Source organism: Juglans microcarpa x Juglans regia, chromosome 4S (assembly GCF_004785595.1).
Source record: "Juglans microcarpa x Juglans regia isolate MS1-56 chromosome 4S, Jm3101_v1.0, whole genome shotgun sequence".
NCBI lineage: Eukaryota > Viridiplantae > Streptophyta > Magnoliopsida > Fagales > Juglandaceae > Juglans > Juglans microcarpa x Juglans regia.
Window position 1 is genome coordinate 22,808,321 of NC_054601.1, and position 72,089 is coordinate 22,880,409.

General features: G+C 36.8%; 2 protein-coding genes, 1 long non-coding RNA gene and 1 pseudogene across 3 annotated transcripts; 1 reads left to right on the forward strand and 3 right to left on the reverse strand.

Moving 5' to 3' along the window:
- Window positions 1-27,504: 27,504 nt before the first annotated feature.
- LOC121262148 lies at window positions 27,505-36,909 on the reverse strand (annotated as a pseudogene).
- LOC121261852 (myrcene synthase, chloroplastic-like) lies at window positions 29,006-30,498 on the reverse strand. The gene is made up of 3 exons (XM_041164256.1): window positions 30,139-30,498; window positions 29,657-29,927; window positions 29,006-29,230 (listed from the first exon to the last, which is right to left on the reverse strand). The coding sequence occupies exons 1-3, from the start codon at window positions 30,253-30,255 to the stop codon at window positions 29,064-29,066; spliced, it is 555 nt and encodes a 184-aa protein (XP_041020190.1). The 5' UTR covers window positions 30,256-30,498; the 3' UTR covers window positions 29,006-29,063.
- Window positions 36,910-37,076: 167 nt separating the features above from the next.
- LOC121262634 lies at window positions 37,077-51,986 on the forward strand. The gene is made up of 3 exons (XR_005940150.1): window positions 37,077-37,088; window positions 45,672-45,675; window positions 51,851-51,986. It is a non-coding gene; the product is annotated as an uncharacterized LOC121262634 (long non-coding RNA).
- On the reverse strand, window positions 44,203-47,973 carry LOC121262633 (probable beta-D-xylosidase 6). The gene is made up of 6 exons (XM_041165192.1): window positions 47,151-47,973; window positions 46,907-47,073; window positions 46,592-46,689; window positions 46,110-46,460; window positions 45,221-45,637; window positions 44,203-44,899 (listed from the first exon to the last, which is right to left on the reverse strand). The coding sequence occupies exons 1-6, from the start codon at window positions 47,910-47,912 to the stop codon at window positions 44,301-44,303; spliced, it is 2,394 nt and encodes a 797-aa protein (XP_041021126.1). The 5' UTR covers window positions 47,913-47,973; the 3' UTR covers window positions 44,203-44,300.
- Window positions 51,987-72,089: the final 20,103 nt, after the last annotated feature.

Here is a 72,089-nt window from a genome sequence, read left to right on the forward strand (position 1 = left end):
ATTACATCCACCAACTTTCACATGAAGGTATAGAAATTATGACAAGGGTGTCGGCTTAGCAGTATTATTTCCACAGGTGCTCAGCGTTCCATGAGTGCGGTAGCTCGTTTCCTTGGGAATCTTTAAGGCGATAGGAACCTGGTCGATTTGTGGCGATGACCAAGTAGGGACCCTTCCAGAGGGGGCCCAGTTTTCCTTCATCTTGCATCGTTGTTCCCATTTCTTTGAGTACCAATTCCCCTACTTGGAATATCCTCAGTCGTACGCGCTTGTTGAAACACTTCTTGGCCCTTCTTTTGTCAAATGCGACCTTTATCTCTACTTCCAGCCATACTTCTTCTAGCAGGTCCGGTTGTTCCTCCAGTCATCTGTTATTGGACTCTTGTTTGCAGTGTTGAACTCTATACGTGGAAAGTCCAATTTCTACTGGCGGCATTGCCTCATGTCCATAGGTGAGAGTGAAGGGGGTTCCCCTGATTGGTGTCTTTACTGTGACCCAGTAGGCCCAGAGCACGACGGGGAGTTCCCCAGCCCATGCACCTTTTCTGTCGTCGAGTCGTTTCTTCAATATTCCCATCAGTGTCTTGTTAGTTTATTCGACTTGTCCATTGGACTACGGGTGCCTCAAGAACAAGTATCAAAACTCAATCCCCAAGTCTTGGCACTAATTTATGTAATAGTCGAAGTCGAACTGCCTCCCGTTATCTGAGGTGATAGTGTGTGGGATGCCGAACCTACAAACTATTGATTTCCATAGGAATCGCGTATTATTACTTGCAGTGATAGTGGCTAAGGCTTTAGTCTCGACCCACTTGGTAATGTAATTGACCGCGACCACAATGAACTTGACCCACCTTTGCCCAGGGGAAGTGGGCCAACCAAATTGACCCCCCACTGCGCGAATGACCAAGGTGAGGTGATCGATGTCAACTTCTCTGGCGGGCAATGGGGAATTTGGGCGTACTCTTGGCATATTTGACACTTCCGTGCATAGCTTTTGCCATCTCGGAGAGCTTGAGGCCAGTATTAACTCACCCTCGTCACTTTCCCGGCTAGTGCCCATCCTCACTTTTGGTGGATGAAGACCTTTACAAAAACTCAAACGACCCAAAACATAACACTAAAAGGACCTAATACAAAAAACCTCACAATTCAGATATGGCAAACCCAAATAATCCAGTCTCAACAAACCTCTCACCTCCCTCAGCAACTCTCTTAAGAAATCCCATGAACTCGAGATGCCATCAACACCTATACATGCCAAGAAATCTGTCAAACTATTTCCTTGACGATAAACATGCTGCACTTGAAAATCAATTTGATGAATCAATTTTAGAATTACACTCTAATAGTCTTCCAAATACTAGGTGTTACAACGTGTTGTTATGATCTAGTTAACAACAACCAAGGAATCGAGCTCTAGCACCACACAGGTTGCTCCCAATCTTTTCACCTGTCTAAGGCCATGCAACAAACCCATCTTCTCTGCAAAATTATTTGTGCCAGACCCCATTGATACTGCAAAAGCATTAATAAGCTTTCCGTCATGACTACGTATCACACCACCTGCACCAACATCACCTAGATTCCCACAACTACATCCATCAGTATTGAGCTTAATCCAACCTGCTTCCAGCTTCTTCCAATAAAACAACTTGGCACTCTTCTCTTGATTAGTTTAATTGGAACATTGAATGCTATTAAAATAGCTTCATTTCTTATAGAAAGACCCATTTTTGCACTTAATTTCTCCCCAATTCGAGAAGCCCAGTACACAATATACCTCCAAACCGTAGCAACATCATCAACTATACGAGCTCTACATCTCCTCATCCAAAGACAACAAATAATAATTTCTGAAAACAAACCAATCAGCTGCCCTATTTGAGATGTCCGAGATACTTTACAGATCCATATTTTGACCATGTCTTTCCAGCTCTTCCCTTACACAAATAGCAACCCCACTAACATATAGCTTATTTTCCATATTTCTCTGGCAATATCCCCCTTAGCTAGCACATGTTCTAGAGTTTCATAGTCCCCATGCCTACAACAGTCACATTTTGAAGCTAAAGGAATCCCAACAGCTTTAATCCGCTCATCCACACTAAGAACATTAAGTATAGCCTTCCACATTGTCACTGACATATTTTTTGCAAACAAGGGTGTCACACCCAATCTGACCATCTATTAATCTGTGCTTGCATTCGAATGCAATCCCAAGCATTGCTGGTAGAAAATTTTCCATCCACACTCTCCAACCATACCAAACAATCTACCCCATTTTGACACTTACTCAAAACCTTCATAATTTCAGTTGTTCTATCCGCTCCAACCATACATTGAATCAGACCAACATCCCTACTAGAATCCAGTTTCTACTCATTTATTACAAAGTTCGGTCTCTCACTTATTGGTTATAGTTGCATCAATGGCCCCTCCTCAAGCCACCTATCATGCCAAAAAGACACATTTGCCTCCTTAACATTCCATTATACAACTGAAGCACATCAGACATATAATGGATAACCGATATCCAAAATTGAGACCCCTTACTACAATCAATCAATGAAACATGTTTATTTTGAATATATTTTGCACGAAAGAATTGAGACCACAAAGAATTATCCACAAGTATTTTCCAAGCAAATTTCATATGCAAGGATTTTTTAATATCTTGAGGCTTCTCAAACCCACTTTTCCTTTTCCTATCGGTTGACATAAAATCTGGCATGCCAACCAATGTTTCTTCGGCTTCCCAACAACCATCCCCCATAAACAATTACTGAAATATCGATTTAACTTCCTCAAAACTGTTAAAGGCACTTGAACAATGGACATATAATGAATTGGTAAACTCAAAAGCGCATGTTTCAACAACAATAGCCGAGCCCAAGAAGATAGAAATCGGTTTCGCCATCCTTCCATTTTTTTTTTAATTTTACCAATTAGATCATCCAAATGGATAGCTTTTAACCTTCCTGAAATAATACGGCTTAGTCACGGGTAATAATAGTGGCATACAGCCCAATCATGGGTGATAATAGTAACATATGGCCCAGTCACAGGTGATAATATTGGCATATGACCCTTCCATGGGTTATAATTATGGTTTATAACCCTACTACTCGGGTTAAACATGATATACGGCCCAACCACGAGTGATAATAGTGGCATACAACCCTTCCATGGGTTATAATTGTGGTTTATAACTCTATCACGAGGGTTAAACTTGGTATGCCAAAGGACCTTTTAATAAGAATGTTTTCTGAAAATGAGATCTCAGATTTTGATATGCCAAATGACCTTTAATAAGAATGTTTTCTGAAACCTTCACTCTGATATTTTTGGTAACTTGTTTTGATTTTGCATTCTGAAAGCAAATGTTTCTGATTTTTCATTATGAAAGTAAATATTTTGTTCTACATTCTAAATTCTGAAAATGCTTGTATTTATATACTAGTATATGTTCTCTACTTACTGAGTTATTGATAACTCAACCCTTATCTTAACAATATTTTTTAGATAATTTTGATATCTCAGCTGGAAGTCAAAAGTATGAAGTTTTAGTAAGGTTTGATAATCATAGAGGAATAAGTGTCAAAGGATACAAGTATTTATTTGGGAGTCTTATTTAGTAGGTTTATGATATTATTTTTTTTAGAGAAGAGGACGGTAGTCCAATTTTATTAATTTCCCTCACTTGTGGTGAATGAATACCCTAGTAACAGGCAAGACACTTGGGATTTACAAATAATAATAATAATAAACCATCCCAGTCATTAAAAAAAAACAATCTATAATAAATTCACCAATAAATTGAACTAAACAAATAAACCGTGGTAACAAAACCAAACAAATACCACATAAACGGCGAAATAAAAATCCTAAGCAGAAAAGCAATAAACACATAAATACCAGCAAAACAACTACTTAGATCGAATAGTAGGAAGGTCCAACTTATCCAATCTGTGATACCATGTATTTACGTGTATTTTAACTAATTAATTATTGCATTTAATAAGAGTATGGACTTTCTTGTTTTAAATTTTAGATGATTTACATGGAATTATTTTATGACTTTTAACTGTAAAATTTAATTCAATGTGTGTTATTGTTAATTATTGATCATTACTTGCAATGCTCTTTACTTTAAATTAGTTTATTGTTGGATTTTATTATTTTATTTTACTTAGTCATTGTGTTTAAATTAGTTTTATTTAAATTACCATTTTGAAATCATTTTCATTGGATCAGTTTGTGACCCAAGATGAAAAGACTGGATCTCATTTATTTCTCTCCCTTTTTCTTTTTCCTCTTCTCTTTTTCTTATTTTCCTTTTTCTCCTTCTTTCCTCTGCTTCTTTCTGCTCCCGCACGCGACAAACCCTTCCCCTCTCCCTGTCCGTTTCTTCGTCCTCCCAATGGCCAACCGTGTGCCGTCCGTTGTGGCACCCCCGACCCCCATGTAAGGAGACACGGGAATCGAGACGCCAGGATGGTGACAACAGGGTCACACATCCCAACGATAGTACCAAGTGTGTGTACATGCAACAGTGTACAATAAACAGCACAGCGGATAATTAAGTCAACTAAGTACCAGAATGGTTAATACAATTTAAACAATTAGTAAAAAGGTTTAAATATTACACAGTCATCCGAAATAAATATTTTACAAGTCCCAAACCAGAATGCGAGTGATCCAATCACTCCTCGGGCGGAGCCGACTCCTCAGGCTCACCCTCAGCCTCATCTGTATCGAAATCTGTGTTACCATAGAACGGTACCGCATGTAAGTATAAACCAAACAACTACGAGATAAAAATACATTAATGCGACCAACATGCATGCATATAATGAAATATGCATTAAATCCAAAAATACCATTTTCTCCGAAAATAGATATTTTCCAACACATGCCAAAATCCCATTTTGCCCCAAAAAGAATAATCCGTCATTTTTTCAGAAAATGACCCAAATCAATAAAACCTCATTTTCCCAGAAAATGAATCACATAAAAATCCTTTTAATCAACACACGTTATTTTCCCAGAAAACAGCCCATTATTCTATTAACCAATGCACTATGATCTCCCCTAGGGATCATCCGCACGTCCTAGCTTCGTAGTGATGCCCAGTTCCGCGCCCAGCGCGATCGTGGCCAAGCATCCTCTAGCCCCACCAGCAGAGGGGCCACGGAGTCGGCACGAGACCATCTCGTCCGATCCCATTGTTGCCTAGCGACAACCCAGGGGATGTCACTCAGTATATTCCGCTCCCGAGTGACCAGAGGAGCTCCACCGAGATAATGCCCCATCTCGGCTTGGGGTCGTGATACACACGCACCCAAAATCCTTTAACACGTGAAAACCCAGTTTTCATAAAACACATGAACATGAATGCACGTACACAAAAACCCAGTTTCCTTTACAAACATGAACATGCGTGCAATATGCCATGTACAAGAACAACACCAAAACCAACAACCAACAATTCACAATACCAACCAAACACACAACTCCGTCCACAATCCATCCGACCCCCGTACTCCTCGGACTCAGTTCGACATGTTCAACCAGATCACAATAATATGGGTTAGTGCAAAAATATATTTAAATCACGATAGTTATTTGGAAAAATACTTACAGCGCTATAATATGATTTTCGAAGGATCCCGGAGGTGAAAGAAGTGGTGACTCAGCAACATAACAGTGTAAAATACACTATGGTCGTGGGTCTCAAAAACCCACTTTTCAACGGAAACAAACTAAGACCTAAAATTGATAGGGTAGGGCTTAGAGAGGTCGGTGAAGTCAATGGTGGTGGTGGTTTGCCGTGGGTGGCGGCGCAAATGGTGGTTTTAGGCCAAAAATACCCAAATCGGAAATGGGGTTGGATGTGCTTCACTGGTGACGGATCGGAGCTGGGGTTGGGTCTATTGGGTTGCTAGGAGGTCAAGAATAAAGTGGTGAAGAAATGGTGGCCGGTGGTGGCACGACGGCGGCGCTGGAGTGAAGAGAGAGCCGTGGCTTGGTGTGGTGCATGGGGGCTATCGGCAGCGATGGAAGAGCTGGAAACGGAGGGAGGTGGTCACCGGCCGGTGGGGAAGCTGCTGAGAGGGGCGGTGTCATGCACGGCGGCGCGACGGTAGTGGGTTGGGTGAGGGAGACGCGGACGCACGGGAAGAGAGGGAGAGAAGGGTGTTGCGCAGGGGGAAAGGGAATGCAGCGGAAAGAAAAGAAAAATGGAAAGAAAAAGAGAAAAAGAAAAGTGGGGAAAAGAAATGAGCTCCAATCCTCATCTCTTGGGTCACAAAAATGATCCAACGAAGATGATTTTAAAACAGCAAATCAATTAAAATAATTTAAACGCAATGATACAATGAAAATAAAATAATTAAATCCCACAATCAATTAATTTAAAAGAAGAACAATTTAAATGTACAACAATAAATAAATATTAAGAAAACATAACAATTTAATTTTCACAATTTAAAGATGATGAAATAACCCATTTAAAATATCCGATAATTATAAAATAAGAGAATAAATTTTTGAATTATTAAAAATAATCCTTTAGTGAAAATACACTAAAATATGGGGTGTTACATCCTCCCCTTAAAAAAAATTTCGTCCTCGAAATTAGCAACGTCAAATATTAAGGCTAAGACAGGAATAAGATTCAACTAGAAGCAAACTTAAGAACATACCGCCAGAATCAATCAAACAAATACGGGTACTGCTCTCTCATGTCAGCTTCTCTCTCCCAAGAGAAATCCTGAGCCATCGGATCGCCCCATAACACCTTTACCAAAGGTATTGTCTTAGACCTTAACCTTTGCTCTTTCCAATTCACAATCTGAGTCGGGGCAACTTCATAAGAAAGATTAGGCCGAAGTTCAATGAGTTCAGAGTCGACAAAACGCGGCTCTAGCTGTCCAAAACTCTTCTTCAAAGACGACACATGGAACACATCATGGACATCCCCAAAATAATCCGGCAGGGCAACTCTATAAGCAACTAGCCCAACTTTCTCTATAATCTGGAAAGTGCCAACATACCTCGGACTAAGCTTTCCCTTCTTGCCAAAGCGCTTAACCCCTTCATCGGAGAGACTTTAAGGTAAACCCAATCACCTATCTCAAATGATAAGTCTCTTCTCCTTGTATCTGCATAACTCTTTTGGCGACTTTGGGCTTCTGCCATTTTAGTTCTTATAAATTGAACTTGATCCTTCATTTCTTGAATTATCTCAGGCCCAATCAATTTACTTTCGCCAACTTCTTCCCAACACAACGGTGATCTACACTTCCTCCCATACAAAGCTTCATACGGGGCCATCTGAATGGAGGAATGAAAACTGTTATTGTAAGCAAACTCAATTAGTGGCAGTTGATTCTCCCAACTCCCCTGAAATTCCATGACACAAGCACGCAACATATCCTCAAGAGTCTGGATAGTACGCTCTGATTGACCGTCTGTCTATGGGTGATATGCAGTACTAAACTTCAACTTAGTGCCTAAAGCTGCCTGCAAACTCTTCCAAAAATGGGAAGTGAACCGCGGGTCCCGATCTGATACAATACTCTTGGGCACTCCGTGCAAACGTACTATCTCCTTAACATACAACCGAGTCAACTTACCCAAAGTGTCAGTGTTATTGATAGGCAAGAAATGGGCACTCTTGGTCAACCGGTCAACAATCACCCAAACTGAGTTCTTTCCACTAGGAGTCCTCGGCAAACCCACAGCAAAATCCATAGAAATATCATCCCACTTCCACTCAGGAATAGGGAGAGGTTGAAGCCTACCAGCAGGTCTTTGATGTTTAGCTTTAACTTGACGGCACGTGTTGCATTTCTCGATAAACATGGCAATATCCACCTTCATTCCTTCCCACCAGTAATTTCTCTTTAAATCTCGATACATTTTCGTGCTTCGTGGATGACATGAATAAGAAGCCGCATGAGCCTCTGCCAAAATGCGTTCCTTAAATTCTGAATCTCGGGGAATCACCCTACGATCCCGAAACCGAAGGATACCATCCTTATCCAAACTATAGTGCAAGGGTCCTTTAGACTTCTTGACTCTCTTCCTAATGGCCAATAACTTTGGATTCCTTCTTTGCATAGTCTTCAATTCTTCAAAATCCACAACCCGGACATCTAAAACCGAAGATAATAATTCTTCCTGCTACAAACTTTCAATAAGGAGTCTCCTCATCCCGCAAAGGAGAGAATCCACATCTGAAGACTTTGCTTCCTCCACCTGTTGAGACTTCCTACTTAAAGCGTCTGCGACTAGATTCGCCTTTCCAGGATGATACTTGATCTCACATTGGTAATCGCTAATTAGTTCTAACCACCGCCTTTGCCTCATATTGAGATTCTTCTAAGTAAACAGATACTTCAAACTCTTGTGGTCGGTATAGACTTCACAGACTTCGCCATACAAATAATGCCGCCAAATCTTAAGAGCAAAAACTATAGCCGCCAATTCCAAATCAATAACAAATTCCATATCACGAACATGAGGCAATCCGAGTAACTCATCCACGAATACATCAGGGAATTCATCCACAATTGGAATGTCCACTAAAGACTTCTTCTTGGATGGCCTAGACACCACTTGAACCAAAAAAACATCTGCTCCACATGCTATATCTCTCTTAGCTTGAATTGTAGATATAACTACAAGTCTTGCTTTCAACTTGCTTCCCACGAATTCCAAATACTCTTCATCCGAAAGTTGTAAATCAATTATCCGACTTCTATAATTGATATTTGCAGAATATCGATGCAACCAATCCATACCTAAAATTATGTCAAATCCAAGCAACTTGAATACAATCAAATCTGCATCCAATGTCCTCCCACCAAAATCCAAAGGACAGCCTAAAGCAACCTAGGAGCACCACACCAGCTCACCATTTGGAAGAGTCACTACTAAGGATTGTGGTAACGGCTCGGTGACTAGATTGCACATCCGTGCAAAAGTAGTGGACACAAAAGATTGAGACGCCCCAGAATCAAACAAGGTATATGCATAAAAATCATATAGACGAACTCTACCTGAAGCAAACACATACACCAGATAAATCCAAAAAAAACCAACTCACACCAAACATCAAGTCCAACAATTAAATTAAAAGCATACCAATAATCACCCCAGCATCGTGGGTCTCTGGAGCCCCATAATCCACATCACCAGGAGTCACAACATATACTCAGGCTTGTACTAACTGTCTCTGGCTGTTCTTCCCGCCTCGTCGACCTCCTCGTCCTCCTTAACTTCCTTGAGCTTGACTGGGACACTCACGAGCAAAGTGACCCGACTGGCCACATCTAAAGCACTGGATCCCTCTCTGGCCACAGTCACCCTCATGGGCTCTATTACACCTGCTACAAATTGGAGCTCGACCTCCTGCACGAACTCCAAAGGCTACCTGCGAACGGGCCCCAGTCCTCTGTACAAACTTATGCGGTGACCCAGAACTACTGCCCTCACCAGCAAAACTCCGCCTCTTTTGGCCTGGAGGGGAGCCTATCACAAAACTATTTTCCCGCTCTGCAATAGCGGCCAAATCTACTAATTTCTGAAAATTCACAATCTCAAGACATGCTACTTGTCTGCGTATATCATGGCGCAGACCCTCCTGGAACCGCTCAACTCACAACTCCTCAGTGGCAATGAGGTGAGTAGCAAATCGCCTAAGCACCATGAATTTCCTAGCATATTGCTCGATTGTCATGTCTCCTTGTACCAAATTATTGAATTCTCGAGCCTTTTACCGTCTCACCGAAACAGGAAAGAAACGGTCGTCGAACTCCTTCTTGAATCGCTGCCAGGACACAGCAGCAAAAGATCCTAACTCCATTTCTAGGTGTTGCCGCTTGGTCTGCCACCAGTTTGCCGCTTCACCTTGCAACATATAGCTTCCATACAATACCATTTGGGCCTCCGTGCACCCACAAACCTCAAATGTTCTCTCAAGATCTTCTATCCACCTCTTAGATCACAGTGGATCCTCCTCCTCAGTAAAGGCAGAAGTCCTATGCGCTAAGAAGCGCTCATAGGTGCAAAAAACTTGGACCGCTCTATTTAAATCTCCTTGCGGCGGTCGGAAATTCTGTTGGAGGAACTTTGTCATCCTATTCAACGCCCTCGTCATGGCATAATTTCCATCACCTCTTGGTAATTCATCTTCGGGCTCATTAGCTTGCCTTCTCGGTCTCACCATCTTCCTGTCATGTGGCGCCCACGACCCCCATGTAATGAGACACGAGAATCGAGACGCCGGGAAGATGACAACAAGGTCACACATCCCAACATTAGTACCAAGTGTGTGTACATGCAACAGTGTACAAAAACAACGCAGCGGATAATTAATACAACTAAATACCAGAATTGTTAATACAATTTAAACAATCAGTAAAAAGGTTTAAATATTATACAGTCATCCGAAATAAATATTTTACAAGTCCCAAACCAGAATGCGAGTGATCCAATCACTCCTCGGGCAGAGCCGACTCCTCAGGCTCACCCTCATCCCTCTCTGCATCAAAGTCTGTGTTACCACAAAATGGTACCGCAGGTAAGTATAAACCAAACAACTACGAGATAAAAATACATTAATGCGACCAACATGCATGCATATGATGAAATATGCATTAAATCCAAAAATAGTATTTTTCCCGAAAATAGATATTTTCCAACACACGCCAAAATCCCATTTGGCCCAAAAAGAATACTCCGTCATTTTTCCAGAAAATGGCCCAAATCAATAAAACCTCATTTTCCCAGAAAATGAATCACATAAAAATCCTTTTAATCAACACACGCTATTTTTCCAGAAAACAGCCCATTATTCCATTAACCAATGCACCATGATCTCCCCTAGGGATCGTCGGCACGTCCTGGTTTCGTAGCGATGCTCAGTTTCGCGCCCAGCGTGTTCGTGGCCAAGCACCTACTACGTAACGAGCGATACCCAATTCTATGCCCAGTGCTTTAGTGGCTAAGCATCCTCTAGGCCCCGCCAGCAGAGGGGCCATCTCGTCCGATCCCGTTGTCGCCCAGCGACAACCCAGGGGACGTCACTCAGTATATTTCGCTCCAAAGTGACCAGAGGAGCTCCACCGAGATAATGCCCCATCTCGGCTTGGGGTCATGATACACACGCACCCAAAATCCTTTAACACATGAAAACTCAGTTTTCATAAAACACATGAACATGAATGCATGTACACGAAAACCCAGTTTCCTTTACAAACATGATCATGCGTGCAATATGCCATGTACATGAACAACACCAAAACCAACAACCAATAATTCACAATACCAACCAAACACATAACTCCGTCCACAATCCATCCGACTCTCAAACTCCTCGGACTCAGTCCGGCATGTCCAACCAGATCACAATAATATGAGTTAGTGCAAAAATATATTTAAATCACGATAGTTATTTGAAAAAATACTTACAGTGCTATATAATAATTTCTGGAGGATCACGGAGGTGCAAAAAGGTGGTGACACAACAACGTAACAGTGTAAAATACGCTGTGGCTGTGGGTTTCAAAACTCACTTTTCAACGGAGACAAACTAAGACCCGAAATTGATAGGGTAGGGTTTAGAGAGGTCGGTGAAGCCAATGGTGGTGGTGGTTTGCCGTGGGTGGTGGCGCAAATGGTGGTTTTAGGCCAAAAATACCCAAATCGGAAATGGGGTTGGATGTGCTTCACCGGTGACGGATCGGAGCTGGGGTTGGGTCCATTGGGTTGCTAGGAGGTCAAGAATGAAGTGGTGAAGAAATGGTGGCCGGTGGTGGCGCGACGGCGGCGCTGGAGTGAAGAGAGCGCCGCGGCTTGGTGTGGTGTGTGGGGGCTATCGGCAGCGATGGAGGAGCTGGAAACGGAGGGAGGTGGTCGCCGGCCGGTGGGGAGGCTGCTGGGAGGGGCGGTGTCGCGCACGGCGGCGCGACGGCAGTGGGTTGGGTGAGGGAGACGCGGACGCACGAGAAGAGAGGGAGAGAAGGGTGTCGCGCGGGGGGAAAGGGAATGCAGCGGAAAGAAAAGAAAAAAGGAAAGAAAAAGAGAAAAAGAAAAGTGGAGAAAAGAAATGAGGTTCAATCCTCACCTCTTGGGTCACAAAAATGATCCAACGAATATGATTTTAAAATAGCAAATTAATTAAAATAATTTAAACGTAATGATACAATGAAAATAAAATAATTAAATCCCACAATCAATTAATTTAAAAGAAGAACAATTTAAATGTACAACAATAAATAAATATTAAGAAAACATAATAATTTAATTTTCACAATATAAAGATGATGAAATAACCCATTTAAAATATCCGATAATTATAAAATAGGAGAATAAATTTTTGAATTATTAAAAATAATCCTTTAGTGAAAATACACTAAAATACGGGGTGTTACATCCGTGGCCTCCACTGCCCCTCCCATTTTCTTCCCTTCTGGCCGGTGTCCCTCCCCTTCCAATCTCAACCCATCTCATGCCGTCATTAACGACCACGAGGGAATCCAAGTCATGGCCCTTTTTCGTTCCAACACCGCCGTTGGCCACCATCTTTTCACCACACCACCGTGGGCCTTCTAGCCACCCAAACCACCATTCCTCAGCTCCAATCCGCCACCGTTGAAGCTCTTCCATCCACATTTCCTATTTGGCTGTTTTAACCTTTAACTGTCGCCCATGGCCAACCACCACCACCAGTAGCCTCACCAACACCCTGAAACCCTTCCCTAGCTATCTCAAGTCTACGTTTGTCCATGTTCAAAAGTTGAGTTTTTGAGATCCAAGGCCCTTGTCCATTTTGCACTGTTGCGTTGTTGTACCACCACTTCTTGCACTTCCTTGATCCTTTGAAAATTATATTTTAGCACTGTAAGTATTTTTCCAAAGAATTTTTGAGATTTAAATATATTTTTGCGCTAACTCATATTTACTGTGAATTGGGTGGTTGTGTCGAAATGAGTCCGAGGAGTACGGGGTTGGTTGGATTGATGGATGGAGTTGTTTGTGTGATTGGATTATGTTGAGATTTGTTGGCTGTTGAATATTTGTGTCGTGCCATATACATTGCATAATTGCACATCTGTTCATGTTTGTAAATGAAAACTTGGTTTTCGCATAATTGCATGCATGTTCATGTGTATATTTGAAAATTGGGTTTTCAGGTGAGAAATGGTTTTTGGGTGCGTGTGTATCATGACACCAAGCCGAGATGGAGTATTATCTCAGTGAAGCTCCTCTGGTCACTAGGGAGCGGAATATACTGAGTGACATCCCCTAAATTAGAGTATTCTTGGCCATGAACGCGCTGGACGTAGAACTGGTCATCGCTCGTTACGAAGTCACTAGCACGGTCGTTATCCGTGCTGTGATGAAGGGAGTCAGGGTGTGCAGATGGTCTCTAGGGGAGATCATGGTGTATACAGTAAATGGATATTGGGCCATTTTCTGGAAAAATGACAATTTTTGATAAATGGATATGTGGACTTTTTTCTAAGAAAATGTTGGATTTCTACGTGGGCCGTTTTCTGCGAAAATAGCAGTTTATTTTAATGGAATGGTTTTTGGGCCAAAATCTGAATTTTGGTATGCGTTAAAAAATATTCGTTTTCGGAAAAAATGATGTTTTGGGTCTAATGCATATTCCATCATATGCACGCATATTTGTTGGTTGCATTAATGTACTTTTATCTCTTGGGTTGTTTGGGTTGTTAATTACTGAGATTCATATCTCATGTGGTATTCCTTACCATGCGGTACTGTTTTATGATACCGTAGATTTTGATGTAAATGTTATTGATTTAGAGCTTAAGGATTCGGCTCCACCAGAGAAGTGATTTGGGATCACTTGTTCATGCATTGGGATTTGTCTCCCACTTTTTGGCTATGTATTTTGTTTGTATTATATTTATATTGGATAACTGTATAACTTTTTAAAAGCATTTTATTTTGAAAATCGTATTTAAATTTCTGGTACTTAGTTGGCTAACTTTTAATTAACCGTTGCGACTTTTGTTGTGCATTGTTTGCATGTTGCACACACTTGAGCACCTATCGTTGGGATGTGTGACCTGTGTTATCATCATCCCGACGTCACGATTCCCACGTTTCTGTACGTGGGAGTTGGGGCATCACACAATCTGATGATGCCTCTCAATAATCTTGGTAAAATATCATCCATTCCATAATTACAAACATAGCAACTTCACCTCGTCTCGCAAGGAAGTCCATTGCTTGGTTTCCTGGTTTATTATTTTATTTATTATTTTATTTTATTTGGTATTTGGAGTCATGGATGTTCTAAATCTTTATGGAGTTTTCAAAATTATTTCATTAAGGTATTTCTTTGGTATCCTAATGGAGGAACATATATATTTGGTTTGAATAAATGGATTTGTATTTTTATGAGATTTTGGAGTATATAAATATATTATGGGAGATGGATTTTGGTTACAAGAGTTAATTCTCTGGACCTCCGGAGTCGAGGTGTTACACAGTAAGTGCCGACCACCACTCAACAGGTCAATGCTGCTACACAATGGTTGCACTGCAAAAATCAAATGGCATTGCCACATGCTCTCAAGACCCATGCCGTGAAACCAAAGATGAGTTTCCCCGCTAGCCACAACTCCCAACGCCATAGGCCACCAGTCACTGAGCCTCCTCGCTGGAAGAACACAGCTTCTCTGCAGGCCGCCATTCACTTGCCACTCGTGCATCATAGCCCAGCTTTAAGACACTTCCCTAGGTCGATCACTATTACATCGTAAGTAGCTATCTCTCACTCTCTTGTTCTCACACTCTCCCTCTCACCACGTTCTCTCTCTCTCTCTCTCTCTCTCTCTCTCTCTCTCTCTCTATATATATATATATATATATCAGTCGTGAGTAACGATTTTCTTTCTCTCCGTCTCTCAGTGCTCTGCCTTTGCGCCCAACCATCTTTTTGTTGCTCGTTACTTTTCCCACGGTGAGTCCATTGCATGGCCATGAAGTCCCTGACTGTCATCTTGCTTCTTTTCTTTTTATTTTCAGCCTTTTCCCTTATGCCCTTGATAATTTTTATTAATACCAATATGACCCTAATTTTTTATGCTAGCGAACTGTTCGGTTTAATTTGGGTCAGTCATTGTGAAGATTTGGACTTATGTTTGAGTTGAGATTATGTTAAGTGAATATTAAATGGAGACGTATTCTACGTGTGCCTGGTTTTAATTGAGTAAATATGTTAGCTATGAAATTTATTGTACAAAAATAATTTAGAGTTTAATGTATTAGATGGATAAGTTAAGTAGATATTGTAACACTCCGCATTTTAGTGTATTTTTACTAAAGGATTATTTTTATTTATTTAAAAATTTATTCTCTTATTTTAAAATTGGTTGGATTTTTAATGAGTTTATTTCTATGATTTTAATTTGGTGAAAATTATTTTTATGTGCTTTCTTAATATTTATTTATTGTTATGCATTTAAATTACTTTTAATATTTATTTAATTACTGTGAGATTTAATTATTTCAATTTGACTTTACCATTACGTTTAAATTATTTTATTTAACTTGAGGTTTTGAAATCGTTTCCGTTGGATCATTTTCGTGACCCAAGTTATGAGGATTGGACCTCATTTCTTTTCCCTCTATTTTTCTTTTCATTTTCATTTTCTTTTCCTCTTTTCTTTTTTTTCTTTTCTTTTTCTCCTCCCTGATTTCCTTCCCGTGCGCGACACACTCTCTCTCTCTCTCGCCGTGCATTCATCTCTCCCCCAGCCCGCCGCCATGCGCCGGCGGTGGTCGACACCGCCCGGCTCCTTCGCTCCCCCTGCCGTCGGCGACCAACCCCCATCAATTCCAGCTTCCCTCGAGCCACCGTGAGCCTCTACGCACGGCTGGAAGCCGCGGCACTCTTTCCGCCGCTGCGCCGCCGTCGCAACACCATTGGCCACCATCTTCTTACCACATCATCCTCGACCTCTTGGCAACCCATTGGACCCAACCCCAGCTCCGATCTGCCACCGGTGAAGCTCCACCATCTACATTTTCGATTTGGGTATTTTGGTATTCTTCCGCCCATTGCGCCGCCACCCACGGCCAACCTCCACCATCACTAGCTTCACCGACCTCCCTAGGCCCTACCCTATCAATCTTAGGTCTTCGTTTGCCTCCGTTTGAAAGTTGGTATTTGTGACCCACGGCCACAATGTATTTTACACTGTGGTGTTGCTCAAACGTCGCTTTTTTCAACTTCGTGTTCCTTCGGAAATTGTTATATTGCTCTGTAAGTATTTATCGAAAGAACTTTCGTAATTTAAATGTATTTTTGCACTAACCCATTTCACTGTATTTTTTGGCATGCCGGACTGAGTCCGAGGAGTTCGGCTGTCGGATGGATTTGTGATTGGAGTTGTTTGGTTGGTTTGGTTTATTTGGTTTGGTTGTTGATGAGTTGTTTTGATTGGATTTGTTGGGACTGGTTATTAATGGACGTTGGATTTGTGTTGGTACATGTGCATTTCATTATTTCATGCATGATCATGTTTGTAAAGAAAACTGGGTTTTCGTGTATTGCATTCATGTTCATGTGTTTATGAAAACTGGGTTTTAATGTGAGAATGGATTTTTGGTGCGTGTGTATCACGACCCCAAGCCGAGATGGGGTATTAACTCGGTGGAGCTCCTCTGGTTACTCGGGAGCGGAATATACTGAGTAACGTCCCCTGGATTGTCGCCGGGCGACAATGGGATCGGACGAGATGGTCTCGTGCCGACTCCGTGGTCCTTCTGCTGGCGGGGACTAGAGGATGTCTGGCCACGTACGCGCTGGGCGCGGAACTGGGCATCGCTCGTTGCGTAGTGTGGGTGCTTGGCCATGTACGCGCTGGGCGCGGAACTGAGCACCGCTACGAAGTCAGGACGTGCGGATGGTCCATAGGGGAGGCCATGGTGCATATGGAAATCATGCATGGTGCATTTGGAATTAATGCACTATTTTCTGGGAAAATAGTGCGAGTTGGTTTTTGGATAAATCATTTTCTGGGAAAATGTTTTACGGATATTTTGGGCCAAAATGAGATTTTGGCGTGTGTTGGAAAATTATCATTTTCGGAAAAAATGATGTCTTGTGGAAAAATGCATATTTCATCATGTGCATGCATGTTAGTTGCATTTAATGCATTTTATATTACGTTGTTATTTGGGGTCATACTTACTTGCGTTACCATTTTGTGGTAACGCAGATTTTGATGCAGATGAGGAGGAGGAGGGCGAGCCTGAGGAGACGGCTTCTCCCGAGGAGTAATCTGGGATCACTCGTTTGTTTATTTGAAAACTATTGTAATATATTTTTATGGATTACTGTATAACTGCTATTTAAATCTTTACTGATGTTTGATTGTAAATAAATTTTGGTACTTAGTTGACTATCCGCTGCGTTATTTTATTTGTACACTGTTGCATATACATACACTGGCACTTCATTGGGATGTGTGACAGTGTTGTCACCATCCTGGCGTCTCAATCCCTGTGTATTTATATAAGGGGAATTGGGGGCGCCACAGGTGGTATTAGAGCAGTTCAGCTCTGGATAAAACCACATGTCCCTTAGGATAGTACCAGAAAATTGTTTTTATTATTATTTTAAAATAATAAAATTTTTGTTTAAGTGATGTAAGTTAAGTTATTTATTTTATATTATGAGTTTATTGCTATTTTATTTTATGTTAATTGATGTTATTTGATTTATTTTATTTTATTTTATTGCTTTAATTAGTGTTTACCTCTGATTGAGTATGGTTTTATTGGCTTTATTTATCTTATTGTATAATAATTCTGTTGTTTATTTATTTTATTGTATAATAATTTTGGTGTTTATTTATTTTATTGTATAATAATTTTGTTGTTTATTTATTTTATTGTATGTCATTTTAATTTAATTGTTTTATTTTATGGCGGATTATTTTATTGTTTTATTTATTTCATTGTGAACTACTTCATTGGTTTTATGCATTTTGTCGTATGTTATTTTATTTATGGAATTCTATTTTATTTTGTTTTGTTCGAAATTGAAAGGCGGGTTAAGGGTTATGTTATGACAGGAAGATGGTACGACTGAGAAGGCCATTGTTAGGCTTAAACATTGGTATAGTAGGCCTGAACTCTTGGTGATTGGTTGTTTTAATATCAAGGCTTGAACATCAGGGTCCGGGTGAATTCTTTGGATTAGGTACTCAAGTTGCTGCTAAGGTGGGGAATAGTTTTTAATTGCTTAGAATAATTGGGGTTTTAGGTTCTGTTGAATTTATGTAGTGAGTCTATGGGTAGGAGGTTGTAAGTTCAACGAATGTCAATGTTAGATTTATGAGAAGTTCATCTAAGGTTTGTGGCCCCATAGTTTTTTTGAAAATAAGTTAATGGGATTTAAGCTGGTAGGTTCAACAAGCAATTAAGAGATTACTTAGATTAGAAGTTTTTGATCTTGCCGACCTCGATAAGCAATTTGATAACATTTGGGGTTTTAGAATTTACAAGTTTTATAAGGCGAATGTTTTAGATTTAAGTTCATCGATCTTGAGGATTTCGGGAAATGATTTATATCTGGGTTAAGGTTTTAGAATTTCAGAGTTGAATGGCTGAATTAAAATAGGATTGATCTGAGTTAAGTTACTGATATGAGAATTTTTTTAGGGGAGAATTTCTTTGGAGATGGAAGATGTTGATCTAGTTCGGTTAATAATTGTTTTTAGCTTGAGGTTACAGTGACAGGTTAATGATTTAATCCATATCAATTTTAAGGATAATAGATGGTGATGATTTAAGAAATGATTCTTATTGATTTCGAGGATATAGGTTTAGTGATGGAAATGGTAATGATGATCACTTGCACATTTGGAGCATTTTTGGTTTTGGCTAAGGGTGCATGTGATCGATGCATGGTAGTGGTGAGTGTTTATGCATATTTCGGAGAGTTCAGGTCCTAGTCTCATTTTGGTTTGAAAGAAGTGGTTTTGGTAGGTGTGGAAGAGGAGTCGACACAATAGTAGTAATTTAAGAGACCTTGGCTTGGAGTTTTTGGTGAGTTGATCGAAGTGTGTAGTCGAGTGGGTTACTCAATGAAATCATGGTTGGGAATAGTTATTGTGATTATCTTCAAGAATTAATTGTGACTTGAGGTCACCTAGGAATTTAAATTTTTGAGGCTATACTTTCTTTTGGAGTTTGAGCATCTAGTTGGTTGAATGAACGTCATTGTTATTTAACTTGAAGAGAGATTGACGGGATGTCATGTATGGTGTGTGAAAAGATCTTTGAAGTTGAAGCTTAGGCATCAACAGCGGATAATATGATCAAGTATGTGGGGTAATAAAGCATTAGGATCCTTGGGTGCTTTGCAATGGCTTTTGGTAGATTGAAGATTTGATCAGTATGGTTTGCCCTAAGGTTTAATAGTGATGTGCTATTGAAGAAACTAATTGTGTTAATACTAGCTTATAGGAGTAGAAGTAGCTGGGCGAGTTACCAAGGAGGTTTTGTTAATGTTTTGGTGAAGTCAATGGTAGTTCATTGTGAGTTTAGTCACCGTTAGATTAGATGTTGTTTAGAATGTAGATGATGAGCTTTCGGGTTTAGGTTGTTAGGTAGAAGTCTCTAGGCACTCTTTTTTATTCGCTAGGTTGGAATTGAGTCTTTTAAAGTATGTTTCTTATCTTAGAGGAGATGAGTGTATTTTGGGTTGAGGTTGTTTATTTTCAATTTGGGATGCTGAGGTTGTTTGATATTGGGTTTCTGTCTTTGATCATGGATGTATTTTATAAAATTTGATTTTGATCAAGGCAGCTGGAGTTAGTTGAGGAATTTGAGTTATAACTCGTGGTTTTGGGAGAGAGAGTATTTTTCTACCAAATTGTGATAAGAGTTTTGGTTAGTAAGAATAGAGCCACCTTGTACTCGATGGTGTTAGTTTCATGAGGACGTAAGTTTTATGCATGTGGCGAATATCAGAGTGCGCAGCAGAAGCGTGGTATTTTTGTTGTAGTCAGGAGTTCAAATTGTGCTGATTTGAAGAATTAATGGTGACTTGAATTTTGAGAAGATACTTGTAATTGGAGATTAATCATTTGGTTGTGCAATTTGTTATTGATGGTTAACTTTGGAAGTGACTATTAGGTTACCAAAAGTAGAATTTAATGAAGGTTTAGAAGTTGGAGCATAGGAGTTGATTGCAGTTAGCACATAGTATTGTAAGGGCTTTTGATCATTGGAATTTTCTGGATGTGGTGTTAAGGTTATCGAGGAAATGAGATTTTGGATAGCACATTCACCCTGGGATTATGGGGCGTGATGTGTCATTGGGGGACTAAAATGAGTATGTTGGATATTGCCATGTTCATTGAGGAATGTGCCACGTGCCGTCAAGTTAAGGCTGAGCATCAAAAGACCTACTGGTAGACTTCAACCTCTCCCTATTCCTGAGTGGAAGTGGGATAATATTTCTATGGATTTTGTGGTAGGGTTGCCGAGGACTCCTAGTGGGAAGAACTCAATTTGGGTGATTGTGGATCGGTTGACCAAGAGTGCCCATTTCTTGCCTATAGTGACTCGTTGGGTAAGTTGACTCGGTTATATGTCAAGGAGATAGTGCGTTTGCATGGAATACCCAAGAGTATCATGTCAGATCGGGACTCGCGATTCACGTCCCATTTCTGGAAGAGTTTGCAGGCAGCATTAGGGCACTAAATTGAAGTTTAGTTCGGCGTATCACCCCCAAACAGACGGTTAATCAGAGCATACTATTCAAGCTTTTGAGGTTATGTTGTGGTCTTGTGTCATAGAATTTCATGGAAGTTGGGAGAATCATCTGCTACTATTTGAGTTTGCTTATAATGACAATTTTCATTCCTCCATTCAGATGGCCCCGTATGAAGCTTTGTATGGAAGGAAGTGTAGATCGCCCTTGTGTTGGGATGAAGTTGGCGAGAGCAAATTGTTGGGCCTGAGATAATTCAAGAAATGAAGGATCAAGTTCAGTTTATAAGGACTAAAATGGCGGAAGCGCAAAATCGCCAGAAGAGTTATGCAGATACAAGAAGAAGAGACTTATCATTTGAAGTAGGTGATTGGGTTTATCTTAAAGTCTCTCCTATGAAAGGCGTTAAGCGCTTTGGTAAGAAATGAAAGATTGGTCCAAGATATGATGGCCATTTTCAGATCGTAGAGAAGGTTGGGTTTGTTGCCTATAGAGTGGCCTTGCCGGACTATTTTGGTGGTATGTTCTTAGTCTGCTCTTAGTTGAATCTTATTCCTGTCTTAGTCTTAATGTTGACCTTGCCAATTTCGAGGACGAAATTTTATTTAAGGAGGGGAGGATGTAACACTCCGCATTTTAGTGTATTTTTACTAAAGGATTATTTTTATTTATTTAAAAATTTAGTCTCTTATTTTAAAATTGGTTGGATTTTTAATGAGTTTATTTCTATGATTTTAATTTGGTGAAAATTATTTTTATGTGCTTTCTTAATATTTATTTATTGTTATGCATTTAAATTGCTTTTAATATTTATTTAATTACTGTGAGATTTAATTATTTCAATTTGACTTTACCATTACGTTTAAATTATTTTATTTAACTTGAGGTTTTGAAATCGTTTCCGTTGGATCATTTTTATGACCCAAGTTATGAGAATTGGACCTTATTTCTTTTCCCTCTATTTTTCTTTTCCTTTTCTTTTTCTTTTCTTCTTTTCTTTTTTTTTTTTCTTTTCTTTTTCTCCTCCCTGATTTCCTTCCCGTGCGCGACACTCTCTCTCTCTCTCTCTCGCCGTGCATTCATCTCTCCCCCAGCCCGCCGCCATGCGCCGGCGGTGGTCGACACCGCCCGGCTCCTTCGCTCCCCCTGCCGCCGGCGACCAATCCCCATCAATTCCAGCTTCCCTCGAGCCACCGTGAGCCTCTACGCACGGCTGGAAGCCGCGACACTCTTTCCGCCGCTGCGCCGCCGTCGCACCACCATTGGCCACCATCTTCTTACCACATCATCCTTGACCTCTTGGCAACCCATTGGACCCAACCCCAGCTCCGATCCGCCACCGGTGAAGCTCCACCATCTACATTTCCGATTTGGGTATTTTGGTCTTCTACTGCCCATTGCGCCGCCACCCACGGCCAACCTCCACCATCACTAGCTTCACCGACCTCCCTAGGCCCTACCTTATCAATCTTGGGTCTTTGTTTGCCTCCGTTTGAAAGTTGGTATTTGTGACCCACGGCCACAGTGTATTTTACACTGTGGTGTTGCTCAAACGTCGCCTTTTTCAACTTCGTGATCCTTCGGAAATTGTTATATTGCCTTGTAAGTATTTCTCCAAAGAACTTTCGTAATTTAAATGTATTTTTGCACTAACCCATTTCACTGTATTTTTTGGCATGCCGGACTGAGTTCGAGGAGTTCGGGGGTCGGATGGATTTGTGATTGGAGTTGTTTGGTTGGTTTGATTTATTTGGTTTGGTTGTTGATGAGTTGTTTTGATTGGATTTGTTGGGACTGGTTATTAATCGACGTTGGATTTGTGTTGGTACATGTGCATTTCATTATTTCATGCATGATCATGTTTGTAAAGAAAACTGGATTTTCGTGTATTGCATTCATGTTCATGTGTTTATGAAAACTGGGTTTTCATGTGAGAATGGATTTTTGGTGCGTGTGTATCACGACCCCAAGCCGAGATGGGGTATTAACTCGGTGGAGCTCCTCTGGTTACTCGGGAACGGAATATACTGAGTAACGTCCCCTGGATTGTCGCCGGCCGACAATGGGATCGGACGAGATGGTCTCGTGCCGACTCCGTGGTCCTTCTGCTAGCGGGGACTAGAGGATGTCTGGCCACGTACGCGCTGGGCGCAGAACTGGGCATCGCTCGTTGCGTAGTGTGGGTGCTTGGCCATGTACGCGATGGGCGCGGAACTGAGCACCGCTATGAAGCCAGGACGTGCAGATAGTCCATAGGGGAGGCCATGGTTCATATGGAAATAATGCATGGTGCATTTGGAATTAATGCACTATTTTCTGAGAAAATAGTGCGAGTTGGTTTTTGGGTAAATCATTTTCTGGAAAAATGTTTTACAGATATTTTGGGCCAAAATGGGATTTTGGCGTGTGTTAGAAAATTATCATTTTCGGGAAAAATGATGTCTTGTGGAAAAATGCATATTTCATCATGTGCATGCATGTTAGTTGCATTTAATGCATTTTATATTACGTTGTTATTTGGGGTCATACTTACCTGCGATACCATTTTGTGGTAACGCAGATTTTGATGCAGATGAGGAGGAGGAGGGCGAGCCTGAGGAGACGGCTCCGCCCGAGGAGTGATCTGGGATCACTCGTTTGTTTATTTGAAAACTATTGTAATATATTTTTATAGATTACTGTATAACTGCTATTTAAATCTTTACTGATGTTTGATTGTAAATAAATTCTGGTACTTAGTTGATTATTCGCTGCGTTATTTTATTTGTACACTGTTGCATATACACACACTGGCACTTCGTTGGGATGTGTGACCGTGTTGTCACCATCCTGGCGTCTCGATCCCTGTGTATTTATATAAGGGAGATTGGAGGCGCCACAGATATCGACAAGTTTGGGAAGTGATGATATTTTAGGGTTACGAGATTTTTGGATTTTTAGGACAAACATGTTATTTTAGTATTTTTGGCTTAAATATCAAAATACGTGTTCGATTGGAAATTTACGAAAGTTACGTGACTATTTTATAAGTGATGATTGATACTCCCTTAGCACTGTTGTGAGAAAATTTAGAGAATTTAAAAAAGTCCAGTTAAGCAGAGTTCTTATGCTAGACTCTGTATAAAAGAAATAAAATGAGGTTGATTTTTAAAAAATTTACTTGTTTTCTTATGAAAATAAATTTGAAACAACATCAATGATTTGTTCTGCATTACTCATGAAATCTGTATAAAAGAGAAAAGTATTTATGTTATGACTGGTGTAGATATGAGCAATATTTTTGACATTTTGTTTCTGAATTCTGCAAAAAGAGTGAATATTGAATCTGAAAATTTGTGCATGATAACGTGAAAATGCTCTGAATCAAATTTGATTATGTGAAAATGATATGATTCTGTTCAGTATTCTTTTTTTATGTGATGTGACATCTGAAGAACTTTAGCATGACATTCTATTTTTGTATCTGGCTATGTTTCTACTCTGCTTTGCTTTCACCTAACCACAACTGTAAAACTGTGGCCTCTGTTTGGGTTTGTACCAAATGCTATCTCTGAGTGCACCCATTTTGGAAACAAAGTGGTTTTCTGTGTGGTTTTTCCTGTGTGCACACTCGACGCTCTAAGAATTGTAAGGGAAGATTCACTTCTGTCTCTATCCGATTTGGCCATTGGGGATAGCACAACCCTACCACGGGAGTTACACATGGCCTTTGTTCTGATATTATGCTCTGATACGATATGATATGATATGATGATGAGGTCCAGTTATGTTATGCCAAATTATTTTTGAATATGAATATTTTGAACTGTCGCTCTAATATTTTGAGAACATATTTTGGTTTTGCACTCTGAATTTTTTTTCTTTTTCTTTGCTCTATATTCTGAACTATGTGAAAAAGCTCATGTTTACTTATTAGTATATGTTTTCTGCTTACTGAGTTGTTGATAACTCACCCCTTATCTCCACAATATTTTAAAATGTTTTAGATGTTTCAGTTATGGATTAAGAATTGGAAGCATGGATAAGATTACGTGAGCATAGTGGATTAAGTACAAAGATTATTGGAAAATTTTATTTAGTAATTTTGTTTTGCTTTGTCGACTTGTTATCTTGGAAGGTTGATGTTTATTTTGAGATTTTTTGGTGTTTAGATTAATTATATTTGAGTAGTTGATTTGAAACAATGAGTTGTAGGTGTCATTAAAATTTTGGCGTCTATGACTGTATGGTTGGGAGATGATTTAAGGTAACATGAGCTAACTCGCTGGACCTCCGGGACCGGGACATTACAATTGGGTATTCGTGGAATGCACCGTTTGATGCAACGGAAAGGAATCTATAAGGGCTCTGTAGCAAATCGTTTTATTGCAGATTGGAACACATCGTTTTATTAATATTAAGACACACTGTTTTACTTGAAGACTTGCTGGTGGAACGCGGCATTTCACATCTTAGATATTTGCATTTTAAGTCTTTTGTAGTCATTTTATTTTCCGAAGTCAGTTATTTACTTTACACGTGTTATCTATTAATTGGGCTAGTTAGCTATTCCTGTAAATAATATGAGAGAAGGGGGTAAGCAGTGTTGAAATCATATGGAATTTGCTTGTTGTTGAACTTTTGGGAGGTTTAGGGATTGCCTCAAATCAACCCTATTATAAATACTATTTCTATTCACAGTTTCAATTTCACAAACACTTTCCATTCATTCCATAAATTCCATTACATTAATTAGATTCATTAGAATTGGTATATAGAGCCACCAACCTGATGGCCAAAGGCAGTCGTCATAAGTAGCAACAGGAAGCTCTTTAGAGGCAGCTAGAGACACAAGAGGAGACTATCCAAGAAATGCGTGAGAGGATCAATCATCTGGCTGACATTATGAGAACCCTTGTCACTAACCAAACCCAAATGACCATCCAAGAGCATCACCTAGAAAATGATCTGGAGGTCCAGGATCATCGTAGAGCCAATAACAGGGGGTGAGGTTGGAGTTCCCTCACTTTGAAGGGGAGAACCCAACAACTTGGATCTTCAAAGCTACCCATTACTTTAATTTCCATCAGACCCTTCCTTCTCAAAGATTACTTACGGCCTTATACCACATGGAAGGGGTGGCCTTAACACGGTACAAGGACGCCTTCGACAGTGGGCAGTTCACCACTTGGGAGATGTTCACTAGGGCTTTGTTGATACGCTTTGGCCCTATAGCATATGACAACCCCACGGAGGCCCTCACGAGACTTAAACAAATAACGTATGTGGTTGCGTATAAGGCCTAACTTGATGCTCTCTCCAACCATCTTAAAGGACTTTCAAATTCACATAAGTTAAGTTGTTTCCTTAGCAACCTAAATGATGAAATCTGGCTTCCCATTAAGATGCTTAATCTTGAGAATCTCATTGCTGCGTTTGTTCTAGCAAAGATTCAAGAAGAGTATCTAGCCAGTGTAAGAAAATATGTGAAAGGATTGGGGGGGGGGGGGGGGGGGGGGGGGGGGGGGGGGGGGGGGGGATAAGGGCACACTCATTCTGGCAATATCGTGAACCAGTGGTCTCCACAAGTTGATACCACCAACAAAATTCAGAAGTATCCCACACAACCCAAAAAGATCTCCTCAGTACAAATGGATGAGAATGGGAAGAAGAAGTGCAGGACGCTTGCACATTCTATAACTACAAACATTATTTCTCAAAGACAGTAAATAGCTGGCCAGGATAAGCAATGTCGGCATTAAGATGATCATCAGAATTCTGGCTAGACATTAGTACACCATATATAGATGCATACATAGCTTCATTTTTTTTTCTTTTTTTATGAAGAGCCGGTAGTCACACACATAGCGGCCCCGTCCCAAGTTTATTAAAAATTCCTTACTTATGGTAGAGGAAAACCCTGGTAACATCATTACACTCGGGCTTACAGGATAAAACACTATAAACTAACCCAAAACCAAGTGTCAAAATAAGCCAAAGCCAAAAAACAAATTCTAACAAGCCTGAGCCAAAAAATTGAAAAGACTAAACAAGCAGCAACTCAATGAACCAGCGTGCTGAGCGTAAATCAAATTGACGTAAAGCCGTATACGTGAGCAGCAAACCACATTGACGTAAATCAACGTGAACGTAAATGTTAACATGAATCAGCGTAAATCAACGTAAACATAAGGCTAACAATTGCACCAAGAGAAAAACAAACAGCTCAATGACCCCTCAAGTAAGGCAAGGCCAATTTATCCGTTCTAATCAATCCTTTAAACTGCTTTGGAACATGCAAAAGAGATCTCCAAACCAAGGTCAAACCTTCAGCACCCATTTTAGCTAAATAGTCAACTGGCGCATTTCCATTTCGATAAATATGATTAATAACAAAATCTCCACCTTCGTACAATCTTATCGCCTCCTTCCAGAAATCTTCTTAGTACCACACTCGATTCACAATGCTTCATCTGAATCCAAGTTACACAAACTAAGGATTCAGACTCAATGTCCACCTGATGCAGAAATCCACACCTGATGCATACATAGCTTGGAGATAATATTTTAATTTATTATCGCACTAATAGTTTTAATTTTGAGAACAGATTAAGCTAGCTAGACCATTAATCCTAGAATATATGGCCCTCAATTTAACGAGTTTTTCAAGATTAGACACAAATTTCCGAACGGCCGAGCGCAATATTCTCTCGAATGGAAGTTATTAAAAGGACTGATTACAATTATTTTTAATTCAAATGCTTTATTAAATGCATGGAGAAAACATTTCCCAATGACTCAAGTACTACATGAAGTACTATTATCGACGCATACATTGCTCCTCACAAACTGAGGTATTAGCTAGCCACCATGATTTATTTTTGTGGAGTTTAGATAGTATTAGAGCTAGCTGATACAAACATACTAAATTCATTTACGTAAAGGAATGGGATTAATAAGCAATGATAATACATTATCCCTAGTCTCGCGGTCTTGTGTACCATGCCCATCCCCGTATTGGTATATGCACTGGGCCGTCCTTGCCAAATTCATTGCATATTCCATAAACGCTTGTGAGAACGAAGAACTAGTAGCTCGTTCTTTGTTCATCTTCTTCCATGCTTCGCTGATCAAATATCTTATGTGCTCACGAGCGTCTTTTTCACTGGCACCAGTTTCGTTCATATAACATTGAATTGATTTAGGAATATCACCTCTCTTTAATTCAATCTGAGTTTCAAAGCATCATGTGTACGAGAATATTATTTTCTCAACAGATTAGAGTGATGTAATTGAAATAATTTCTTATGAAACCCCAAGGAATGTGCAATTTACATACCGAGGATGTGCCAAGATCATTTGCAAGTCGTAAAATCATTGAGGACCAATAGATTATATTAGTCATGTTATCTTCCATAGATGCCAAGGATTCCTTTGTCATTGGAAATGTGGTAAAACAATACGCATGTGCAAGAATAACCGGTCCCGATATTGAAATCCATGCATTCTGAGAGTATTCTTGAAGTGAAGGTGTATATCCCATGTAGTACCACTTTGCCTCCACCAAGTAAGATCTACATTGATCTATCCACTGAAACATTTAGAGTAAAACATTAATGAACTAGAAGAAGTATACATTCACATACTTAACAAACAAACAAAATAACTCTTCTCTGTAACTTCTCCGTCCTCTTTAAGCCCATACCAATACTCCGTGATCCATCCTCCCACACTCAAGAAGTTCTAGAAGAAAGCGACTTCATGGAGGTTTCTCCCCTTCCATTTCGTCTTACTCTTATCTTATTCCTCCTTTCAACGTCGTCTCCATAGCATAGCTAGGTGAAGTTCTTTTTTCTCTCTCCATCTTCCTTACCGACAATCCTTTCTCTCTTGCTTTTTTGCCATTTCTATTAATTGTCCCCACCACCTCTGTCCTGTACTATCCACACTGTAGGTGACTACTACTTATACTGATACCAACACCACCCATATCAATGTCCAGATAATTTGTTACTACAACCTATTATTACGAGAAAAACAGATTTTTGTAATTAATTTATTACAATCAAAAAATTATTTGCAACTAAAATTACTTACAAATAATCATTTTACTGAAATTAACTGATCACAAAAATCTATTTTTCTTGTAGTACATGCTTGTCAAATCTGAATCCATACTCTTTATATTTGGAGCTTGCAGATTTTGTTGTTCCGGCCTTCTTCATTTTTTGCTTGTACCATGTTGAAATCCAATTCTGCAAGTTCTAACAAGACAGGGTTCATGCCTACTTCCCTCCTATATGTATCAATGAACCACCTTGCTTCCAACCTTAATTAGCATCCTCCAATGCAATGGAAGCTCTAGCGCATGGCCGACAAAAGTAGAAAGATTTTGACTTTTGTTTTGCTCCATGTACTCCTTGAGTTGCTTTGACGCAAACGCTCTTGCTTCATCCAAGATAGTTTCGCCTTCTATAGAAAGGAATGAGGCTTCAAATAAGTATAGCAATCCCTTAGGATCATCACATAGGCTTGCCTTGAATTTCCCCTTTTTATTCATGAAAATATATAGAAAATTTCTGCAATAGACAAAACTCACTTATTATTAATAATAATCTATAAATGATGGGTTAACTAATTAAGGTCTCGTTTATTTTCACAGTTCATCTCATCTCATCATTACAACTTTATCAAATTTTCACATAAAATAAAATAAACAATTCAACTTTTTCAAATTTCAAAATAAAAATAATATTAAAAAAATATATTCTAACAATAGTTTATTCAACTTTTTAACTTTAATCTCAACTCATCTCATCTGCAAAAACAAACGAGACCTAAGCTTCCTATTATTTTTATTTATTTCTATCAAAGCATGAGTAGAATTTGGTTGTTTACCTTGAGGGACACTATATCCATGCTGTCTTAGTAGCCTAAATTCAAGTGAAGTGGCGTATAAATTCTCCTTCTTGCAAATATCACCAGCTTGATGAATTGTGTTGTATATAGCTTCCAATGTCCTCTTTACTTCATCCTCAAAGTGATACGATAATCCAAGTTTTTGTAATACATCGATCAGCTCAAGTTTCTCTAATGGATCTACCACTTTGTGAAACATTCTCCAAACTTCTGCCTTCAACTGATCAGCTCGTCTAGTGTATGACTCCCCCTTGAAATTCAAAATTTTCATTACTGATAGATTAATTAATTAAACAAGAATAATGATATTAATATAGTACTCAATTATTTACAATATGTTCTACAACCAGAAAATGTGACATTATTAAAATATAGTTGTAAAAAGAATTGTATAGGTACCACTACTCATAAAAAAAGAAACAATAACATATATAAATTCCATTAATAATCAGATGTAGTACCACATATTCGCTAGTCAATGACAAGATGTAGTCGTCCTTCCACAAGGCAGGCTGATAGTTAGCAGCTCGGCGAGTAGTAACGGGACTGTCAGAGATTTCATTAACAGTACTGGCCATGCACCGGAGGCTGGACGAGAATTAACGGTAACACTTGTGTATGCATTTTTGGTTGTTATATGAGAGATCATGGGAGTTTTAGACGGGAAATATTGTCTAGCGAAATTGCTAACAGGGAGCGAACTAAGAGTGTGAAGAGCCATTGAGAAAGGCATTTAATTAGTAGAAGTTGTACTTCACAGTATATATGGTTTTGGATGGGACTGATTGGATAATTACTTGGCAGCATATACTTCATACATGCATGGCTTTATATATACACCATTGGCTGAATATTATAATATTTTATTATTATTTTTCATAATTTTTTTATATTTTTTATTATTATTTAATATTTTATTATACTTATTCATCACATTTTCATTACTATTCACGTAACATTTCGTCCAAATTAGTGTACCCTAAGGGTGTGTTTGGATGTTGAAATGAGTTGAATTGAGTTGAGTTGTGGTAATAAAATATTGTTAGAATATTATTTTTTAATATTATTATTATTTTGAAATTTGAAAAAATTGAATTGATTATTATATTTTGTATTGAGATTTGAAAAAATTGTAATAATGAATTGAGATAAGTTGAAGTGAGTTTGGTAACCAAACGCACTCTAAATCTTATTTGTTGGAGACAAGAGTGGACATTATCGATCCATTACTTATTAACTAATTTTAAGTACTGTTGTCATTTCACTCTTATCTTTGATGTGCTTTTGATATGTCACCAAAATAATGTGCTAGGAGCCGTACCATTCTGTTATGGCTTTTTGATGTGTCCCGATGTGGTTATGATAAAATATAATTTTTTTAATAATTAAAAAAATATTTTTTAATGTCGTTATGAATTAATCTTTTTCAAAAATGCTTAAGAATATTAAAAAAAATGTATGAAAAACTCTCCTAAGATGGCCAAATGCCTTTATTTTTTCTCATAATATTTTTACATCCTTAAAAAATTTTAAAAAAATAATTGATAACATCATTAAAAAATATTATAAAAATTAAAAAAATATCGATAGATACTCTCAAAATCTAGCCTTGGGACCCAAGCATTTATGTAAAAGATCTGCTGCGAATCAATAAAGCATGCCACTCTCAATATTCTATATGTAAATACCTTGAGAAGGCCGACAGTTTCTTAGGAACGGCCGATACGGCAATAATTTTAAAGGTGGTGATAGATTTACTATCTATTTACTATATATTTATTATTTATAATATTTTTATTTTTTAATCATTTTATTTAAAGTATTTTTTAACATTTTTAATTATTAAAAAAAATAAAAAGAATTTTATTATGTATAAGTAAGTTTACGTACTAATCTACGTATTAATGTATTAATATTGTTGTCTTCATATTTTAAATTTAAATTAGCACTATTTTCAATAAAATCTATTTTCTGACCAATTATATTGAATGTGTATACGAATTAGTGCGTAGAATCGCTTATAATTAAATTTTTCTAAATATATAAACTTACTACTAATTAATTTCTTAACTATTAAGTAAAATTAAAAAATTAAAAAAAATTAAATATAAAAAAAATAATAAATAAGTAGTAAGAGAGTAGTAACCCTATTATTTGCGTAATTTCAATTATACAATTCATGCAAAAGAAAGTTCTTTAAATTAAACCATTAAATTAAACACAATCCTTTTCCTCTCTCTCTCTCTGCATATTTAGGCTATATTTTTGCTGTTGTAGAAATATTTTTCTAGCCTTGATCATCTATTGCGCTACAGCTCACAGCAACCACGACACATTGGGTTTTCACATTCCTCTCTCCGTTCATGTTAATTTCACACCATAATTTCCTCTCCTCAAATCACCATATATAAACCACCATCATTTTGCCCTTAAACACAGGCCACGCACTTGCGCAACTGCTTCACCTCTCTATCATCTCGCTAACCAACTTCTGATCACCACCCCATACCCACCTGACAAAAGAACAAGTGGTGATCACCACGTGCCGCCACCTATCTTCCTCTATATTAAGTACAACTCATGCTACTTGCTGCTCCAAACAAGTACTCCAATGTCACTTAGGCACCAGATTTGAGTGTGTTTTTTTTTTTATATATATATATTTTTTATGTAGGTACTCGGAAGCTTGATCTATCAAGGATTTCGAAGATTTCAGCTTCTCATTCACTTTTTAAGAGCATGTATGTATTTTCTTTTGCACAGAAGTGACTTTTCTCCACCCATCATATTCGAGAAGACACAAGATGTGGGATTGGAGATTTTTAAAAATTGTCTCAATACAATTAGACTCAATGCTTACCCTTCTATCACAGAAACCTTGTAACGTTCTTAATAACAAGAACACTACAGCACTGCTTGGAACGAACACCAAATCCCAAGAATTGCAAGAACAGTTAAGGAAGAATACAAAGAATACAAACACAAAGTGATCAAACACAAGATTCCATTGATGAACCTTGACAGGGAATTTTCGAGGAACTCCCAACCTCCCAAGACTCAAAGCTTCAATGATCAAAGACGAAAGTCGACACAAGCCATACAACTACTTTTATAATCGTAGAGCATGAAGGAATCTCAAAATACAAAACTAAAAACATGAAACGCAGCTTATACAACTAACAACTCAAACGTACCGTTTAACTAAACTCACTCAAAATACAAACACACTAAACGACACTTACAAAACAAAAGCTTATCAACTAAAAACCCTTTGCTACAAGTGGCCTATTGCCCAAAACTCACTATATCACTAATTCGAGAGTTAAAGTCATTATTCAGCTTCTTCAACCTCCTTTTCTTCACCTCCTATTACAAGTTTCACCTCATCACAGCATCACAACCCTTCTCCTCTCTTCAAGATCATGCCCCTAAGCACCCATGACAATCTCCACCTCTTCAAGGCCTTGCCCACAAGGCACCCGTGACAATTATAAAATAGTGCCCACCAAATGAGGATATAGAGACCTCAGTTTGTACAATAATTTCCACAAATATCCTCCACTTCAGCTCCTACCCACTTAACCAGTACCTCAGTAGCAGCACAATTGCCTATTTTCTTCATTCGTCTTTCAAAAATTCTTTCAGGCTTGGGTTGGATAGTACCTTAATCATCAACTGGAGGAAGAGTAGGCAAAGGGAAAATCTGATCCCCTAATTTATTCTTAAGACATGACATATGGAAAACTGGATGAATTTTCAATGTGGGTGGCAAATTCAACTTATAAGCAACTTGGCCAATCTTTTGAATGACTTGAAAAGGACCACAGTATCAAGAGACAAGTTTCATGTTGTGTCTCATGGCCATTGATTTCTGCCTATAAGGCTGGAGTTTAAGAAAAACTCAATCTCCTTGCTCAAAAGTTCTTTCTGATCTCTTGCTATCAGCATACACTTTCATTTTGTCTTGAGTCTTCTTCAAATTTTCTTTCAAGATTAAGGACAAAATATGTTCTCTAGTCTTCAAGTGTTGATCTACTACAGCATTAGCAGTAGTACCTGCCACATAAGAGAGTAATCTTGGTGATGGCATCCCATAAAAGGCTCTCAATGTGGATGATAAAATTCGTAGTATTGGCATTCCCTTAGTTTCAAAATGTAACTGTTGTTCACAAGGGGAATATGAGGACTTAGATCAGGTATTGGCAACAGGTGAAGTGGCAAGGATTATTTGGAAGAGATGTGCTTTACAAGTGGGGTTCCTTAGATATCAACATTGCACGTGGAAGCAAATTGTCTATGCTTGGTTTGCTAGAGCCTCCAAAGCATCAGCAACAGGTCAACTTATGGGCCTTATTCCTTCTATTGTTACTTGGAGGCTTTGGCTTCGATGGTGTAGAGCTCACATGGAAGGAAAATGGGAATCGGTGGAGGACATATGGCGAAGTATTAAATTTTGGCTTGTTAAATAAGCGAGAAATTGAAGATTTTGAAGCCATTATCTCAGCACGATGAGATTTTATTGGCTAATTTAAATATTCCCTACAAGCCAAAGACATGTGGACCTAGTCAGATAGTGTGCTGGAGCCGTCCAAGGGAATGTTGGGTGAAATTAAATATAGATGGCAGTAGTAGGGAAAGTTTGAAGAAGGCAGGTGCGGGTGGGCTAATATGTGATTCATCAGGTAATTTGGTGCTTGCTTTTTCTGTCCCTCTAGAGTATGGTACTAATAATTATGTTGAATTCATGTCCCTATTACATAGTGTTAGACATTTGAGGAGATTGGGTTTTACTAATGTGGAAATAGAGATGGATTCTATGGTTGTTGTAAATTGGATAGTTGCCTCTAATTGTCCCATTTGGTACCTAGAAGATTATTGGATTGAGCTCATGGAGTTGCTTCAGGATTTTAATTTCAGAATACGGCATGTCTATAGGCAAGGAAATAGCCCAACAGATTTCTTAGCAAAGCTGGCATCTGATGGTTGCGCTGCTACATGGGAGTCCTTGGCTTTTGTCCCTTCTTTGTTAAGAGGTTTGATTAGGATTGATAACCTGGGTCATCTTCCATATATTAGAATATGATTTAGAGTGATGGTTTTATTGTTAATTGTTGTTTGTTAGTTTTGTAAGGTCTTAGTTTGTTTGTGTACTGTTTAGATTTATTTGAATAATGGTTTTCATACCTAGTTTGGGAGTTTATGTTTATTGTAAGCCTCAAATGTTTGATTGTAACCACGATTTTTCTCCGCTATAAGTAAGGACTATCAATAAACTTGGAGTACCGTCCTCTTCTATAAAATAATAATAATAATAATAATAATAATAATACACCAGCATATTATAGTGTTGAGCAAAAATTCAAAAATTCGTCTTCGAATCCGATTCCGCTCCAACTCAATCCATTCTGACTTTGCTCCGACTCTGTTCCGACTTCGCTTTGTCTAATAACATATAATTAGACACTAGAAATAATATGTAATACTATAATATAACATATAATAATTGGACACTATAGTATAAATCTAGCATAAAAATAAGTTAGTATTAGTATAGAAGTAAGTTAGCGGCTAATGATTTAGTTTTAGTTTTTAATTTTTGAAAGAATTAAAATTGAAAGCCCAAAAAAATTCTTTTTTAAAAACTGGCTAAATATGAAGTTAAAAAAGAAGCAAAAAAAAAAAGTCCAAATTCGGCTCTACTCCGACTCCACTCTGAGAGCCGGAGTCGGATCGAAACCTATACAAGTCGGAGTCGAAATTGAGTTTAGGGAATCTGATTTCGACTATGTCGATGCTCACCCCTTGCACAATACAGAACATATTTAAAAAATTAGGGACATAATCATGAATTTAGAAGTCAATGTCTTACATCTCTCTCCAATTAAAAGAGAAGATATTCTCTCTTAAATTCTCCCTTCTCCTTTAACATAACCAACTCCACCCCCCTTTCTTCGAGAAGTTTTAGAAGAAAGTTTCTTTTTGGGTGGCATCTCCCCCTCCTTTTCCTTTTTACCCTTCTCTTTCTCTCTTCTCTAGCCTCCATATATAGGATATTTAGTAGAAATTTTTTTTCTTTTTGTTTCCATCTCCACCACCTACAACGCCTTTTTGCCTAACATTTTTTTCTCCTACCTACCTCCACCACCTCTTTCCTATATCCATCCTCACTCTTGTTTTTGCTACTCCTACTTTTACAAAACAATATCAAGGAGATTGTGATCTGTCTCCACTATTGTTGGCAACCTATATCTAAAGTTGGAGTGCAGATCTTCTTCGATCACTCATCTCCACTCAAAATAACTGCACACTGCTCATGTGTCATCAAAGCTTTGAGTTTTCTACAAAAGCTTTACCTCAAACCGGACAAATAGATTAATTCTCTATTGTAGCCTTTTTTTTTTTTTTTCACAAAACAAATTAAAAGCAGCATTTAAGCAAAGAGTATATGGGACAAGAACAGTCTTGTGGTTCCATTTCCCTTACTTTTTAGCTGCTGTCTTTTTAAAATTAGGCCTCAGCTCTCCTTTTGTATCTTTGTCTATACTAATTATGTTAATCTATTAGTATATTAAAAATAATATTCAAGATCTTACTGTTTTTCTAAGGTATTGAACTACTACTCGAATCCAGGTTCCTTGAGGATGTCAAAACCCATTTCATTAACGGAATTGTTGAGAGCAAGTATGGCCGGAGCTGATCAATAAACATGATAGCACACTAGAATCACAACGAGCACACTTAAGTATACATAAAATAGCCCTCTATGAAATAGTAAATCATTGTATTGCCATTAGTACGCGCGTACCCCTCAATAGAATCCGTGAACAACACAAGTTCTTCCAAAGTTGCATATACATCATAAATATCATCTATTATTATTATCGTGGAAATGACCTTTTTTGTCATTCTCTGCAATATCCAAACTATTAAGTCTCACATTGTTTAAAAATGACTATTGTATTGTCTTGGCCTCCTATATAAAGGTTGGCCTAGAAGACCAAGGTAATCAAAAATACAACTCGGCCTAGGAGATCAAGACAATAAAAAATACAACTCTAATGAGTTTATATTTTTTTTAATAAAATTTATAATTATATTATATTATAATTTGGGTCTAAAAAAAATTTAGACGCAAAAAACTTATAGATCCAAAGAATCATTGGGTTGAGCAGGGGTAGGGGCGGGGTGCGGTTTGGGCCCCCCACCTCCCGGGGGCGGGGTGTTGGTTGCATGCAGGTAGCACCCCTATAAAACAGGTTCTATAAGAAATAATTGTTCATTCCTTATAAATATGCTCAAAATCTTATCCACAGACAATGTGAGATTATTCCTCAACAATTTTATGATCAAAGAAGAGACTTTTAGATAGGAATTGTCGTCAAAAGTTGCAAAAAGGGGAGCGAAGAAGAGTGTTAAGTGCCATTGAGAAAATTCCTTATAACCCTTGTGGCCAACATCCCGACGTCGTGACAGCTGCCAAATCACAAGCTGGGGCTAGGGCCACCACATCAAATGTCAACTTTTTCATCTAATTATTACTTAATTATTATCCAAACACAAAAATCAATTTAACTGTTACAAATTTCAAAACAAAAATAATATTAAGAAATTATATTCAATCATTTTTTACTTTTATAATATTTTTATTCAATTTTTTCTTTATACTTTTCTAAAACTCAATAAAACATTTTAACTCAAATTATTTCATTGTTATTCACATAAGTTTAAACACTCATATGATCATAAAGTGTTTGGATACAATAAATGTTTCATCTTATTTCATCGATCTCATATTATAATCATTATAATTTTTCTAAATTTTCATACAAAATATAATAAACAATTCAATTTTTTCAAATCTCAAAACAATAAAAATATTAAAAAATAATATTGTAACAATATTTTTTTCAATTTTTAATTTTCATCTCAGCTCATCTCATCTCCACTCACTATTCAAACCGTACCTAATTCGAGGCGGCCAAATCTAGGTGATAATTGTATTCATGTTTTGCGCGGCTGTTAAACGTGTTCCATCATCAATCCATGCAAATTAATTATTAGTTAATGCAAAATCTTGTTTTTTTAAATCAAACTAAAAAAAAAAAAGAAATCTTGTTAAACGTGTTCCATCATAATCCATCCAATAAATCTTGTTTATTGAAGACATGATGAGTGGAGATTGTATTCCACTACTTTATATTAAGAGACGTTAATATTTTTTTAACCCTTGCTAACATATAATATGCTCACTTTTTTTTATCAATCCTATCGATTGATGCATGGGCGACAGTTTTGCAGATGGTCTAGCGAATTTGGGTGCTACTGGTGTTAATGCTTGATCTCTCTCAACGTCAAAATTAAGGAATTGATTGATATTTGCTTTATTTAGATATATAGAGCAAGCCTCCCGGATCTCTACAATATAATTTTACTATCTTGTTTCTATACTGTGTATAAATTAATGATGGTTGTTCTTGAATTGTTTTAAATGCTTCGTTTTGGTATTTTGTGACCCCCGGACTTTGTTTGTATTTTGCTATTCTTCGGCGAAAAATTCTATTATCAAGTTGAAATGTAAAACACATGTAATAATGTGTTTAGATGACATATTTTAATTTGAAAGATAAATTTTAAAATTTGAATCTTACAAGTAAAATCTTAAAATTTAAATGGTATGTATGGTGTGCTCTACACACCAGTTTGAGAATAAAATAACTCTCATTTCGACGTAAGAGATTACAACTAATAAATGAGTACGACTATTTTAAGGCCTCTAGCTACACCAAATATCAAATCTTACGATTTAAGTAATATAGATAGTGTGTTCTACATACTCACTTGAGAATAGAACAATTATTAATAAAATCTCAAGATTTCATCCCTTTTATTAAACAAAAAGTGTAGGTTGAAATTGGATCAAAAATCATAAATATAGTAAGTTTGCTAGACCTCATGTGTAACACTCCCAAACGTAAAAGGAAAATTACAGAGAAAATCGCAGGAGCTCTCCTCCAGAAAAGAAGAAAGAGATGGAAGAGGAAAATAAAAGTTCTATTACATTCCAGATTGATTCCTACAACAACTGTCACCGGTATATACAGGGGCCATAATGGGAAAGGAACAATAAAGGCCATGGGCCGGTTCGAAAATAAAGAAAACTAAAGCAAATAAAACATGGGTTTCTACGGCACAACTCCTACTCAAGGAACAAGCTCCTGGATCACTAGAACAAACTTAGTAAATCAAACAGAACAAAAGAAACAAGATAGCTGGAGGCCCATCAAGCCCAGACCAAATTAATTGGGTTTGTTACGTTGTCGTCCCCTTCAAAGAACTCTATGACTAAGTTCCAGTCCTTCTCGTCAATATTCTTGTGAACTGCATTATCAAGAAATGTAGCCATAGAGACCTTACTATGTACGCTCTCGATTTCGGTTGGGGCTGCGACTGCTAGCTAGGTGGTTCTCGGTGCAACCTAGTGGTGGACAGTAGTCAACTATTAAAAAGAAAAGCTTTTCAAGTATGAAGCTAGTTGGGACAAAAGGGAGAATTGCAAGAAAATTATTGATGATAGTTGAAAAACACAGTTGAGTTATCACAATTAAATGATGACTGTAATCAAGGGTCTACAAAGGTGTAAGGATTCCCTTAGCAAATGGAGCAAAAAGGAAGCTAATAATCTGAGGGTTTCTATAATTACTAAGCTGAATGATATTTCCAAGCTGCAAAATTTAAATACAGGTGAGCATACGAGTTGCATAAATCAGAAACAGAAGGAAGTTGATGGATTGCTTGAAGAAGAGAATATCAAGTGGAAACAGAGAGCTAAACAACGGTAGTTGCAAGATGGTGATAGGAACACTAAGTTCTATCACATGTGTGCAAACCAAAGGAAGAAGACCAATTCCATAAGTAGGATTGAAAGGGACAATGGATTTGTTGCCACATCTTCTGAGGATATTTCAGATTTGTTCTACAAATTTTATCAGGAACTGTTTTCTTCTTCTGATCTTGTTAACATTTCTTACTGCCTAAGGCCTACGGTCTCAAAAGTCACTTAAGAGATGAACAATTTTCTGACCAAAGATTTCACAGCAGATTATATTAAGGAGATTGTCTTTCAAATGAGTCCATTGAGCTTCCCTGGACCAGAAAGTTTCCCTGCAGCTTTTAATCAAACTCACTGGAACATTGTTGGACAGGATGTGTGTGAAGCTGCTCTTGACTTACTCAACTCAGATGGTGAGATAAGCCAGATAAATGAGACTCATATTGTGTTAATCCCCAAGATGAAAAATCCTAAGAAAGTCTCTGATTTCATACCAATATCCTTGTGCAATGTCTTCTATAAGATCATCTCCAAAGCTTTGGCCAATAGATTGAAAAAAATTCTTCATGAGGTCATTTCATCCACCCAAAGTGCTTTTGTCCCAAGGAGGTTGATTATGGATAATGTGATTGTTGCTTATGGAGCTATGCACTCAATAAATAAAAAGATCAAAGAAAAATCAGGCTTCATGACTTTGAAACTTGATATGAGCAAGGCCTATGATATGGTGGAATTGGAATTTTTAAGATTTTCTATGATCAAGATTGGTTTTAATTCAAAATGGGTTGAACTAATTATGAGATGCATTCATTCAGTATCATATTTTATTCTCATCAATGGCTCACCACAAGTTTCTTTCAAAGCAACTAGAGGAATAAGGCAGGGTGATCCACTGTCACCTTTCATTTTTCTTTTATGTTCTGAAGTTTTGATTGCTCTTCTTAATCATGCTGAGGCAACTAGATCAATATCAATCATTCCAGTAGCTCGAGGCAAACCACGTTGCGTTAATCACCTATTTTTTGCAGATGACAGCTTGTTATTTTGTAAAGCTAATTCATTGGAGTGGAGCATAATGATTGATCTTCTTGACACGTATGAAAAAGATTCTGGTCAAAGACTCAACAAAGAAAAAACATCCATTCATTTTAGCTCAAACATAAACAGTGAGACTAAGAGGATTATTCTGAGCATAGCAAGTGTTAGATCCTCATCCACATATGAAAAATTCCTTGGCCTACATGCTCTTATTGGTAGATCTCGTACTCAAGCTTTCAACAACATCTTGGATAGAGTGAGAAGAAGAATTAGTAATTGGAAAAACAAAGTTCCTCTCACAAGCTAGCAAGGAAATTCTACTGAATTCTGTGATTCAAGCTTTACCCACTTACTGCATGGGTGTCTTTAAGCTCCCAAGATCTCTACTTAAAGAAATCAATCGTATCATGAATAATTTCTAGTGGTGTCAGCAGCAAAATGAGAGGACGATTCATTGGGTCTCTTGGAGTCAAATGGGCAAGGCAAAGAGAGCAGGAGGTTTGGGCTTTAGAGTCTTGGAGCGCTTCAATCTGACCTTGCTTGCAAAACAAAGGTGCAAGCTATTACAAAGACCAGATGCTCTAGCTAGCAATATCTTAAAGCTAAAATACTTCCCTCAATCTTCTTTTTTCGAAGCAAAGCTAGGCTCCAATCCATCCTTTATTTGGAGAAGTCCGATTGCAACTAAACAACTGGTAGAGGAAGGTGCTATATGGAGAATTGGTAATGGCCAACAGAATCTAAGCATTGGAATGTTCCACTTCTTGAATATATTTTTTCCAGGAATGAAGCTGAGGTTATCAGAAGAATCCTCATTAACATCTCAAACTGTCCAGAAAACCTTATTTGGAGATGCACTGTTAATGGTCAGTTTTCTATCAAAAGTGCATATCATTTGCAAAGAGATGTCTTGGATCATGCTAAATGGTAAGCCTCAAACTCGAATCCGCAAAAAGAAGCATGGTCTAAAATCTGGAAGCTCAATATCCCGAATACTACTAAAGTTTTTATGTGGAGAGCTTGCTTGGACTCTACCTACAAATTTGAATTTGCATAAGAGGAAGTTGTTGAATCTTCATACCGTCCTATCTGTTTGAGGGAAGAGGAATCTACTATTCATGCTGTATGGGAGTGTTCTGCAGCCAAGGATGTATGGTGTCTATATGCTAAAAGGATACAAAAAAAGTGGCTTTTCTGCAACCTGTTTTCTGAATCTATTTGCAACAATGGTTGATCTATATGAACAGGAACTATTGGAAGAAACTGCAATAATAGCAAAGAAGATATGGCAGAGAAGAAATGAACTAATTTTTCATGGCAAGTTTACTCACCCAACAGTTGTAATGCAACAATCAAGACAACTGCTCATGGAGTTCCAAGAAGCTCACAAAGGAGCTGTCAGATCTAATAGAGCCATGGTTAATAGCTACTATAGGTGGGAACCTCCTCCTAAGGGTGTCTATAAAGTGAACTGGGATGCAGCAATTAATAAGGCATTCGGCAGAGTGGATATAGGGATCATTATTAGAGATCATGAGGGCAAAGTGGTGGCCACAAAAAGAATGCAAGGGGATTTGTTTCCTGATTCTTATCTTGATAAATCCTTTGAAGCTTTGCAGGTTGTTCTCCTTGCTACTGAAATTGGCCTAAGGAAGATTATACTTGAAGGTATGCCATTCAAGTCATTAACAACATCACTCAGGCCGAAACTTCTTGCCATAGCTCGGGAGTTTTAGTCTTGGATGCAAAACATAAGCTTTTACATTTTGATAGCTGGAATGCCCATCACATTAAAAGGGATGCAAATATTGTTGCCCATGTTTTAGCAAAAAATGCTTTAAGCTCCGTTTGGATGTTGAGCTGAGTTGAATTCTTTATGAATAGTAATGAGTTAAAATGGTTGAATGAGTTTTGTAGAGTCCACTTAAGATAAGTTCAGATGTGTTTGGATGTTAAGATGAGTTTAGATGTATTTATAAAAAGTTGAAAAAAGTTGTGAATCCTGCGCGTAAAGAGGTGTTGAGTTGAAAAAAGTTGTGAGTCCCACGTGTAAAGAAATTTTGAGTTGAGACTAATTTAGTGATTTAAGAGTTGGATGTTTGGATATTTAACTTGGCTTAAAATTAGACTGAACTGAATTGATCTCAGTTTAGTTAGACTTCCGAACGGGAACTTAGAGTTATTGGAGGATATTATTAGAGTGTCCTCCCTATATTATTTCCTTCATTTGATGAAGTCTATCAATAAAGCATATTGTTTCTCCCCCAAAAAAAAAAAAAGGCTCGATGTGTTAATGAGCTACCTAGTATCAGAAGTAAGTGAGGGAGACCTTGAGGTCTTTGCAATCACAGCACACCTAGTTTGGAAGAGAAGGAACGGGCTGGTGTTTGAAAATAAATTTGAGAACCCCTCCAAGCTGATCCATAACAGCTACCAAATGCTGAGAGAATTCAAAGAAGCAAACGTAAGCTGCTCTTCCAGGCATAAAGACAGGCCGCAAGTAGCAGAATGGACTCCTCCACATGTAAATGGTTTCAAGGCAAATTGGGATGCGACTGTTGACAGAATAAGGTGCAAAATAGGCATAAGGGTGGTGGTGAGGAACTGGGAAGGCAAGGTAATTGCTACTATGAGATCTCAAAGGGATTTGTTCCCTGATGCAAAGCTGGCTGAGGCTTTGGCGGCTCTAAAGGCTGTAATTTTCTGTAAACATCTACACCTTCAAAATCTTATTCTAGAAGGGGATGCACTCAATGTGGTTCAAGACATCAACGAAGAGACAAGAGATTGGAGCACAGCAGGGCTGGTTATTCAAGACATCAAAGCAGAACTAAGAAGCTCGCCATCCTGGTCCTTTCAATAGGTATCTAGATTATCAAATTGTATTGCCCATATAGATTAGCAAAGGATGCTGTAAAACTCTCTGAGGAGAGCATTTCCTTGGAGGAAGTCCCTCCATGTATCCAACACTTGCTGCAGTAATGAGGAACAAGATTGTTTTCAAAAAAAAAAAAAAAAGGCTCGATGTGTTAGCTTAAAAGACCTGTTTGCATCTTCTAAAATTCAGAATCTGTGCGATCGTGATTTTTCAGTTTTCCCTCCCACTGTCTTCCGCCATAAACGTATGCATTATTATCAACAGACTAGTCGCAGCTCAAGCTATGCACGATAAAACAAAGTCCCTATTTATCATAGGAAAAGAAAAGGCCAAAAAAGAAAAAAAGAGAGAGTAGTGATTTTCGTGTGACAACTACAATTGAAGAGACTAAATGGTTATTTACATTGATTGGTCTTTTGAGAATAGAAAATCAAATTGTCTTTTATGCAATAAATGGTTATTTAAATAGTAGGAGAGAGGATATAAGATGGAAATGTAAATGATCACAATGAGTGAAATGAAAGGCTCGTGTTATAATTAAGAGAATAATAAAATTATGGAACCAATAAAATAGTAAAAAAATTGAAGATAGTTATGAAAATGCTGAGAAGGATATAATAAAAATTTAGCAATTATATAGGCACTTCTGGCCCTTCTGGGGTCCCAAAATACATCTGAGTCTAGTTAACGACATTCCATATCACAAAGTACAGATTTTCAAAAGGTTTTCCCAATCTGGAGTTGACAAAAGGTTAATTGTTGTATCAGATCAGTTTATCAAAACAACCTTTTTTCTAATTTCTTTGAAGCAATGTTCACGATTCAATACATAAATTATGATGCTTGTGTACAAGTGCCATTCCAAATTACAAATGGCTTTAATGAATTTCAATTGAAAGGAAATGCTCCAAATCTCCTAGCATTAGGATATGGTTACCCAAGGGCAGTATCCTTTTTCCATACTCATTTGCAAAGCTAAGATGTTGACAAGGATCTACTAAGATACTTGTTTTAGTAGATCTGAATGAAGAGGTATGCACACGATCAAATCCGATTAGCTGTTTTTCTGGGGCGCCTTTAAAAACTTTTGGCACTCTAGAGAACAACATCACAACATGGCTTCCATCCATATCACCCAGGTTGATAACAGAAATATGCGCATAGAAACTTAGTGTATTGCAAGATTCCACCTCATCAACATGAATAAAATCAAGTCCATCTCTCACCTGGTGCAGTATGTTCTTGCTGGAACCAGCCTTGATTGCTCCCAATAAGCTTATTTTGTTTGGCACTGATAAGAGCTTGTATGTGAAATTGGTGTAGCTTAAGCCTTGTCCAAATCCATAGACCCTATTTCCATTGTAAAATCTGTAGGTTCTTCCCGGATAACCACGAGAAGGATCGGCCCTCATGCTCATATCATACATGGGTATGCTGGTGAATGCCTCAGGATACCAAGTCACGGGCAATCTTCCACCTGTTATTCATATCCAGATATTACAAGAATCTCCACATTAGAAATATTTCAAGTATTTAGGTTCCACACAGCAATGAGAATTGTAATTACTTTTACACAACACTGAAAAATTAAACCTTGCTCATAGCATTTAGAGTAGAGTCATGTCTCCCAATCATTTGCGTATTGCAGAGAGTGACTCATGTCCACTCAAAATCACTTCTAAAAGTGACAACACGTAAGAGGATAGATTCATAACTTTAGATGCTATGACGAGGATAATTTATAATCATGGGTGGATACACAACTCCCTATAACAAAAGTACTATTTCTGATACCAACCAGGATTATATTCTCCAAATATGACTTGTGCAAGTGCTTTTCCTCCAGCTTCACCAGGGTAACCAATCCATATAATGCTTGCAATTCGAGGATCGTCCTCTGCAAATGATACGTCAAGGGGTCCACAACCAGTAAGAACAAGAATTACTGGCTTCTTGCTTGCAGCGGCCACAGAGGATACGAGGGCCATCTGTTTACCAGGTAAGAGGAGACTATTCCGGTCATGATCTTCGGTTTCTTGGGACAAATCCAGCCCAGCAACTACAATAACAAAATCAGCTTCTTTGACAGTATGGATTGCTTCACCAAATCCATCATCATAATCACAAGAAACATTAAAGCAACCAGCTGCATAGGATGTCTTCTTTATGTATGCTTGGAATCTCTCAAAAAGGCTCTTTGGGTTGCAAGGAACACCTACACAGTTAATTAACCACTGCAAAACATTTAGTTCAGTTGGCAATAAGAAGGCTATTTTATTTTATGCTATTTCATTTCATTTTTATTGCTAAGCATTTTGAATAGCAACAAAGTCTATGCACAATTGAGAAATGGGATCACCAAAATAAAAGCAGAAGCATTGAGTATTTATTCATCAGGAAAAACAAAAAGAGAAACAGGGGATGGCATGCTGTACTGAAAAAGAACGGTTTCGGATCATTTACAACTAATATGAAAATCCCAAATGCTTCATGGTCGTTCACATATGCCCCAAAATCCGTAATTGAATTATGAAAAACTACACTAGTTGTATCTACGATGACAACAGTAATGAGCATTAAATCATAGAGCATACTTTGGGAATATTTAAATAACTTTATATTAAATCTGACTATAATTCAAAACTTAGATGAATCCATTAACTACAAAATCATATGAGAAATCATACCTGTGTAGCCACCGCCTAGTTGGCTGACATTGTTTGCCTTTGGGCCTATAACAGCTAGAGAACGCACAACATTTTTATCCAAAGGCAGAAACTTTTTGTTATTTTTCAGAAGAACAATCCCCTGCCTCGCTGCTTCAAGTGCCAGCTTCTTGTGCTCCGAGGTACAGACATCTTTAGGTCCCAATTTTCCGAATTTCCCTTTCCTGGGGTCTCCATCAAATAGCCCAAGACGTAGCTGAACCAAGAAAAGATTGTGGAGAGCTCTGTCTATGTCTTGTTCTTGGACCTTCCCACGGCAAATTGCAGAATGTGTATTTCGAAGCAAATATGTTCCACAATTAATATCCGTTCCTATAATCAAAACTTATATTGTAACTTGTTGATGGGACAGATCCACTAATTGGATTTATCACAGATCATTTTCAAAGTAAATGATTTCTTTTTTATGAGCAAGTAAAGTGAAAATCAATAGCTATTAAGACCTGCTTTAAGGACATCAGCAACTGCATCCTCGGGGGTTTTTGTGAACTTCTGATACTCATAAACAGTGGCCACAGCATCACAGTCTGAGGTGATATATCTGAACTTATTGTCACCAAGGGTTATACTTGTATGAGTCTTATGATCAGTGAAGTTCGAATGTTCAATTTTTTTCATTCATATCAAATAATGAGTTCTCAAAGAACTGTTCTTTCTGTAAATGATGTTTCTCCTACCATAACTGGAGGGATGTTTTTCGTAATGAAATCATCTGAAGTTTTGAAAAAAAAAAAAAAAGAGTTCTCAAAGAACTTTACCCGTTGAAACCCCAATCAGTTCGAGCTTTTTGTAAGAGATCCCCTCGCGCGCACGCAGGAACTCCATTAATTGCATTATAAGAACACATTAAGCAGCTTGCTTTGCCTTGTTGAATGCAACTACGAAATGGCGGCTGATACGTGTCCTCCAAATCTTGCTCAGACACCTACCATCCCAAGTGAAACAAACTAAACCCAGTTGAAATCGGCTAACATACTATATCAAATCAAGATTAAATCTTACCACAGCGTTGAAGTTATATCTACTGAAATTCCGCCACTTTTCCAAGTCATAAGCAGTGAAATGCTTGCAACAAGCAGATGCCATTAGTCCTTCACTTCCATCATCCCCTCTCAACGCTCGTTCCTCCCCAAACCCATTTCTAATTTTTCCTCCAGCTTTCCGATCCCCACCCTGAAAGCCCCTCACGAACTCCACAGCATAAGCAGAAGCGACCATAGGGTCTTCCCCAGGTGTCTCTTGGCCTCTCCCCCATCTTGGGTCCCTGAAAATATTGATATTCGGCGCCCAGAAGGTCAACCCAGCTTGTCCAACGTTGTACATTGCTCTGGCCTCAACAGCGATGGCCGATCCAATCAAGAACCATAGGCTTCTATTGAAAGAAGCTGCTGTGACGAGGACTTGGGGGAAGCTAGTGGCTGCGGCAATCTTTCCGGTGAAAGAGACTCCGGGGCCATTGGTGGCAATACCATGGAGTGATTCAGACCACCATTCATAGGCGGGTATGCCAAGCCTGGGGATGCCAGTGGTGTTGTCTGTTAACTGCCTGATCTTTTCGGGGAGCCTGAGGTGGGAGACGAGGGACTTAGCTCTGGTGGTGATTGGGAGGGAGGTGTTGCAGAAGGAGTAGTGGCTGTGGTGTGGAGGTTTGCATGGGTACTGGGGTTGTGAATTTGGTGTCGGCGTGATTGGTTTGGCGATGGAGCTGAAGAATTTAAGGAATTCTATGAAAAGGAAGAAGAGGATTCTCCAACGGGAAGACATCCTGGACTGGGATAGTGGGAGGAGCGGTTGAGTCCGAGTTCTTAGTTCCGAAAGTTTGTTGCTTTCTCTTAGAAGTGGATTTTTCTCTCTATCTTTCCCGTTTACCGATTTGGTTTGATCTTGTGATCAGATCAGCATGTCCTTTGTTTTGTATTTTAGGTTTTTTTACACCTTCTAAATTCTTTGATTGGCAAATAAAGATGACCTTGTGGTCGTGTCAAACACATGTATAACTAAAGAGAAATATAGTTGCAGGTGACTATCCAAGTCTAATCATTTTAAAAAAAATAAATATATATAGATCAGAAAATAAATTAATTTTTTAATAATAAATTTTAATTTTTTTAAAAAAACGGTATGATATTTGAATATTTCATAATTGTATATAATATTATTCAAAATTAAAAGACACTTTTTTAAAAAAAAAAAAACACTCAAATTCTGCTTTTTAAATCTTATCCTTTTAATCCTACTTATTAAAATTACATATTTAGTAGCTTTATGTGATAGATCACTTAAATTTAAGATGAACACGATACATATTTAGTAGCTTTATGTGTCAGACCACTTAGATCCCGTTTAGATTCGGAAAATATTACATTTCATCTTATTTAATTATTATAATTTTTTTAAATTTTCACACAAAATATAATAAATAATTCAATTTTTTTAAATCTTAATTTAATTTTTTCCAATCTAAAAATAATAATATTTTTTTTAACTTTTATCTTTAATCTAAAATCATCTCATCTCATCTCTAAATCCAAACTAATCCTTAAATTTAAGATGAACACATGATGTAAAAAAAATAGATGGAAAATTACCCCCCCCCCCCCCCCCCCCCCCCAAAATAATAATAATGTCTCATTGATTAAGTAACACTACTATATACTTCAGTTCCATTGAAATGGCATCAAACTCAATAAAACTAAGTTTGATATCAATCTATGTTAATGTAAATCGAGTCTTTCTAAAACTAGGTATCCAGCGTGGATAGTCTGAATTCATCAAATGATTTGACTTTTCATGATATTCACAAGGGAGATGGTTTTCGGCCAAATCCTGAGAACTAACCATTTTAATCTTCTGAAATCCTGGATGCATGAGGATCATCTCTGTGTCTCAAAACAGAATTTCTACAAGTGCAGCATAAATTTAACCCAACACCATTTAATTTTTTTTAAAATGTGAAAAACATCTTAAAAAATAAAATGAAATAGATTAGACTAGAGAAATGATATTCGCAATCCTAGATGTTCAAGTCTCGCGTATTCTCTTTGAAAAACGTGACTAAATATAGAATTCACATGAAAAAATTATTTTTTTTTTAATGATGGCTCTCATTCTTTTTTAAAAAGAATGCACGAAAGTTGCACACCCTAGAGTGTATCTAACATTACTCAAGTAATGTCATTTGTCTCATATTCTCTCATTAGCCGGCCATATAGTTTTGGGTAAGCTTGTGCATGTGACCCAATCATCCATGGGATCTGATGAGACTCACCCGACCCGAACCGACTTTTATTGGGTTATTATCTGAGCGGGTCTCCAACCGTGCAAATAGCAAGTTCGTATTGTGGGTGTCAACCCATCCGAGCTTTTCGAGTATAAAAGTATACTTTTCTCATATCCTAGCCAGTAGCCGCCCCTCGAAAATGAGGGAGAGGGGGGGCGAAATTTCGTGTTGCAAAATTAAAGTCACAAAATTTTGGGAAAACTAAAATCAAAACTTACAAAATCTGCAGATGGAGAGGGGCTGCGATTGTTGGTGTTTCGAGGGAGAGGTCAACATCGAGAGAGAAGAAGATGCGGGACGGAAGGCCTTTGGAATGCGATGAGGATATACAGTGGTTCCCCATATATGCGACGGAAGGCCTCTGGGGAACCACTGTAGACCCCGTAAATTTAAACGGCAAAATGGGGAATCCAATGGGAAGGGATTTTTCTCCAAAACCCTAAATTTATCTCCAAATTATAGGGATAGATTCCATATGGGGAATCCAATGGGAATGCTCTAAGCACAAAATTTTCTGCAAATCATACCTCTCTCCTTCTCTATTTCTCTCTTCCCCTTTTTCTTCCTCTCGAGGCCATGATCAAGGTAAGTATGCGATAGAGAGCCTACAATTTGGTGCTCTGCGTCGGTGATCTCTTCTTTGTTTGGCTGCCGAGAATGTTTCAATGCTTTCAGATTGGTTCAATTTTTTTTTATTTTTTGTCACTCTCGTTTAGTCATTCTCATTTTGGGCTTTTTTTTAGGAAACTGGTTATCATTTTGACATTGCGTTACCATTGATTTGTCTGTGGCTGTGTTGAGTGTTTGGCTGCCGAGAAAGTGATGATGTTTCTCGGATTTTTTTCTCACTGATGTTTGGTTGTTGTTTGGTTGCTGTGAAAATCCAGTTAGATTTATTCTGATTTTTCTCACTGCTGTTTGGTTGCTGCAAAAATCCAATTAGATTTATTGAATTAAAATTGTGTTTTATGTTGTGCTTGTGTGAAATCATTTTGATTTTGCTCTCATTTTCCTTAATGGATTGTTTGCTTACTGTGAAAATCTCCAATTGCAGAAAGAAGAAGAAACTGAATATGGGACCTATTGTTTTATTTTTCTCAATTTTTGAATTATCTCTTTTTTAGTGTGTGATTCAACTTGTAGTTTATCTTCTTTCAACATGTCCTATGTAATTATTTGTGGTGTTTGATTTCATGGGAGGGCAACTATTGAAAGTAATTGAACGATGTTGGCCAATTTGTTAAGCAATGGGTTTTTACTATTTTGTAAGTTTATGCAGAACTATTTGGAAGGTAATGTAGTGCTCGTGATCTTTTTCTGTGTTCAACTTTCTTATTACACTCTGTGCTTCGAAAGTTATTATAGTATATGTGTGTGTGTGTCTATAGCAGTTATGTGTTCAGAACTTAATATATAGATATATATATGTGTGTGTGTGTGTGTGTGTGTGTGTGTGTGTCCAAAACTATATATATTAATAGTGTGTGTGTGTGTCTATAACAGTTATAGGTCATGAATGAATTACAAATAGTATTAATTTTTTCTCTTCAACCAAGAACTTAATATGTCCTTATCAAAATCATGATTGTGGAGAATGGAAAAGAATAAGAAATGATGGGTAAATTTCATGAGTTTCTTAAACTGCTAATGTAAATTTCATGATATCCCACAAAATGTAATTTTAGATTTCTTAAACCAAGTATGTTTTATTACTCTTTTTATGGGTAATTTGTTCTGTGTTGTTGAGTTTCTTTGCAGTGTTTCGTATCTCTCGGGGGACAGGAGCTATTATTAGGCTGTGATGATAGTGTTATAGTGCGGGTTAATTTAAAAGTGTTAATAGGGCCCATCGATATGACGGGGTAATCCTCACTCGGATTGCCATATTGCAGTTTGTTGTACTTTCCAGAAAAGGCAATGGACGTTCGGGTAGGGATTTGCAGTCATTCGATGTAAATGGCTCCTTACTTACGCATGCTATCAATATTTCCATCATTCTGAGCCTTATTTATTTCTTTATTTTCAAAATTTTATGGGGAATCCAACGGGAATGCTCTTATTTAAATTTATTGTGATTCGCATGTTGTTTAGTTGTTGTTTTGTGTGAATATGTGAATTGGTCAGTTCTGTGCAGTTGCTTTTTGCTTTGTCATTGTTTTGTGTTATTTTGTGATGGAAAAGTAATGTGTAAATTAAACCCCCCTCGACTATAATGATGACAAAACGTAGTTGGGATATAGAAAATTTATGGTCATTTCCTTAATGGCTAGGTAACCTGGACGACCAACTAGTAGTGGCAACCAGTTGTTTAGCCAATCGAGGGTGGCCAAATTTCATAGATGTCACCATTCGGTTCCTGGGCCAACGATGGAAAAACCCCAAACTTCATTCTTACGTGTCTAACATTTCAATGCATTTTTAGATATGGATTCACAAGACTCTGGCCATATGTACTTCACTAACCTCCTAAGTAAAGATCTTCAACTAGACCTCACTTACGGTGGGCAAAGTGGAAACTCTCCTATGACTATTGATGACTCTCCACCCCTACTCCATAACGATCCTATTAGAGTTAGGAAATCAGTTAGGAGTGCGAACTTCACCCCTAAAGAAGACAAGTTACTTGTCATGACTTAATTGTAGCTTTGATGTCGTCCAGGGAATGGACCAAAAACACTCCCAACTTTGGGAAAAAAATTTTGAATACTTCGAGCAATTTAAAGAAACCACAAATGACGGGACAATAAAGCCTTTAATACATCGGTGGTCAGTTATTCAAAAGGTGATAAACAAATTTTGTACAAAACTAGCCCAAGTTAAAGGGTTGAATTAAAGTGGCACGACTGAACAAGACAAAGTAGAATATTCACACTTGTTTTATGAATAATTAATTTTTTTATACATTGGTTTAACATACAGTTTTTTGACTACATGCAAGTTTGACAAGGCCAAGGTTATGTACGAATCGCTAAAGAAATGCTCCTTCCAGTTCGAGCATTGTTGGCACCTGTTAAAGGACCAATCTAAATAGATTTGGCGTTCAACAAAGGAGGATCCAAAGCGAAGGAAGACAATGTCCCCGACTCCAACTCGATGTTCGGGCGCTATAGTGGATTTAGTTTTTTATCTTAAGGCTGATAATGTGATAGATAATGACGTGATCGAATTGGACCGACCAATGGGAAGGAAAGCTGAGAAAGGAAAATGAAAGGCCCAAGCCACGTCAGCACAGGAGATTGTTGGGCTCAGCAAGCTAAAGTATACGCTTTTGGAGGAGTCACGTGCTCAGGAGAAAGAGTATTTTCACCTTAAGGCCGAAAAAGATGGAGTATGATTTGGGAAAAAAGTTAAATTTCATCCGTCTCGAGGATGAAAGATTGAGGTTGGAAGCCAAGAAGATGCAAAATAAGAAGGAAAAAAAGGTAAATAAAATCTGTCAAAAGGACGAAAGACTGAGGTTGGAGGTGGAGAAACTAGAGTTCGCCAAGAAGGAAGCGGATCAGCGCATTATGATGATGGACGTGAGTGCCATGCCAGGACTGCATCGGTTATATTTCTAGCAACTGCAAAGAGAAATCATGGCGAGATGCAATGATGCAGGACATTTGGATTGATAAACTTTTTCTGTAAAAAGTTTATTTATTTATTTATTGTTTAAGACAGTGACGGATAACAATATTATTGATACTAAGACAGTTTAATTTTTAATTTAGATTGTGTAAATTGATATTTTGAAACAAAGAAATTGGCTATTACAATTTCAGAAACTATTACAGATTACTTCAAATAAATCACTACTAACATGAAGGAAATACAAATAAAAATTTAATTAACTCAAATATAGTCACTATAACATGAAGGAAATACCAATCAATTATGCGACATGTCTACTATTGGGAATGTAATAGCCATTGATGTTCAATTAGATCTGCTTGGAGCTGATGATGTGCCGAGGTGTCTCTAATATGATGATGACGTTGGATGAAGTCCGTAAGCTCAGTTGTATGATTGCACGATAGTTCTGGGACTTCATCATCAAGTTGATCATATTCAATATTCAGACCCTCACTATCGTCATGCTTGTCTTCAATGATCATATTATGTAGAATAACACATGTCTTCATTATATTTGTTAGTTCCTTGACTTTGAACATTCGAGAAGGTCCACGAATTATTGCAAATCGTTGTTGAAGTACCTCGAATGCACACTCGACATCTTTTCCTATGGATTCTTGTACTTTCACAAAGTTTTTTTCTTATTCCCTTGTGATGATGGAATCATCTTGACAAAAGTTCGCCATTTGAGATAAATACCATCGGCAAGGTAATACCCCATAGTGTAGTCATTGCCATTGATTGTGTAATTGACTGGAAGAGCACACCCTTAGGCAAGTTCCATGAAAATAGAAGATCTCTCTAATACATTAATATCGTTATGTGAACCAGGCATACCAAAAAATGTATGTCATATCCAGAGATCATATGAAGTAACTGCTTCTAAAATAATAGTTGGTTCACGAATGTTGCCGGAGTACATACTTTTCCAGGTTGCGGGACAATTTTTTCACTTCCAATGCATGCAGTCAATACTTCCCAGCATTCTTGGAAATCCCCGTTGCTCACCAACAGCAAGTAATTGAGCAATATCATTGGCATTTGGTGACCGCAAGTATAATTATGAAAAAACACTTACTATTGTCTCAAAGAATTTTTTAAAGCTCTCTATTGCGGTGCTTTTACCAATACGTATGTATTCATCCATAAAACCTCCAGTAACCATATACGCCAGTATTCTAAATGATACGGTTATCTTTTGCATAGAAGATAAACCAAGTCTTCCGACACTATCTCTTCTTTGGACAAAGTATGGCTCTCTACCTCATTTAGAATACGAAGAAATAAGGGATGGCTCATCCGACATCTCCTTCGAAATAGATTCGAGGGATATACTGGATTTTCTCCAAAATAATCGCGAAATAGGAGCTCGTACCCTTGAATATGATCATGCCGAATGAACTTACGATGTTAACGATTGGTACGATGTCTCGATGACTGTCCATCGGCCTTGTCATTAAGAACAACATCCAACTCATCTTCAGAGGATAAGTATTTGAGCAATTTGCGAAAGAAGGTACGAGCCATTTAGTGAAGGGAGTGAGATATCAAGGGAGACTGTTGAATTTCGGTTCTTTAGATCAAATGAGACTTGAGTTTGTGAGAATGTGAATGCAAGCAAAATGTGTATTTATAGAGAAAAAAATTACCGTTACATATAGGACAACAAATGTTACCGTTTGAGAGAAGACAAAAAAGTTACCGTTGGAGAAAAGACAAAAAATATTACCTTTAGAGGCAGGAATTCAAAATGTTACCGTTAGAAAATGCACATATTAAAAAAAATTACTATTTTTATAATATGGATTTCGGTTTTAAAAATAATACTGTATTCAGTAGTGACGGGAACCAAGGTAGGCCTACTCTTAAAGATCCTTTGCAAGTTTCAGATGAGCTAATTACAATATCAAGGGCCAAGAAGCCTAGACCCGATGAGAACTAGTTTCAAGAACCTAAATTATATTAGGTAGTCAAAATCATATAAGTATTTAGTAGAATGTGATATTTGAAAAGAATATAATAAGACAAAAGAGTTAGTAGTTAAGATTGTAAATGGAAGTGAGAGAAAGAAATAATAAAGAAAGAATAGAGAAATATTATTTAATAGAATAGAGATAGGGATGGGGAATGAGATGTGGAAGGTTTTTAAAAGATGAGTAAATTTTAGGAAAAAATTATAGGGAATGTGCTTTGTAGTTAAATTATAGGAAAAATTATGGGAAATCCAATGGGGATGCTCTTAGTAAAGTTGTTCTCCCACAACTGCAACACCTCCAGCTCTAGCCGTGAAGCCTATTTCTAAACTCAACTCTGGCAAGTCTTCAACACCTCCAGTAGTGTCAAGACCTTTAGCTCAACAAATGACACTGCAATCTCGCCTGTAAAAAAGTTATTCGACAAGTCCATGAATTTCAGGCTCATCCAGTTTGACAAAGAAAAGGTCGAATCCGTAATGGGGCCTATCAAGAGTGGAGAAGATGATGGAGCCTGTAGGATTAGGATCAATGTGGGCGTGGCGTGGGTGTGGGTGTGAGTGGTGGGAGGAATTGGGTCTGAGATGACGGAATAGTGGGGATTGAAATGCTTAAGCAGAAGAAGCGGGGAGGCAACAAGTTGAGGAAGAGAGAGAGCTCTTGGTACTGGATATGGTAATCGAGTGTGTATGAGGTGACGCAGCATGCTTATCCATGTCGACCGACATCTGTCCAATATGAAGATTGAAGAAGATGGAAATAAAGCACAGAGAAGAACTGAGAAGCCAGAAGAAAGAATTATTGACAAGAAAGAAGCAAAAAATGATGGGCTTTTTTGAGTTTGCTATGCAGAGCAGAGAAGAGAAGCAAAAAAATATGAGCTTTTTTGAGTTTTGGGTTTCGTAGTCTATAGTTTTCTTATTGATGAGTTGGTGCTGGGCAGGTTGAAGCTCGGTGATGCCTTACCTTCTTAGCTTGAGATCTCCTTGATCCCAAGAGTCCAACGCCACTTCTCACTCTTTCTCTCTCGTGGTTTGTGATTCTGTAATATCTGTGAATAAGTCATTTCTGGAAGCAAGGAAAGGAAGAGTAAATGATGTTGTTTTTAAAGGTCAAGCCATACGGGTTCAACCCGATTTGATTTTCTTCGGGTCAGGCTAGGTCGGATTGGTGCCTTAAATGAGACCATTAGGGTCAGGTCTGATGCAAAACAGGTTGTAACTGACCGAGTTGTAGGCCTAGTTTTGGGTTAATAAAATATGAGTCACAAGTTTTTCGGACTATTGTGTAGGTCTGAATTCAGCCCAGGTTTTCAGCCTAAAAAATAAGCCCAACTTACTTAATTCGCCATAGTATGGATTTGGAAAAGGCCAAGGTTTTCTACTCTGAGATTTGATCTCAGTGGCACAAGTCAAAAGCTTGCTTGATCTTAATATGTCCTAATTACTTGTCAATTAAGGGTTTCAATAGTCCAATAAACAATTGGAAAAAAATGTTTTGTGTTGCCCTAAAGATCACGTATCAATCTCCCTTGCACATTTAAAAAAAAAAAATTATTTGTATAAGTTTCAAGTGTTTGTGAAAACCTTTATAAAAAAAAAAAAAATTTCACTGAAAAATAATTCATTTTTGTAGACTGTATCTCACGTTTTTGTAAGATTTACACGAAATTCACACACTCAATACTTATATATAGCGTTATTCTTTTTTTCACTTCAATGCCAAAATAATATTACATAGTGGCACGAGTCACAAGATAACTCTACTAGAAAGATGTTTTAAAGGGGTTTTTATTTTTTGTAAAGATTTGACAAACAATTCCGATAGAATATGGGAGATGAGAGTGCAAGACTCACCTCTCAGACAAGTGACTACAAACACTTGTCCAAACAAGTGTGAATCGCCCTTCACAAATCATTTCCCAAGATGTAGACAATTCTAACTAGATTCCTATTTTTGGCATACTAGCATATCTGGCCGGAATAAGAGATTTAGGGGATGTTGGGCAAATAAAAAAGTAGCTCAAACTTCTTATAATTCTCAAAATTAATTCTCATAACTTCATTACAAACATCACTCAAATATAAAATAATTTTTAATTTCAAGTTTTCAACTGTTTCATCTAATCATTACTTAATTATTACTCAAACACAAAAATCAACACAACATTTACAAACTCAAAACAAAAATAATAACAATAAATGACATTTAAACAATTTTTTAACTTGATCTATTCATTTTTACAACATTCCAAAATAATACTTATTTTAAAATATATTTTTATTTACTTTTCCTCTCTCTTATCCCAAAACCTGATAAAAATATTTTCACACAAACCATTTCACTACTATTTATAAAATTTTGAGATACTTTAAGCATTCAAACATGCACCCATAAAACTATATGTTTTACTCGTTTAGACCAACGGTGGACCCAAAAAAATCACTTGCCAACCGTACGACCTTATTGTTCTGCTATTATTAGTAAGGCTGCATTTGGAAGCACAACTCAGTCCAGTGCACATCATTTTTAAACTGAGTTGAACATCCAAACGTAAGTTTTTACACAGGTTGAATAGACTCCAAAACTAAACTCATCTATAGGGCCCACAGCTAACAAGCATTAATTTTCGGTTTTACTTTTTCATCTCTGTCAGTCTACTTTTCTCTCCATTATGTACAACGTTTCCATCTCTCGTGGGGTCCAACTCAATTGTTTATCACTTTTTCTACTTTGATGGTATGGTTGCAAGTGTAGCTTGTTAGGAAAAAAAAAATTCAAGGTTTTGGCGTCGGCAATTGCTCAGACCATGTCAGATGAATAGTAAAATTTAATGGTGGAACCCATTTATTTTACAACTTCTCATAAATATATTTAAACTCATTCTAACATCCAAACACACATAAACTCATCTTAAATGGGTCCCACAAAACTCACTCAATCATCTCAACTCACTACTTTTCATAAAGAACTCAGCTCAGCTCAGCTCAACATCCAAACACAGCTGAATACTTGGTCCTTTGAACTCATTCAAAGATTTAAAAAATAATAATATATAACTACAACAAATACCACTTTTTTTCTGGAGTGAGTATGGTCGAAAAAAGTATATCTTAGTGGAAAAATAATTTTTTGCCACCAATTTGGTCCGTGGGAGACTCATGGCATATAATTGGTGACGAAAGAGTCTTTTCCCACCAAAAAGATTATTCGTGGGAAAAAAAAATCTTTTACATATGACAACATTGGCGAATAAAACACTCAAAATTTCGTGACAAATAGATGTAGACATTGCCTTCTATCATGAGAAATAATATTATTTCCCACGATCAAAAGTGGTGCAATATAACTCTACCCATGATTGGTGTCGAGGAAAATGTTTGCAGAATATTGTTTGGCCCATGAACAATAATCATGTCAATTATACTTGTTTCCACATCCAACTTTCGTGGGAATTAACCAAAAGTCACTAAATAACTATTTCCCACCAACTTCACTCATTTTAAAAAGTTTTTTTTCCCACAAAACCTGCTTATAGAAACTGCTAGTTTTCCACAAAGTTTAACAATCAAACTACAATAATATCATTGTATTGAAGGTACAAAATACAAACTGACTGTCAGAAAAATATCAGATATACAACAATTCTCAACTAAACAACAAAATCCCAGTCACTTAATAAAACCAACACTTGAAGAACTTTAACAAAAAATTCATAAATGTAAATTATATAAATCAAAACATTTTTACACATATTTCCACTAACCAGTCAATCAAGGCTTGCTGCTTTACTGCAATGTTTGCAAATAGGGGAGTACAAAAGCCAACATGGTCAATAATGGTCAAAACAAAATCCTTGTGCACTACATGTATACATATTTCTGGGTCTAGACATATTACTTAAAACAAATTATTGATGTTCTTGTGTGCTCCAATCTAGGTAGTGATCCATGAATTGGTTGCTGATCATCTCCATTCATACTTGGTTGCAAATCCTTTTAATTCTGCAAATATTAGGGGCTCATGCTTACATGAAAAAACCATGCAGTAATCTATATTAGCTATTTTGTATCACATTTCTTATAGGGCAGTATGGATATATGCTTAGCAACATGAAAAGTCAAACCCTGATCATATTATCACACAATGTTGATTTTTATGTCACAATTATTGGTATGTCTTTCAGTCCCTTCTTAGGCTAGAAACCAATTCCTAGAAATTAATACAATTCCCATTTCCTCTAAAACAACTTTAAACTATTAAATGCTGCAATTGAAGACAACTTATAAGTTCAAAAAGCATATAATAGATGATTTTCATGAGATATCCCAAAAAAAGCAAAAGTGCCCATAACTTCTATTTATCTCAAAGTTAGTTTCAAAAAATTACACAACATATTTCAACCCAATTTAAAATGAAGCATATATAATGTTTCTTTCATTTTATTAATTTTCAGCAAAGCAGACACAATTTAACTACCAATTTAATAAAAATTACAAACATATGAATATTTATATCATCCAGAACCTATCCCAAAAAAAAATACATAAAGCAATAAATATTGTAGTGTCTCTTTGATATTCTTCCTTCTTCACACACAACTCTAATCCTCTCTATGTATGTAACTAAGAATATAGAACAATTTAAGAATATATAAGAGGTTCTGGCCTCTTACGTATCATCACCTGCTTTCTAATTTGAATATGAAAAGGAGAATTCACATAAAAAGGTATGTAAGTTGGTTTACACTTCCTATAAAGATAAGTGAGAAAGGGTATAAGGAAAAAATGCTAGAAAACAAAATACGACTGACATTCCATGGTATGTGATAGATGATCTTCGATATGCAAGGAAAACATATATTCCAGCAAGTTCCAACATGTATTTACAAACTACAAAGGCTTAAGAGGTCAGAGACGGGGAGGAAGAGTCTTGGCAAGACATTTCATCAATCAACTTCCAAGAATATATCCAGATGACCCATTTTTACCAATACAATACCAACATTCAAAGATAGCGTATGAACATTAAAACATGGGAAACTCGAGCAAGAAAAAGCTATGGGGAGGAAGAGGGCTGCAGCGAAGATGGCGTTGGGCAGCGGCAACCATGGGAAACCCGAGAGAGAAGAAGCTACTAGGAGGAAGAGGGAGGGGGAGATCGGCGTCTGCTGGAGGGGAGGAGGAGGAGGTGCCGGCGAGGTGGGGTCGTTGGCGACAGGCTATGCACGGCGGAGGCTTGAGGGAGAAGGGGGATTAGGAGAGAGAGAGAGAGAGAGAGAGAGGGGGGGGGGAAGTGAGGGAAGGCTATGATTTTCTAGGGTTTAGTCCTGATCCTTAATTTAGGAACACCTAACCTAGATCTAACGGTGGAAATAAAACACATAAATAGAACTAAAATAAATAAACAAAGAAGTAGATAAATACAAATAAAATGAGGTGAGACTATATTTAGATTAGACTTTACTTTATGGATCTAAAATAATATTTTTTATCATAAAATAAAATAATGAGTTTCAACAAATGTTTCTGATAGAAATAAATCCTATTTATAAATAAATAGGATTTTTAGCTTAAAACGATTTGCAGCGGTTCATTCTTGCCACCAAATCTAATATTTCCACGCCGCCAAAACTAATAAGCCACAAAAACTAATATTTCTGATAAGTTTATTTACGGCGAGTTCTTGTCGTCACAAGAAACATTAGTTTTTTTTTTTTTTTTTTTTTCAAAAAGAAATTTTTTTCTCAAAGTTGTAGTTGCCGACGTAATCTAGTGGCAAAAGGTTTTAATTGTTTTTTTTTCACAAACAATTTTCATGTCATCAGCTAATTATTTACCACGATAGTATATCTTGACAAAAAAATTGGGAAAAGACCAAATTTATTGTAGTGATAATAATTAGGATCTCTAACGGTTCAATTTCAACGTGGTATCCACTAGTCATAGTCCAATATTTCATATAATAATAATTATTATTATGTCATTAATTAGTATGGGAATATATTCCTGCATGGCATCAGCTTCTTTGTTAGTACGTAATGAAGAAACAAAGCCATCTTCCAGATTCTGAGTGCAACAAAACCCCGGCGAACGGATCGATTGGCACCAGTTTTGACATAAAAATCCAAAGCAAAAACGGAGAAGAAAAACAAAATGCAAGTTCCATCCAAAACAAAAAACAAAACACGTACAATTTGACGAAGCAGTTTCGTCTTATTATTGCATAATTTTCCAATGTGAACAAGCTGCATGCATGCTAGCAGTACGTATAAAATATGAACATACGCCTGCGTCGCTTCTTGTAATATTCTGGGACACTTGTTATTAAACAGTTAAACTGGTCCCGTAGTGCATGCTATGTTTTATCTATGGCTACGTCTTTATATATAAAGACTTTCTGCCCACTCCAGGAATCATATCGCATTGTATATATATTCACCTGCTAACATATTCACCTGCAAATGACAAAATGAACATTGATCCTTCTCAATCAAGAAAATGTTCGGTCTGTGGAAGGTTTGGCATGTGCATGCTCATCATCTATCTGTCACTTTTTTATTTTAAATTGCACCATAAAGAGGAGATGGAATAGATATTATTCTTGATATGATAAGGTTAAGTGTGGCCGCGGCTGGGCAATGAGTGGCTCATTACTTGGTTCGCTTGCTGATGAGCCCGGCCCATAGGATTAATTGGTGAAAAATCGACCCTTTTTATCCTCGGCAATGCGCAGAAAGATTGATTCTTTTACAAAGAACAATTTTATTTATCATCTATTTTATTATCATTTCTCTTAATATCTCATCATGCGGTATCAAATGATTAGTCCACAGATCACTACAAGAAATTTGACTTTTAGGAACAAAATTTGTTAGAGAAAAGTCATTACATTTCGTCTCCAAAAATGCCTGACCTACTAAATTCGTTCGAACGGAAAAATATCTATTCAAACAATATATTTTGTGATGAAAAAAATCATCTCAAAAAAGGAAAACCATTTGAACAGAACAAAATAGACTCGAACATGGAATTAATGTCAGTTCGAACAGTATATAATTTGTTCGAATAATAATATTAGCGGGAAATTAATTTATTTTTCTCGAGAAAAGTTAATAACCTTTCGAACTTAACTTTCCTTGTTCGAATGGAAATTTTTTCAATTAATTTTTTTATTAGTATGGATTTGTGCATATATTTTTTCCGTTAAAGTAATGAATATTTTTTTCCATTAATTTGTTATCATTTTCCAAATATAAAAATGTGTATATATTATATATTATGATTTGCGGTGAGTTAAAACATTTATAAATTCATAAATTAATTTTATGTAATTAACTTCAAAACTTTATATGATTTCTTTTATGTTAAATTTATATAAATATAACTTTAAAAATAGTATCACTTTTTATATTATCATGAACGGTAAGTAAAATGAAAAAAATAAACAAAGTAGTAAACACGAAAAATAAAAATCATACATTAATTACATCTTAAATATATAATGTTCAATATAATATAAAAAAGTAAAATAATAACTAAAACGATCATTTGGTCCTTAGTAGATCAACATCCTCTTGCAACATTGTAATAGATCTTTCTAGATCCCTAAGTTTTTCCATAATGGGCTCAACGAACTCCACAAACAGAGCTCGTATCTGATCGCAAGTAGCCCCAGGAGGCTATCTCTCAACAGCGGCAGCACTGCAAGAAGCTGGATCTGTGGGAGGATCACTAGGCTGTTTTGGTACAGTCTTCCGCAAGTGCCCCTTGCTCTTGCTGAATGTGATCTTGTTAAGGGGCCCCATCTGTGGTGACCTCCACTCAGTGGCCGACACTGTAACCTCCAATCGGAGTAGGAGGTTAGATATCAGCATTGCAAATGGTAGACTACCTCCACTGGAAAAGAGTGACTTCGATCGAATGCGGAGGAATAAATACAATGCCAAATCAATGGGATCTCGCCGTGCTATCCGCAGCAAAAATCTGGCTCCATCGATCCCGAAATCAGTCTTGTGTTTTTTCGGATCGATGTTATAGCCAACAATCAAATTAAGCATTCTGAAAAATGCTATACAATCGGCCTGTCGGATCACCTTGCTCCCATCATATGGAGGAGCCAATGGGTCTCGCACTAGCTGATGCACCTGATCGTCTGTGAGACCATCATCAGGTAGATCTTCATCCTCACTAGCATTCGAATCTACATTCGGGGCTAGTGTGGAGGATGCGGCCGATATGTTGGAATCAGATGGTGCGGCCACTGGTCCCCGTGTAGCTGCTACAGGATATGCGTCAGCCACGCGCGGGATGTCAAGGAACTCAGCAATAATACGGGGAGAGAAATTAATACTCACAACCCGGACTGATAGGGTGTAGAACAGAACATCAACACTAAGTTCTCCCATGACAAGGTAGAACTCACCGACCATCTTTGGATATGCAGTCCCCCGCTGCTCACAGATCTGTATCCATCTCCACTCGATAAAGATGGACTGTATGATCCTTCTCTCCCATGAAAAATCAGAGAAGTCAGACAAAATGACTGGACGCTCGACAAGTATAGGTCTCGTCTCCTGAGCATGAGCTGCTCCACTACTTTGGCTGGGCTGATCTCTCGCATGTTTTCTTCCGCTGGATGTCATTGATATACTGTTTAACTATAAGGAAAGTAAGAATATAATTAATCATAATATTTAAATTATATTATTCAAGAATTATAATATATTGAACTGAATTGAAATAATTCATTCGAACGAAGAATAGTCCATTCGAACTAATAAAATCTATTCGAATGGACTATTCTGTTAATTCGAACCGAAATCTTTGTTCATTCAAACGAATTTATTTGGTTCGAACAGAGATAATGTTGTTTGGCAACTGAGCGTTCGAACGGACTAGAGATAGTTCGAACGGGAATAAGCCAAACAGCCATGGTTGAGTTGACTCTGCCCCGAACTGAAAAATTTCCTATCTAGATGTTATCCTTTGTTTTAATCGGTAGAAATGATTAATGAGTGAAGCCCTCATTTCTACCGATTATTTTGATGTTATTGATACGGAATACACCAAAATGGGTGGATTTAAGATTCAAAATCCATACCCCCAAACACAACCCATTCGTACAAAAACTAAATAATAGAGGTGAAGAGTCGACCCATACCTCTTAGAAGTTCAAATGTGGGGTTGCTACGGCGGTTGAATGGCGGCTTTCACGACGAAGATAAGGAGCGAACTCGGAGGCTCTAGATGGTGCTGGTTCGAATGAGAGAGTTTTGTTTCATTATATTCGAACTACGTCTATAATGACCGTGGCGTCTCGTTCGAACTGGATAAATATCCGTTCGAACGGTTATTATATTAATATATTTATAATTATATTATTATTAGTAATATATAATAATACTAATATTACAAAGTACAAAAGTATAAAAATAAAACTAATAACAGTATTATAATACTTTTAATTAATATATTTAGTATATTATTTATAAATATATTTATTCTATTATACTAAGTACTTAGTATAATTATAATGGTTTAATTATATACCTACTATATATAAGTTATGATAACTATACTCGTATAGTTTATATAATATTATAACACTAACTATAGTTACTAGTTATATAACTGCAGTGTAAGTATTATATATAGTTACTATATAGCTATAGCTATTATAAGTTATGATAACTATACAAGTTAATATAATTAATATAAATATAGATATAGTAGCTATTAGTTATATGGCTACTACAATGTAAGTATTATATAGTTACTATATAGATATAGTTATTATAAGTCATGATAATTGTACAAGCTAATATAATTAATACTTAAATTTATATATATTGGCTATTAGTTATATAGCTATTACAGTGTAAGTATTAGAAGTTATGATAACTATACAAGTTAAAATAATTAATATATATATATATAGTATTTAGCTATTAGTTATATAGCTACTATAGTGTAAATATTATAAGTTATGATAACTATACAAGTTAAAATAATTAATATATATATAGTATTTATTAGTTATATAGCTACTATAGTGTAAGTATTATATATAGTTACTATATAGCTATAGCTATTATAAGTTATGACTACTATACAAGTTAATATTATTAATATATATATATATATGTAGTAGTTATATAGCTACTACAGTGTAAGTATTATAAGTTATGATAACTATACAAGTTAAAATAATTAATATATAGTAGTTATTAGTTATATAACTACTATAGTGTAAGTATTATATATAGTTACTATATAGCTATAGCTATTATAAATTATGACTACTATACAAGTTAATATTATTAATATATATATATATATATATAGTAGCTATATAGCTACTACAGTGTAAGTATTATAAGTTATGATAGCTATACAAGTTAAAATAATTAATATATATAGTAGTTATTAGTTATATAGCTATTATAATGTAAGTATTATATATAGTTACTATATATCTATAACTATTATAAGTGATGATAACTATAAAAGTTAATATAAATATAGATATAGTAGCTATTAGTTATATAGGTACAGCAATGCAAGTATTATAAGTTATGATAACTATACAAGTTATCATAAGTACTATAGTTACTATAACTACTACAGTGCAAGTATTATAAGTTATGATAACTATACAAGTTATCATAACTATAGTAACTACTATAGTTATCATAGTTACTAATTACTATTATAAGTTACTATAACTATACTTATTATATTTTATATTACAAGGTAGTAAGTTATATAATATATAGTGCAAAATTAGAAGACCAAAAGTATATATATTAATAAGTACTATATATTAACAGTTAGTATATAGTACAAGTATTATATTAACTATTAGACTTGTAGTACATTATATATTATCAATTATAATATAAAATAGTTGCTATAATAAATAGTTATTATATACTAGATAATATTAAAATATTTTGTGATTGGTTCGAACCCAATAATGTCCCGTTCGAACGGTTGTTATCTCGTGGAATGTGTTTGGAGGGAAATTTCGCGCCAAATACTCTGAATGTTTGTTTATTCGAACGTAAAAATTTATCATTCAAACTCACTGGTCGAATAGTGTTACGAAAATACCCTTTGAACTGGTCGATATTTGAAGAATATGCCAAGAAATATTTTGATTTATTAGTTCAAACAACAAAATTGCATGTTCGAACATTAAATAAAATAAATCGCAGCAGATTTGGCGCCTATTCGAAATTTTCGTGTTCGAATGCGTAAATGTCCAATTCGGACGAGACTTCACAGATTCATATAACTCAACCTCCAGTTCATTTTCACAGTTGATGAAAATTTATTTGGACACAGAGCACGACAGACGATTTGGTGTGTTTGAGAGTGTTGTGGAGAGAGAGAGATAGAGAGACAAACTTAGTGAGAGAATGGATTCTTGAGACAGAGAGGAAAGGTTTATAAAAGGTATTATTTTTTATGTTCTATGTTTTTTTTCTATTTCAAGTTTCATTAATATTAGTTTATTGCACATGATTTTGGTTTTCTCATATTGTGTATTATGCTTATGTAGGTATTGTGGATTGATACTTTTGTTTGGATTGCTTAAATTCAAGGTTATAATTATATTTTTTAGATTTTTGACAATTTATAGTTTTTAATCAATTATGTTAAGATTTTTGGTATATTTGTGTTTGAGCAATCCCATTTAAAATAAACACTCTGTCAATATACATCTTGAATGGAAGAATGTTTGTGATATATTTGAAGATCCTACTTATCAGGTAATATCGCTGCTATCTTTTTTTAAAAATATATCACAGATCTATTAAACATATAGACAAATATTTTTTTTTAGCAATGAAGTACTGTGAACAAAGCAAATAGATCAAATTTAAAGATAAACTATCATGCAGGTTCTCGATCTTTTCATCGTTTTTCAAACAAAATGATAAGTTATTTTAGTACCTGTTAAATATTAACTCATAATATACTTTTTTTATTTAAGTTCTAATATAGATTTTCTTCTTGCAGAAAGAATAAAGTTTCACTGATTATGATTTGACCCAATTGTATGCTAAAACATATAAAAATCGTGATGGTGCTCGGGCCAGTCTCGAAGCAGATGCAAATTATGTAAGTTTAAGTTTTTTTAATTTCTTTGTCACATAATATTTTTATTACTTAAATTAACTTTAATGTTTTTCTTTTTGTAGGACAAGATGATATCTCTTACGGAAACTGATGCGGATCCATCTGATGCTTCATCTATCAACGATGCTAAGATCCAAGAACTTCTCGAGCCGTTCTGGATCACGTTCTGGATATTTGAGGGGTTTACGACGTTGTGTAAAACCATCCTCATCATCATCATCCTATTCTCGAGCCAGATCGAATGACGACAAGATTAAGAAATTGGAGGAAGCAGCACTTGAGATAGAATGATTGAGGTTGAAGGAAAAAAAGTTCCTGACCCGATTAGATCAAGCAGCGGATTTGGAGGAGAGATTAGAAGAGAGGATGCAGTTAAATAACCAAAAACTATTTGAACAATTCCAGTCAATGATGTCCTAAACTCTATGCCACCATCATAGTCTTCAAATTTATCTTTTCTTTAACTTCATTTATATCATGATGTTTCAAAACATTTGAACAATTGATGTTTGAACTATAATTTGTGTAATATTAGTGTGGTATTTTTAATTAAATTATAAACTATATGATTAATACAGTTCGAATGGTAAATTACTATTTGTAATTACATACGAACCAAAACAAACGCATTCGAACAAAAAACTAACCCATTCGAACGATAAAAGAGAAACACGGACGTTCGAACTATAAATTATTTGTTCGAACAACATTTATGTGCGAAATTCCATTCAAACAGATATAATTTCCGAAAATAAAATTTCTGATTGAACAGACATAATTTTTGTTCGAACACAAGTCGTTTGAAAAATTTATTAGTTCGAACGCATAAAATCTGTTCGAACACCCCGTTCGTTTGAATAGGATTAAATATGGACATTAGTTCGAATGAATATTTCACATTGTTCGAATGGACGTCTCGGTTTGGACGAAAAAATATTCCATTCGATCAATATATTGAGATGAAATCGGTTTGTCTAAAAAAAATTATCTGTTCGAATGGTTTGGAACGGATCCACCCAATTTAATCTCTAAAAATGATTTTTTTAGACGAAATTTGATTTTCGTCTACAAAAACTTTTTGAGACGGTCTTTCTGAAACAAATATGAGATGAAATTTTTTCATCTCCAAAAATAATTTGGGACAAACATTGTGTTTTTTTAGACAAGATTTTTTGTCTCAAAAACACAATTTTTTGTAGTGGATTAGACATAACAAATAGTCTCCATAAACCCTACAGGTTGCCTCAAGTGGTAAAGGCCTTCACTACAACAAATTTTAGTTTTAGGGACCAAATTGTCTCGTCCCTAAAAGTAATTATTGGCCACGAAAGTTACGTCTCAAAACATGGATGACTTGCTAAAACCGTTCAAACATCTAAAGACCCCTTCGAACTAGATCTTCTGTGATGGATAAGATAGTCTCAAAAAGTCCAAATCGTTTGAACGGCCAAAAAATCTGTTCGAACAGACAAATCTTGGCGGGGAAGTACTTTATTTTGTTGAGAAGAGTTCAAAACCGTTCAAACCAAAATTGTTTGGTTTGAACGGTATAGATTTGGTGGCAAAATCTGGCAGAAAGATTTCATGACCATTCGAACGACACATATTTAGTTCAAATATATTCGAACACCACATTTATGCATTCAAACGTATAGTTTGCTTGGATATTAAATTAAAATTGGCAATGATTTTTTTTTAAACATGTTCGACCGGAACATAAATATGCGAATGGTGAATACGTTGAATACCAAGCTTGGTGGTGCTCTCCCTCCAGATCTAAGCTAAGGTTCGAATCCTCTTGAACTAATTTCTACAGACTATCAGATCGGAGAAACTTTTCCTTAAATTGCCCGATGTACACTTGTGGGAAACTCATTGGCGAGTGCCTGTTTTAATGATGTTGTATATGAGTACATTAATTAGGTTCTTTTTAAAAAATTATATTTTAACAATTTTCAATTTTATAATATTTTTATTTAACATTTTCTCTCTTTTTTCCTCAAAAGATCATAAAAGATCTTTCTCAAACCATTTCACTAATATTTACAAACGATTTCATAACTATTTATAAATTTTTCATCTCATCTCAACATCCAAACAAGGCCTAATGATAGCTTTATGTCTGATAAAAATACACAAAAAAAGAGAACAATATAGAAAAACACTTTTGAAATAGAAGAAATAAATTCTTAGAAAAAATTTATGATAAAAATTTAGATGAAAATTTGATTTCCTTTTATATATAGAAAGATATTATTCCAAAGTAACAAATGTTATAACAAAGAAAAAATAGATTTGGGAAGATAAAACTGTCACAGAATCCAATCATCCCCCATTAGAAACCATAATCCTAAAACACAAAAGAACGAAAGTAATAACCTATTAACCTCACTCTTCAAGATTTTCACAGAAAATGAAATTAAGAAAGTTAGAAGTTGGGAGTTTATAGGTTCTTCTAAGTCTGTTAGTGTTGGAGAATTTTGTTCCTCTTCTTTCATCTTTTCAAACTTGCCTATATTAAATGGAATACTTATGTGAGACTCAGTTTGTATTCCTTTTAGTTTAACGTTCTTATCACTTCTTGGTAGTCCATACGCTAAATGGCCGCTTGTTCCAACTTCACTTGACCTACTTGATTCTACTTCTTTTATCTTTAAAGTTGACCTATATCTTGGTTAATCAAAACTAAATCCTAATAGATCCATCAAGGTATTGTTAATTAAAATCTAAATTACAAACTTTGGTTTAGACTGTTTGTGGGTGATTTTCATTATCTAAAACCCATTCTTTGGGTAAATTAATGTCTGTCTAGGTGATTGATCTTGGTACTTTGATATTTGCATCATTTTTGTTTGTTTGGATTAGAAGAGTTTTGTCTTTCGGGCTTTCTACTAATCCATGAACTTTAAGATTTGTTTTTACTGTAATATATCCTATATATTAATGCTCAGGGTTGATATCCTTCTAACAATTTATCTTCTGATGTTTTGATAATTAATGTCAAAGCTTTCAAGATATGGGGATCTTGCATGCTGTTAAGGATCCTGTTGAAGTTATCTCCGAGAATCCTGAAACTGATCAACAGCAAACATAAATTCAAATAATGAAGTTATCTCAACAACCTTTTGTATTTCAAATGTTCTGCTGACATCTAGTTTATCTAGTCGCAACCTCTTGTAACAAACTCCTCTGTTTATAGTCTATATATAGCAACGTCAACTCCAAAATAGATGTTAAGGAGATTACATTTCAATTACTTATTTGTGTAATCAAACTTGGTATCAAGAGCCACCAAGACTTGTGTCTATTTGTTCCAATGGAAAGCCTTGTATCCTCACCACCATCTACTACTGAACCCCTTCCACCGCCATCTCCGAACTTCACCTCTGTTCCTATCACTAGCCTCACCAATATTCATCATCTGATCACCATCAAATTAACCCACGAGAATTTCCTCCTCTAGTGTGCCCAGGTCACTCCTTATCTACGTGGCCAACATGTCTACAGCTTCGTTGATGGCACCAACCCTCCTCCACCTTCCACCATACCCAATCCAACATCTACCTCAAAGACCACTGACTCCATTTCAAATCCAACATTCGAACTATGGAGCCAACAAGACCAAATAATTCTCAGTACCCTCATGTCTTCCCTATCCGAAAATATCCTCTCGCATGTCATGGGCTGTGCCACTTCTCGTGATCTCTGGCTCTCTCACGAAAGAATGTTTATTTCTCAATCTCAAGCTCGTATCACTCGCATTATCAACTTGCCACCATGAAGAAAGGATCTTCTACCATATCCGAGTACTTTCAAAAAATGAAAGTCCTCAATGATGCACTTGCTGCCGCCGGACAGCCTTTAAATTCTTATGAAACTGTCTCTTAGGTGCTTGCAGGTTTAGGGACCGAATATGATCCCTTTGTCGCTTCTATGACAACTCGTGTGGATCCTCTATCTCTTGATGAATTATATGGACATCTTCTAGGGCATGAACAACATCTTGAGCAGCATCAGCCTCTCACTGATCTTGCCATGTCCTCTGCCAATATGGCTTCTCGCAATCATCCAAGCAAGGCAAAACTCAACGGCCCTACTATAACTACTCTGGTGGCTGACATAATTCTGGTGGTCGTGGCCAACACGGTCGCGGAAGGGGTCGTCATTCCCCATCAACGGGCACCTTTTCCAATGGCCATCGCCCTACATGCCAGATCTGCAACAAGGCGGGTCATAGTGCTCTTAGTTGTCACTACTAGTTTGACAATGTTGTTCAACAAGCCCCATCTTAGTCCCCTTAAGCATATTATACTTCTCAACAAAATACACCTGATGAGAATTGGTACCCCGATACGGGTGCAACCCATCACCTGACCAGTGATCTCTCCAATCTCAACTTGTCTGCAGAACCTTACAACGGCCCTGATCAGATGCATGTTGGTGATGGCTTAGGTTTGTCTATTGATCACATCGGCTCCTCTCTTCTTTGCACTTCCGCTCATTCCTTTGTTTTAAAACATCTCCTTCATGTTCCACACATTACAAAAAATCTTCTTTCAGTCAGTAAGTTTGCTCATGACAATTCCGTCTTTTTTGAATTTTATGCATCTCACTTTGTGATTAAGGATTGCAGCACAAAGAAACTAATCCTTCAAGGGCATCTTAAAAATGGTCTCTATCAACTTCCTTTATTTGTGTAATCAAACTCAGGCTTAGAGTGAAATCTGAAAAACATCAAAGTGCATTGGTCTATTGTGAAGACTTGATTGTACTAGACCTAGAATACTAGTGCTATATTCCATGAATCTAGCATCAATTAAGCACGTCAAGACTGAGGCCTTTGTTGAAAGCATATACTTGTTCAATTGTCTTAACGTTATAATTACTTGTGAATGAAAGTGGTGGAAAACTTGTTTTATAGATTTCT

Excerpts from the sequence above, each read along its gene's own strand:
- LOC121261852 (XM_041164256.1), bottom strand. The coding sequence starts at position 30,255 with ATGGCCAGTACTGTTAATGAAATCTCTGACAGTCCCGTTACTACTCGC. Across the intron at positions 29,928-30,138 it reads CATTGACTAGCGAATATGTG|GGGGAGTCATACACTAGACG; the intron begins GTACTACATCTG and ends TTGAATTTCAAG. Across the intron at positions 29,231-29,656 it reads TGGATATAGTGTCCCTCAAG|AAGGCGAAACTATCTTGGAT; the intron begins GTAAACAACCAA and ends TCCTTTCTATAG.
- LOC121262633 (XM_041165192.1), bottom strand. The coding sequence starts at position 47,912 with ATGTCTTCCCGTTGGAGAATCCTCTTCTTCCTTTTCATAGAATTCCTT. Across the intron at positions 46,461-46,591 it reads TGCTGATGTCCTTAAAGCAG|GAACGGATATTAATTGTGGA; the intron begins GTCTTAATAGCT and ends TTTTGATTATAG. Across the intron at positions 44,900-45,220 it reads ATTTGGAGAATATAATCCTG|GTGGAAGATTGCCCGTGACT; the intron begins GTTGGTATCAGA and ends TATGAATAACAG.